Raw genomic sequence first — 68,220 nt, 5'->3', positions numbered from 1 at the left:
CCAAAGGCTGGGGAACACCAGTCAGAAGGAGGGAGGCCCTGTCCACTTGATGACACTCAGCTGGGGGTGGGGTGGGCAAAATAGGAAGTCTCCTAAAGTGTCAAGGACATGTGAGCCTGAATAAGGACACTATCACTGATCCTAGAAACAACTTGTGGAGGAACCGTGGGTCTTACAGGCCATCGGCTCTCCCCTTCATCTGGCTTAAAGTCCAAGAAGACCTGACCCACTGCCCTGGCCCTCTCAACTCTATCTGGGCAAGACCTTCCCTGGCAGGCAGCAGGGGAGAGCGCCTTGGGAGAAGAGAGAGGGAGGGTTTCACAACAGGGTGCAACTCCACCCTGTCACTCCAAGGTGGTGACAATATCATCATCTACCTCCAACCACCACTAAGGAAAAGCTCAAAATTTTGCTAGGATTCAAAGGGAAAGAAAAAGACAAAACAATCTCAGCCCTAATTTATCCAGAACTAGTCAAACCCAGGTGTCCCCAACTTCTGCCTGTTTCTGAACTCTGGCCTCTCTGAAAATTCCCACTGTTGCTAAATCTGTCCCCCCAGCTGAGCCCCCAACCCACCATGCAGGGATGGTGCATGCCAGGCCAGGCTCTACCCCTGAGCTACACCTGAGACTGTTGTGCATCACTCAGACTTAAAAATTGTCTTGGGGCTGGGGTGGTGGCTCAGTGGTAGAGCGCTCACCTAGTACGTGCGAGGCCCTGGGTTCGATCCTCAGCACCACATAAAAATAAAGAAATAAAATAAAGGTATTGACAACTACAACTAAAAAATAAATATTTTAAAAAAGAACTTAAAAAGTTTTCAATCAGCCTGAAATCAGTCAGCCAGGGCCCAACCCAACCCTCCGAGTTGCTGCTGAGACCTGGACACTTGTAGCATTCTGGAACAGTCAATGGCCTCTGAGTGCCTCCTTTTTACCCACCACATTCCCCACACTGGCCAGACTGATTGACACATCCCTGGGGATGGCGTGGTTCCAAGGCCAACTCAGAGTTCAACTCTGCTCAAGAATGGCTTAAAAGGGGCTGGTCACGACCCCAAACCACCCTGCAAAGCTCCCTGGTATGTCGGGGCCCAAGAGGCTTCCCTGTAGACCTGGCCCAGACAAGGGGTCAAAGGAGGAAAAGCCTTAGAAGAGAGCTGTCACTAGACCAGTGAGAAGCAAATCATGGCTTCGGAGGGCAGAGTCTAGGAGGGGGATAGTGAGGGCTGAGGATCCTCAGCATTGCAGGACAGGCAGCTCAGCTGGAGGGCGTGGGGGTTCAGAAGCCTGAGCAGGACGCTGTCTCTGGGGACAGACTGGGAAAAGGTGCAGAGGCCTTTGGAGGAAGCTCGGCAAGAGCTGGGAAAGCAATCGTGGACGGAGATGCAGAGTAAGAGGACCGGGCTGGGGGTAGTGACAGCGAACTTGGATTTACTTATGGAGCCTGGGACCGGACCCTCCAAGCATGTAGGTCTTGGGGGTGCCTCACGGTGGGGACCGCGGGGGAATCCTGACTATCCCCATCTGGACGGGAAAAGAGCAAATCTGAGAGTAGTTGCAGGATCCAGGATGGACAGGAGGGTACCGCTCCACCCAGGGCCCTAGAGTGAAAGGGGCCTGAGAAGGGTGCGTCCTTTCGGGGTCTGAGATGCAGCCCTGGGGACCGCTCCTTCGCTCCCTCCCTGGGCCCAAGCGAAAACTCGGGGGCCTGCTTTTCGGCGGAGCAGCCCGGGCCTGAGGGGGCTGAAGGCTGCCCTCCGGGACGGGGGTTCGCGCGCAGCTCACTCCCGCCCGGCTCGGGGTCAAGGCCCCAGCTTGGGTGGGTGGGCGGTGCCAGCTGCCACCGCGCGGCGGCGCAGCCCGCGGGGTCTTCCCGCAGGTCAGGGTCGGAGGGGCCGACTCGGGACACCGCCCCTCCCGAGCCGGGGGCGGGGCGTGAGGAGGGGGCGCCGCGTACCCCGCCCCCGCCGGGAAGGGGCCTGCCTCGCGCCCCCGGTTCCGGTTCCGGTCCGGCCCGCGCCCCTCCCGGACACTCACTGATTCGCGCCTCCAGAGTCTCCGGCTCCATCGCTGGCTCCATCCGCCACGGGCCCCCGGCTCGGCACCGCCCCCCGCCCCCCGCAGCTCTCGCGGGACCTCCTCGGCACCGCCCTCTGTCGATTAAAGGGGCAGCGTCCGCTGCAACGCGCTGGAGCGGCGCGCAGGAGCGCTGGGCACCATAGAGAAGCGAACGAGCTCGCCCAGAGCGTCACCCGCTCGTCCAACCCCTCCTCCAGACGGGGAGGCGGTGCTGGGAAGGATCCGCCGCCTGCCTTCCCGTTCCCGGTGTTCAGGCGGGAGAGGAAGCGGAGAGACGGGGTGCTGAGGGCAACACCATGGAAACCCTACGGGACGCTCTAACTCGTTCTGCGTCACGGAGATACTTGTGACCGCTTCCGGAAGGGCGCTCCGGGGCCATGTTTCTGAGGGGCTCTGAGGTCACTTCCGGAGCCCTAGGGGTACTTCCGTTTAGACGTGAAGTTGGGAGGGTAGCCTTAAAAGGGCAATAACCCATATTGGCCGCTGTGAAAATGACGAAAGTAAGTGCTTACGGTGTTCCAGGCATTGCTCTAAGCATAATAAGCATAATGTGTGTGTGTATATGTATATTGTGTGTTTATGTATATATGTACACACACACACACACACACACACATTAGTCCCTTACTCCTCACAGCAAACCCGAGAGCCAGGTGGTTTGCCAGAGGTCCCGGTGACAGCCTGATCCCTTGTCCTGCCTCTGGCATTCAGCTTGCCAACGTTTAATGAACTCACTGCATTTGTTTTGTTCCGTGTTAGGCATTGGAGGAGAAAGATAGGGCCAGATATTTGTCACGCGGGATGGTGGCGAAAGCCCAAGGAATAATGGCAACACAGGAGTGGCCACTTCCCCAAACAGGGGGTGGTGTGGGGCGAGGCTCCGGGGATCTGGCCAGGGGAGGACTCAGAGGTGACGTTTAGCTGAAAACAGTCGGGTTTCCCCGGTAGACCTGGTGTGACGAGGATATTCAGGGAGAGAGAGTAAGGGGAATTCAAGGAATTGGAAGAATTTCAGTGCGGCTCCAGCGGCGTCTGGGGAAGATGGGCAAGATCACGCAGATCCCGTGGTCGGCTTTTTTTTTTTTTTTTTTTTTTTTTTGTCCTGAAAGCTGTGTTGGAGGTGTTCAAGAGCCTTAGGGGTGGTCAGATTTTTGAGAGGCCCAGGCGGCAACAGTGCGAAGAAGATACTGGTGGGAACCTTCCTGCAAATAGGAGAGTAGGAGGACAGACATCCTAGCCTTGGTGTCATAGTGTTTCTCCCTCTACCAAAGCCCTCCCTCGCCTGCCCTGTCCTCCTGGCCTGGGGACCTCATCCCCCGCGGGGCTGGTAATTGCTCTCGGTCTCCCCCTGGCGACATTCCGGGAAACCTGCCCTGAGTGCCCTCTCCAGCGGCCCGGTGCCGGGAAGGGTTAAGGCAGGACTAGGGAATCTGGCGAATCCGGTTCTGCTTGGGCTGTCGCCTTGGCGAGTGACCTCGATTCACCTTGCAGAACCGCAGTGACCTCATCCGGATCAGTTTTTCCCCTAAATTCAACCATTCAGCTGACGGTACGCTAAATTCTCTCCTCAGGCCATTAAAATTTTGTAAGAAAGGAATACGTTTATTTATTGCATCCCTCAATAAATAAAAGCTGTAACGTAATATGCACGTGGAATCTTTTTGGTTTGTTTGATTATTGAAATGAAATCAATTATTACTGAAATAAAAAGCAAACCACATTTACCAGTTGGATTTAGGGGCCCATCCACGTGGTCAGAAGCCTTTTAAAATTTTTTAATTCTTTTGTGGTGCTGGGGATTGAACTCTGCTAAGCAAGAGCTTCACCACAGAGCTACATGCCAGCCCCAAGAGTCACTTTTTAAAGACATGGATTTGACCTGGGTGCACATACTGGCTTCACTGCTTTCTAAATTGTGTGGCCTTGAGACCAAAGAGGAAGTAGAACCTGGTAGGCAGGAAGTGAATACCACACCATGGGCTGCCTACCCACTGTGTCTGCTGAACTTTCTCCTTAAACTTATCTCCATTCTATATTTTTCTTTGATTCATTATGTTCTTTGTCTCTCTACCCCGCAGAATGTCTGCTCCTAGGAACTTGGGCTGTCGCCTTGGCGAGTGACCTCGATCCACCTTGAGGAATTTCATCTGTTTGGTTGATTGGTGAATCCCCTGAGGCCTAGAAGAGTAACTGGTACCTAGCAGGTGTTAGGGCTCAGAGCAGGTACCCCACAGTATGGCACCTAGGCTGAAGGAAACCTGAGAGGGCACGAAGGGAGGTCTTTCTGACCTCCTGTCCTCCTTTTTCCTTCTCTCCTTTCCCACTAACGTGGATCTTGGAAACTAGAATTCCTCTTCCCCAATGCCCTTCCTCAAAGCAAGTCATAAAACCTGGAAATATAACTGTAGACCCCACTCCTTTCTGTGTAAGAGCTGCCAGAGAGAAATTCTCTGACCTATAATTGGTGGTAGGTCACAAGACCGTCCTCCCAGCTGAGAGGCCAAGTGGGAACAGACAGGCCTTACTGGGTGTCCACTGGGTCCCACTGAGTCTCCCCATTAAATCACACCCTTTTGTCCCATCATATTTCTATGATTTGATGCTTTTTTAAAACCTAAGCAGAATGCATAGTTCACCCCAGGTCTTTGGGTCTTCATTCTGAAGGCGCCTATGTCACATAAAACGGATGAAATGAATTCGTTATGCTTTTCTCCCATCCATCTGTCTTTGTCCATTTTATTTCAGACCTAGCCAGGAACTCTAGGGGGGCTGAGAAAGCCCTTCTTCCCCTACAGTGTTCAATATTATAAATTATATGAATGAATGGTTGTGTCCGAGGTTGCCCAGAGAGCTGGAGGTGAAGGGGGGCAGACCACACTGGCCTAACAAAGCCTTTAAGGCTGTCTGTAAGTGGGTCCTGGGGAGCTGGGCTTGGGGAGGGAGAATCACAAGCCGATTTTTGCAGGGAGGACTTGGCCTAGACTTGGGTCAGGGGAGGAGATGCAGAAGGGGGACCTGAGCCCAGTGAATGGAGCCCACCCAACACGGGAAATGGGAAATGTGGACTTTGGCCTCTGGCAGTTGTTCCTGTCCATCCCCCACTTTGCAAAGGATTTGCCCTGACTTGGGGAGCCCTTGAGAGGGGTGAGTAAAGCCGAACTGTCTTTGCAGCTCTGACCACTGGCGCTTGCTGGCTTCCAAGGGATTCACACCTCAGCCCCTTCCCAGAAAAACCCTCCAGCATCAGAAATGCTGGTGAGGATGGGGCGAGGAGGAAAGGAAAGACGGGGTAGGCGTCCTTGAGAACTGGGAGGAGAGAGAGATGGGGCAGCATGGGAACTGCCTCAGCCTGTGACCCTGACAAGTCCTGGCTCATGCGTCCCATCTAGACAGACCCCCAGAAGCAAGGGCACAGAGAACTGTGGATGTCATTGTCCCCTTTAGCCCTCATGAAGATCTCACAGTTGAGAAATCTGAGGCCCTGAGTAATGTGGCTGGCCAAGGTCCTCACATGGCTCCATCACGAAAGCCTGCATGACACCAAGTCCCTGCCTTTGAAGACTGGAAAACCAAAGGGACACGCTGAGGACTTACGGAGGGACCCAGAGGGGCTGGTGTGAGGAGGGCGGGAGCCGGCTGGGAAGTGGCCTGGGCAACTCCTCCTGAGGAGCTGACATTTCTCTTGAGAAGGAGCCTGTGGTAGGGAGTGTGTCACCTGTGCCACGTCCCCTGGGAAGGTAGTGAAGCATGTAAGCATCAAGGCTCTGGGGTCACACAGCTAAAAACAGAACAGAATTTGAATTTGACTTGAGTCTCTGTACCCAAAGTCCACACTTGATCCCAGGAATCATGATTTCAGGTCCCATGGCTCACCAGTGAGAGAGCAGACACCAGCAAGATGGGAGAGCCCTTGGAACTTATGTATTCACATCAAATCCTGGGCTCGTGTGCAGGGCACAGGGAAAGGGCTTATATTTCTGAATCAGAACTAGGATGCACAGTATAAGCCATTTTTTATCCAACAAAAGAATCTCAAAGGGCTGGGGGTGTGTTTGGCTAACATGAATGAGACCCTGTGTTGGATACTTTTCATAGCAAATATTAATAATAATAATAGGCTTATCAAGTATTAAAATTCAACTCAACTTCTCTGTACATTTAATACATTATCTTTGTTGAAAACAATGACCTTTAGATGGAAGGAACTATAAATTCAGTGCAAATATAAATGACCGTGCTACAGAAGATGAACTAATTGGTTGTTTGCAATTAATGCTTTCCCAGAAAATCTGGATTGCCTGAAATAACGGAACAGCAAAAGTAAGATTTGGTTCAAGGGAAACTGGGCCATTTCTTGGGGGAGGGAAGTAGATTTATGGCCACTAGAGAAATGAACTTGTTCATCGAGCTTTTCCAAGTTCTGGAATGGTGGGGTGGATAGGTAGGGATCTTCCTGTGAAACAGTTTGTTTCACTTTGATTCCATGATAAAAATACTTCTACCGTTTTTTGACTCCTTTACTGTGCCCCTTGAATTTTGCATATACAATGTGCCAGTACTTTGAGGTACCTATTAGCCTTCCCACTTTATAGAGGAGACTGAGGTCCAGAGGGGTTAAGGAAGATAGCTGGAGAGCTCTGGCCAAGTTCTGCTTGGTTTTCAATGTGCAGCTGGTCTACTCTGCTGGCTTTCTTCATGGGCACCCAGATTCCCCTGGACTCTGCGGTTGTGAACCAGGAATGGGTGCTGCGTGGTCTCCCAGCCCACTGCACCTGCCTGCTCAGGCTCCCAAGAGCAGGGTCTGAGATGAGCTCCCAGGGAAAGGCCGACTTGTCCCAGGGTCTGATTACACGGTGTGGGTCATCTGCGGTCCCGGCCTTTCACTGCCCTTGTCTTTAAAATCAGCCCCTCCCTACTCTGAGTGCTCAGTTGTAACAGGTGGAGCCTCACTTGCCAGTGACCATATTGTGTGCCAGCCTAAGTGGGAGAAGGAAGAAGGGTCTGGGAAGTGAAGAGGCACCCAGTAGCCGAGTAGTCCGCTTTCCCGCATCCCCACTTCCACCCGCCTCGGGGTCGGGGTGGGTGTGGCCACAGAGGCCGATACCGTGGCCCTCACCTCATTGGCCAGAAGAAAACTAGGACTCTGGATCTCACCAATAGTAAGGCAACATGCAAATATTGCCCCTCGCTAATTGGCTGATGGGCAGATGCGGTCCATTCATTCCTGCGCTCTAGGCCAGGGGAGTTTGACGCGTAACTTTCAGCAAGTAAACGCAAAGCGCCCACCTTATGCCAAGCCCTGTGCCAGGAGCGGGCGTCCCGGGGTGAATAGAGAGGCAAGGCGCTATTCTATTACTACTATTCTAGTAGTCTAATAAGCACAGATGGGACAATACCATTTCAGATCAGGACAATGCCACAATCCACCAGGGAGCTGTGAGCTCGCAGTGTCATCGCAGGTCGCCTTTGGGGTTATTCAAAGTGCTGCAGAGAAGGGCGACACCGATTATCCTGCGGAGAGGGCCTGCAGGGTGCCAAAGGTGGTGCCCGGCAGCGGCACTGGAGAAACCGAGCCAGCTTCTCCTCAAGCTGGGACAGAGGAGGACAGTATGTGGGAAGCCTCTTTAGGATGCAGGGCGGGACAAGCACAGTTGTGTCCCTTCACCTCGGAGCCTCCAGTTAATGGAGGATTAGAAATAACCTGTAGACCACAAGAGGTATTTAATACGTTTAAAAATAAAACGCCAAAGCCGGCGGCGGTGGTGCCCTAGCTACCAGGGAGGCTGAGGCAGGAGGATGGCCTGAGCCCGGAAATTCGAAGTCAGCCTGGGCAACAGAGGGAGACCCACTCTCAAAAAAAGAAAAAGAAAAAGAAAAGAAAAGCAAGCAAGCAAGCAAGCTCCGAATAGTGACAACTGTTGTCACACTAGGAGAGGTCCTCAATTCCATTCCCTAGCTTGGGGCTCTCCCCCAAACATACATGTAACTTCCAAGCCCCTGTCCTCATCTCTCCACCGCGCCACCCCACACCCAACTCTGCACACTGGCACTTTGTCTCCATGCCTCTGGCAGGAAAAGGACTCCAAGGACAGCAAGAAGGACTTGGAGAAGCTCCAGAAGGGACTTCCTTGTCTTTCTGTCAGAGTCACAGCTGCTAGGGGGAGGGGAGCAGTGCAGTTCCCACAAATTTAGAAAATCGTGGAGCTGGCAGAAGAATTGAGCTCATCTACCTCATCCAGAGCTTTACAATCTTTTTTGACGGATGTGCAGTGTAGGAAGTGCAGTTTACAGGACCAGGTGCGACTCACATTCTGTAGCACCTGGAGTTGGTGATTTGTTCTTCAAACATCTATAAACCACTGATGGAGAATTACGTATTTATTTACAGTGAGAAATAAACTAAATAAATGACAAACTTTACAAGTGACAAATACATAACCATTTAATCCAAACAAGACGTTTGCACTCAGCTACCTGACATGTACTATAATATTTTTTCATATGATTTTGAGTTGCACACTGTTTGCACAGCAATGATCTTACTGCTGTATGAAATGGCACTGTGGCTTTTTGGTGGCATTAGAGATTGAATCCAGTGGCACTCTATCTCTCAGCCACATTCCAGCCTGTTTGATTTTTATTCTTTTTTATTATTCCATTTTAGTTTTTGTGTGGTAGTGGGGATTGGACCCAGGGATGCTCTACCATTGAGCTGCCCCCCAGTCTTTTTTGTTTTGAGCTCATTTGTTACTGGAGATTGAACTCAGGGGCTCTCGACCACTGAGCACACCCCCAGCCCTGTTTTGTATTTTATTTAGAGACAGGGTCTCCCTGAGTTGCTTAGGGCCTCACTTTTGCTGAGGCTGGCTTTGAACTCGTGATCCTCCTGCCTCAGCCTCCTGAGCCGCTGGGATGACAGGTATGTGTCACTGCTCTGGGTTTACACCCCCAGTCTTTTATTTTTTTTTAAGACAGGGCCTCACTAAGTTGCCCAGGCTGGCCTTGAACTTGCCATCTTCCTGTCTCAGGCTCTTGAGTTGCTGGGATTACAGGTGCGCACCATCATGCCCAGTCATATAGTAATGATTTTACTGAGTTTACCAAGAGAAAGACAAAGTCAACTTGCTAACATGATCGATTAGAAAACATTCATTATTATTGTTTTTTAATATTATAAAGGCTTTTCTCAGCTTTAGAATCTGTACTGGTAATGTGTCACATGCTAAGACCCAACCCGAGTGTATTGTAACATATAAGATAGTCATTAGGTCGGGTGCGGTGGCACATGCCTGTAATCCCAATGACTTGGGAGGCTGAGGCAGGAGGATCAAAAGTTCAAGGCCAGCCTCAGCAACTTAGGGAGGCCCTGAGCAACTTAGCGAGAACTTGTCTCAAAATAAAAAAGAGCTGGGGATGGGTTTCAGGGATAAAACACCCCTTGGTTCAATCTCCAGTATAAAAATAAAACATCCAAAGGACGTCACACTTGCTGGTCACAGTACTGCTCTATGACAGAGGTGCTCTTATAAACTCTACTGCACATGACTTCTAACAAAAGGTAGACTAGCCCGGGCTGTGTTCAGAACCACGCAGGCTGCGTCCTCCACTGTGTTCCCCTAGGCACGGCGTTCCGATGGCCAAGGAATCGTCCACTTGTAACTTAGCCATCTGATAACTGGAAGAATTCTCCGCAGCCTCCCATCCAGCTCCACGCGGGGCGGATCTCCTTCTCCTCCCCTGCCGGGCGCCTGGGATGGACACAGTGGTTACCCAGTGACTCCGCGTCAGGATACCCAATGAGTCAGGTGCTGGAGTTTCTGGAAGCCGGTTCCCACATCAGGACGGCGGTGACTATGTAGCTATTCCTAGGTGGCTGCCAGCCTCGCAACTGAAACCCACTAACTTCAAACCAGACGTGTGACTAACTCAGCCTCCTTAGTCACATTTCAGAAATGCTGCGGCCACTCGGGTATGGCCTTGCAAGGGAAAGTGTGGGTCAGTGGAAAGGGACCCTCGTCCTCACCGACCATGACTCGATGCGCCTGCTTCTGCAAATTGTATAACATCTGACCTTGCAAACGTGTTTCTAGGGCTGCTCCTGATTTCGAGGGGCCCTGGCATTGATGTTGTCTTCACAGGCTTCATGGTGACTCCATCTGTGCCAGAGACCGTAAGCACAGTCCGTAGAAAACACCAATCGAGTTTCCTGTGACAGTTCTCATGTGACCCGGGCGCCAGCACACTGATATTCTCTGTTCTGTTGTTTTGCAGTCTGCTGGATCAAGCCTAACCTGAGCCCAGAACAGAGCAGTGATTCACCCAAAGTCACAGAGCAGGTGCCACCTCCAAGTGGGGTCCTGTCACCTGTCCCTCAGCCTGTGGTCCTTTCTTCTGCCGCCATTAAACAACTTCAAGTTTCCTTTCGCCGTGGGTGAGCTTAGGGGCCATGACTGCTTCGCCCTGGTGCATCCCTGGGCCCTGCTCACACAGAGGTTCCGTAGGTGGAGACTGGAAGGAGGAAAATGAATGAAAGCAAACGCGTCGACCACTTTCTCCCCAGCCTTAGACCCGAATCCATAATTCCCCTTTAGGTCACAACTCAGGAACACCACAGGGACACTGTGAAAGGTTGTCCAAGTTGTACACTGGACCTATGTCCAACCAGCCCACCTCCATCTGCCAAACCCGCTCCCTGGGGTGGGGGTTGTGTCTCTTCCTGGCTCGCACAAGGCTGATGGCCCCCCGCCAGCCCTGTCCAGAGACTCAAGTCCTTATTCTGGGCAACTTTGTGCACATCATCTCACAACCCTGGGTCTGGGGGCTGGGGATGTGGCTCAAGCGGTAGCGCGCTTGCCTGACATGCGTGCGGCCCGGGTTCGATCCTCAGCACCACATACCAACAAAGATGTTGTGTCCGCCGAGAACTAAGAAAAAATAAATAAATATTAAAATTCTCTCTCTCTGTCCCCCTCTCTCTCTCACTCTCTCTAAAAAAAAAAAAAAAAAAAAAAAAAAAAAAAAAGAGTTAAAAAACAAAAAACAAAAAACCAAAAACCCTGGGTCTGGACTTGTTCCTCTGCACGACGGAGATAGTAATCGCACTTCGGGGGTTGCCCTGAGGTGGAGGTGAAGGTGTGTGTGTACAAAGTCGGTGTGACCTGCCCCTGGAAACCAGGACACACAGGTGCAAGGCTGCGTTCAAGGATGGAGGTGCAGCTTTGTGCAAAAGCCAGCGGGGGTGTGGCTCAGTGGTAGGGCACTCGCCTGGAGTGCTCAAGGCCTGGGGTTCCATCCCCAGCACCCTGGACAGAACACCAACAATAACAACACAACAGGGCAGACAGACAGACAGACAGACAGAGCCAACCACTGGAAACAATGCCACCCACCAGCAGGAGACCCGCCCCAAACAGACGGAGGTGGGTATGGAGCAGTATCCAAGATATACCGTGTTTATGTTTTGTTTCTGTTTTGCGGTGCTGGCGACTGAACCCAGGGGCTCTACCACTGAGCTACATGCCCGGCCCTTTTAGTTTTTTATTTTAAGAGAGGGTTTTGCTAAGTTGCTGAGGCTGGCCTTGACCTTGTGATCCTCCTGCCTCAGCCTCCTGAGTACCTGACATTACAGGTGGGCATGGCCAAGCCAGGCTTCCAGGATATATTAAGAGAATAAAATCAGGGAACAGAACTGTGCATAGAGCATGTGGTCACCTGTGTGGTCCGTGGAATATTCTTGGAAGGAAGCACGAGAAGGGATTGGCTTCTGGGTGTCTGTGGAGACTCGTAAGAGGGCAACTTGCTTCTCCCTGCAGGTTCCTTTTGAGCTGTGTAAAGTGGTTTTTCATCAAATATATGTCTTCCTTTCCCATTTTTTTAGAAGTAGCTACTTAGCTAAGGACAAGCTATTTTTCTTCTTAGTTGAGGTCATCCCCTTCGTGGCCAGCAGGGGGAGACAGACGCCACCCTCTCCAACACCTCACCCATCGGCCTCTGCAAAGCCTGGAGGAGGCCGCAGCTTGAGGCCGGGTGGGGATTGGTCTCACTGCTGGGGCCCTAAAAGGAAATGCAAGGAAAATAAGTTGCCATTTCGAACCTCAGGGACACCCTGGTTTTAAAAAATAGCTTTGTTGAGATTGGATTCATGTACCATGTGATCTGCCTAAGTTGGAATAGGATATTAATAATTTAAAAAAAAATTGTGGCAAAGGACATGTCACGTCAATGTCCCACTTAAGGGCACAATTCAGCAGCATTAATTACATTCACAGAGTCCTGCGGCCATCTGCACGCTCCATTCCACCGCCTGGAACAGCCCTTTAAACAATAGCCACCCTCCCCTGCCCAGCTCTGGGCGCCTCCGCTGCACTTCCCGTCTCTGAGTCGCCTGCTGTAAGCGCCATGGATGGGAAACACAGCACAGCCGGCCTTGGGTCTTCCTTCTGCTACCAACACATGCTCCAAAGGGGTCACCCCTGCCGTAGGGCATGTCTGCACCTTACCCGTTTATACAGTGGGGGAGGTCCCATGGGTGCCAACCACCTTTGGTTTTTCAACTTCTGACATCACTTGGGTTTTTCTACCTTCTGTCTTTTGATTGAATTTATTGATTGATTAATTGGTACCGGGGTTGAACCCAGGGGTGAATCACCACTGAGCACATCCCCAGCCCTTGTTATATTTTATTTAGACTCAGGGTCTCCATAAGTTGCTGAGGCTGGCCTTGAATTTATGAATCTCCTGATTCAGCCTCCTCAGTCGCTGAGATTACAGGTGTGTGCCACCGCACCTGGGCTGAAATCTTGATTTTTTTTTTTTAAACCAAATGGGTCGTGGGTGGGAGGCGAGGAGGGAGGGGGAGTGCTGGGGAGCCATATTGGCAAAATTACATTGCTATTGGGTGCATGTTGAATATGTCACAATGAATCCCATCCTTACAGCTAGGATGCACTAATAAAAATGTGGAAAGAGAAGAAAACAAAACAAAACAAAACAAAAAAAACCAAAGAGGTGTCAATTGTCTACCAAGGAAATAGGCTCAGGTGAGATCTCTTTTCTCTTCGTAAAACTCAACTCCTGGGGACAGAGCTGAGGACACAGGGCACAAAGACAGGAAAGGGAGGGACTGGGAGACTAGAATTCTGCCCAGGACGAGGCTCCTTCTGGACTCTGTGTCCAGCCCCTGGAGGCAGCGGGGATGCAGGAGGCCGGGGACCTGCTGTTTGCGCCGCCATCTGCCCAGCAAGGCACCCGACTCTCGGACCCTCAGTCTCCTCATCCATCCAACAGGCAGGGCAGCCCTTAGGAGAGCAGGCGAGGATCAGATGGAACAGGGCTGTCACATCACCTGGTGACAACGAACACCAAATATGCCTGTCCCCGGGCCGTCACATTCTTAGAAAAAAATGCATGAATTATGTTGCGTTTAGTGACTAGTGGAGCCCGGGGGCTTTGGGCGCAGGAGGTCACCCATAAGAGCTGAACGCTGTCCGACACTGTCCTTGAACCACCTGACCACTTTGAAAAGGGGGCTTCGAAGGTGAGGAGGTCAAAGTCGATTCCCTGGGGGAAAAGGCCGCACACTGTGAGCAGTTATGGATTCTCCGTGGCCCCGGGCAGAGTAAGGCCAGCTGCACTGAGGAGGTTGTCCCCAGAGACAGCAGTCACTAAGAGGGCAGGCTTTCCAGGGACCTCGGGCTCAGATAGACCACAGGCCCCCTGGGGACCCCCCTGCGAGAGCCCGCCCCTCTGCCTGGTGCCCACTGTCCCCAGGCACCCCCACCCACCCTAGCTGTCACTGGGCAGTCTTGGTGGCCACAGGAAGCCCCGGGCCCTGGGCTGGGTAGAGGAGCTGGGCTTGGGGGCAGCGTCTCTCCTCCGTGAGGACGGCACCCCAGGTCCCCAGAAGCAGGGTGACTTGTGTGATTTCTAGAGGCAGATGTGGACACTGGTCTCTTCTATAAATACAGCCAGCGCCTGGTGTGCACGAGGGGGTGGCCCTGAGAAGGAGCCCCCGGGGCCAAGGGGCCTGGAGAGTAGGGCAGGGGGTGGCCCAGGGGCGGCAGGAGACGGTGCCCTGCACACAGGCCCTGAGCCCTCGGGTGCTTGCTGTCCACCACCCACCCCACCCCACCTTCCCCTCTTCTCCCTCCCACCCTCCCTCACCCACCCTCCCCACCCGCTGTCCACCCACCTGCCCACCTCTGGGTTTAGGTCCCCACGATGAGGACGAGACCCAGCCACCCGCGAGGGGGAGCTTCAGGGAGGGACAGCCACCACAAAGTCGAGCTCTGATCGCAGGAGACCAGAGGTGGTCGTGGTTGCAGAGCTCGTGGGTGGAAGAGGGCTGCAGGGTGACCAGGACCAGAGGGCGCACACCTTGTCACCCAGAAGGGGCTTGGGTTTTGTTCTGGGTGAGCTGCTGGAGGTTTCTGTAGTTTCTGTTTTTGCTACCAAGGTTTGAACCCGGGGCACCTAACCACTGAGCCACATCCCCAGCCACACACACACACACCCCCCCCCCGCTTTTGTATTTTATTTAGACACAAGGCCTCGCTAAGTTGAGGCTGGCTTTGAACTAGAGATCCTCCTACCTCAGCCTCCTGAGCTGTTGGGATGACAGGCCTGTGCTGCTGTGCTGGCTGCTAGAGGTCTTAAAGAAGCAGAGTGGGGTGTTGCCCTTGACACTTTACAAAGACCCCAGGGGGCAGTGGAAGGATGTGGGGAGGAAGCAGGGAAGGGGACACAACAGGGTGGCTGGGGTGACCCCGCCCTCCCTCAAGGATAGCCCTGTTTCCAGGTAGGTAAGAAGACCCTAGGGCTCTAGGGACCCTGGAGGGACTCTGGGGAGGCGGGTGGCCAGCTCAGCAGCCACAGAACCTGGTGATCAGGTGAAACAAGGAAGGTCCTGGGCCTATGAAGCAGGGTCCTATGAAGTCTGTTGTGGCCTGTTCTGTGACTATAACAAAACACCCGAGATTGGATGATTTATAAACAACAGAAGATCACAGCCAAGCGTGATGGTGCATGTCTGTAATCCCAGCAACTCAGAAGGCTGAGGCAGGAGGATCACAAGTTTGAGGCCAGTTTCGGCAATTTAGCAAGACCCTCAGCGACTTAGCGAGACCCTGTCTTCAAAGAAACTTAAAAAGGGGCGCATCCCCGTGGAAGAGCATTTGCCCAGCATGAAGCCCTGGGTTCAGTCCCCAGTTCAGGAAGATAGAGACGCACAGAACACAGGGGTTTGGGCTCACGGTTCTGGGGGCCAAGAGGTCTCAGAGCCCGCGCTGCCGCCTGCCGAACCCAGGGTTTGCACCTTCGAGGTCAGCACTCGGCCCCGGGGGGCCCCCCCCACCGGCGCTCGCTGGGACTTCCTTGCTGTGTCGTAACTGGCACAGGGTGTCACCGGGCAGGACAGAGCCAACACACTGGGCTGGGATCTCTTCCTCTTCTAGCCGCTAATGACGTTGTGGGGCCACCCTGAGGACCTCATCTACTCCTAGTGACCTCCAAATAACATCAGCGTCTGACTTTGGGGTTCAATTCCCTACACGTGAGATTCTGGGGACACATTCAGACCATGGCCAAGGGCTCATCCGGCTGGGGCCCGAGCTGCGACCTCAGAAGCATCTTAACGGCGGGCACTCCGGGTGCCGGGGTGGGGGGCACTCGCAGCAGAGAGGCTGCAGACCCAGAGCGGTGGGATTCGTACAGAGATGGAGCACACCTGTCCAGTCCCTGGGGGTGGCTCCTTGGGCATCACTGTTGCCTGCTGCCAACTGCCAGCATCTTTCTTCCTACCCTAAGCTTCAGTCATGGGAGGACGGACTCTGGCTTCCCCGGAGACCCGTCCTCCCTGGAGCAAGGCAGTGTGCTCCCCAGACACAGTCAGGACGGCTGGACACTCGTCTGGCTGAGCTCCTTGTCCATCCACCCTTCCACTGTTCTCCTGGACAGGAGGCCTAATCGCGGACCTTTTAGACATCCTCCCCGGAGGGAAGGCAGGTATCTGCATCTTTAATTGAAAAAAAAAAATCTTCCCAACTGCATCGGAAAAAGATGCTTTCAGCTCTCGTTCACAGATGAAGAAACTGAGGGTCTAAGTGACCTGCCACTCAGCTTATAGATGACAGAGCCTGGACTTGTCATTGACCCCCTTGATGCCCAAAGCTCCCTCTATCTGCTCTGAAGGAGGCCATCTGGGAGGGGCCGGGTGACAGGTGTCATGAGGTGTGGATCTGTTTGTTCTCTGGGAGGAAAAGAGGAAAGGAGATAGCCGGACTCGACTCTCCGGCACCCAGGACCAAAGTCCCCCAACAGCAGGTGGCCGGGGGTGAGAGTTCCCAGAAGCCATAAGACCCACTTCTCCATCAATCTTAGCAAATAAGCTGCCTCAGGCCCTTGACACCAAAGAGGTTTGATTTTTTATTAAATCAGAAGAAAAAAATGAAATTTGGGGTTGAAAAAATGTTAATGTATAATATTGATGAGTTCATTCAATGGTTCTATAAAGTAGGATCATCTGTGTGCACACAGACGTGGGTGTGCATCACGCACAGGTGTGTAGGTAGAGGCCCGGGAAGGCAAGGGAGACCCAGGAGCTGGGGAGTCACACGGGGTCTGGGGACTGTAAGGAGAACCTTCCCCCAGGCCTCGGGCTTGGACACGGCTTCCAGATGGCAGTGAGAGGCTGCCCCACAGCCTCCGTGGATGAGGCTGTGTGCTCCGGATCATAATCTTAAATAACAGCTGTTAAGTACTAATGATTGTTTCCTTTTATCCTCTCAACACTTGTTCTTTCATTGTACAGAAAAGGAAAACTGAACTCAGAGAGGTTAACTAACTTGGCCTGAGGTCACACAGCAAGGAAGTGGTAGAAACAAGATTCCTCATAGGACATTAGAGGATTCTTTCTTGCCCCAAGGTCCTGGGAAGCCTGAGGCCTTCCACCAAGGGGGGTCAGTGGTTTTCTAGTTATTTCTCCTGCCCAAGCTATCTGCCCCCTAGGCTTGGTCTCTTCAAGACTGGGCTGGATTTTGTACTTTCCTTCTATGGACACCCTCAATCCTGCCAGTTCGATTAAAGTCATGCATGTGCTTGTGTTTACAGTAGGGGGGGGACCCTTGAGGACATCTGGGTGATGTCCTCCCTGCCGGCCCCTGTCCCTGCTCATCTAGGGCAGCTTAGGAAGAGAGCATCACTGAGTCCTAGGAACCTGCCTCAGTAGCCATTTTAGTCCCCACTGTACATCGACCCAAGCAGCATGGCCAGAGGGGGTATTCGAAGATCGTGATTCTGCAAAAGGACTCCTGTTTCTCCGTAGCATCCTTTCCTTAGCCGATCCTCCTCCCAGTGGTGATGATGATGATTAATGTTATTTTTGTTATTCAGTAAGTCGTTGATACGTGGTGTTCGGCACTTTTTGAGCGCGAAGCACAACTTTTTGGCCATCGGACTGATTCAAGGATGATACTTGGAACAGTGAGCAGAACGTCTCAAAGCCTATCACAAGTGGCCACGGTGGCGCTCCTAGGAAAACTGTTAGCCCTAAAGTGGATTTGTTAGTAAAGAGAAAGATGAAGAATTAATGCATTAAGCAGTCAATCTCAAGACACCAGGAATCATAAAATAAAAGTTAAAGGAAAAAGTCAACACAAAGGAAGAAAATAACGAAGAAAGCAAAACAAGAGATGATTCTTTGACATGACGAATACCGCAGAACGCCAGGACCCATAGGAGCTGCGATTCTTTGGTGGGGAACCTTCCCGTCGTCCCTCCTGACAGGCTTTCAGCAGGGACCCCCTGGCACAGTACTAGTCACCGTTGCTGTGGAACAACCGACCCCCAAACTTCGGCACCTAAATAAGAACAGCATTGCTCACCTTTCCCGTGGGTCCGAAAGCTGGATGGCTTTTAGTTGGGTGCCTCTGGTTCAGGGCCACAGCAGAGTGTCGGCCATAAGGTCACCTCAAGGCTCGGTGGTGTAGGATCAGTGCCAAGTTCACCTACACAGCCGCGGGCAAGCCCCGGTCTCCACTGGAGGTTGGCTGGAAGCATCAGGAGTAGGGGCCTCTTCACGGCTTCACGGCCACCGGCCCAGAGCAGGGCAGAGAGAGGGGCCACCTGCCTCAGTCCATTTTCTGTTGCTGTGTCAGAGTACCCCAGGCTGCTACAACGACGAGCAGACGGGCAAGTGGGCACCGTGTGGGGACAGATGGCTGAAACCGTCTTTCCCAGCATTTATTTATTTTTTTTGTACCAAGGTACAGAAAACTGAGCCATAACCTCAGCCCTTTTTTATTTTGATTTTGAGACAGGGTCTCACTAAATTTCTTAGGGCCTCACTAAGTTGCTGAAGCAGACCTCGAATTTGCCATCCTCCTGCCTCCCTAGCTGCTGGGATGACAGGCGTGCACCACGGCACTGGCTCTCATCCTTATTTTTTGGTGCTGCTGAGAGTTGAACCCAGGGTCTTGGGCATGCTGGCCAAGTCAGGTCACCAGCCCCCAGATTCATCCTGAAATCAGCCACCACCTACTCCTGCAATAACAGCAATACCCCATCTCTGAGGTCTCACCTCTTTTTTGGGAGGGTGGGAGGGTACTGAGGATTGAGCCCAGGGGCTCTTAACCACTGAGCCACAACCCTGCCCTTTTTCTGTTTTCGATTTTAAATTGCTGAGGCTGGCCTTGAACTCCCGATCCTCCTGACTCAGCCTCCTGAGTCACTGGGATCACAGGTGTGCGCGCTGTGCCCTGCACATCTCTCTCTTTCTTCTTTGGGTGTCTTTCTTATGCCTGTGGTCACACAGGGCCGACCTCTCAGTCCTCTCCTGTGGCAATTCAATTTCAACATGAGTTTTGACGGGAACATCCAAGCCCCACGCTGACCTCAGAAGTGACATCTGTCCCTTGTGCCGTCTGCTAGGATTCTTTTAGTGAGAATCAAGTCATGGCCCCACCTGCACTCGCGGGGAGTGGGTCACCAGAGGTGTGTCTAGGGAGGCAGGGCCACCACAGGGAGGGGTGGAGGTCACCATCCTGGAGTTCCAGGGCTCCCCTTGCTCATCGAGGGTGGTCCCGGGAGGAAGGAGCTGGGGGCCGCCACTGTCTGCCCCTGTGGGTCTGGGGCCTTGAGTTCCCACTGGGAAGTGGGAAGACAGCCAAGATCCCCTGAGAATCTCGTGTGAGTCTCCTGGGACAAGGGCTGGACAAGGTGCTTGGCTGGGTGGACACCAGCCTTCCAAAGCTGCCACTTAAGCCGGGCACAGGGGCACATGCCCAAGACCCCAACCTCTGGGAGGCTGAGGCAGGAGGATCCGGAGTTCAAAGCCAGCCCCAGCAACTCAGCGAGGCCCTGAGCAACTCAGCGAGCCCCTGTCACTAAATAAAATATTTAAAAAAGGGGGAGCCAGGCACGGAGGAGATCGCCCCTAATCCCAGCGGCTCCAGAGGCTAAGGCTGGAGGATCCAAGGTTCAAGGCCAGCCTCTGCAAAAGTGAGGCCCTGAGCAACTCAAGGAGACTCTATTAAAAATAATTTTATTTATTTGTAAATAAAATACAAAATAGGGCTGGGGATGTGGCTCAGGTGGTGGAGTGCCCCTGAGTTAAATCCCCAGTACAAATAAAAAAGAAGCTACCAATTAAGAGGACTGGATGGGAGGGGCGGGGGCCAGGGATTTTGATGTTCTTCCTCTTACAGTTTTTCCTTTGAAAAAAATTTTTTTTTCATTGATGTGAAATATACACCCAGAAAAGCACATGACAAGCCAGCATGGCCAGCTTCCTGGGTCTTTAAAGATTTCCTCCTTTCTGGCTGGGGTCGGTGCCCGGGGCCTGGCACACAGGCCGTAACTCTGCCCCCAAGTCACTCCCTCACACCGGGGCATTCTTTCCAAACAAGTGAACTTGGAGATTTTTTTTTTCAACTTTGTAGTTTCCCAAACCTGGTGCGGCACTCGCATTACTATTATAATCCGAAAAATGCCAGTTTCTGTTGAGGGCGGTTCCACCCGGGAGCACTTTGAAACTCCTTATCTTGTTTGGCTCTGGCCCCGGGAGAAGGGCCCAGAAAGGATCAACTTCCTTGTGGGTAAGAGAAGGAAACCACCCCCGTCTTGGGCTGGCAGGGAACTGAGGTGGTGTCCTGTGTGAGCACTGGGCAGAGAGCCACCCACTGCTCCTGGCACCGGATGCCCCTTCACAGGGCGGGCTCCCAGCACCCGCAGAGTGGCTCCCGCCAACTCCCAAGGAACACGTCGGGCCACCAAATCCAGAGCTCCAGAAACGCTCTCCCTCCGGGAGTCTGCCCTACACCATCTGTCAGGGTGCAGCCCAACTCTGTGTGCACGTTGACGTCATGTAGCATATTTTTTTAATTAAATTAATTTTTTTTTTTTTTTTTTTTTTTTTTTAGTATTGGGATTGAACTCAGGGGCACCGGAGCCACATCCCCAGCCCTATTTTGTATTTTATTTAGAGACAGGGTCTCTCTGAGCTGCTTAGGGCCTCACTAAGTTGCTGAGGCTGGCTTTGAACTCTCCATCCTCCTGCCTCAGCCTCCCGAGCCGCTGGGATGACAGGTGTGCGCCACCTCACCCGCTGTGGCAGTATTTTAAATAGTGAAAATTTAGAATTAATGTAGATGCCCTGCAGAAGGGAATCGGTTCAGTAAATGGAGCCATTGAAAGTCAGAATATTTCCCAGTCATTGAAATATAGTTGTGGAATATTTCAATTTGTGGGTTTTTCGTTTCCTGAGTGAAGTGGATGGATAGTCGCGCAGGCGGGGGACGCCTACAATAAAACACACGGAGAAGCACTGCCAAGGAAATGGGTCGTTGCCGTGAGCAGGGCCCGCTTCCTCCTGGTGGTTGGAGAGTCCGGGCTGTTTTTCTTCTCATTTAACGTCTCTGTCTTCATTAAGCACGTCGGTTACTAAGAAATAGAAACAAAGGGCAGAGCGTTCCAATCTGCCGCACCTCCCAAGCCTCCTGCTTTCTTCTTGGCTTTTATTTCTTACTTTTTTGGTACCAGGGGCGTGTGATCACTGACCTACAGACACCCCTGCTCTTTTTATATTCTATTCTGAGACAGGGCCTCGCTTAGGGCCTAAGTTGCTGAGGCTGGCCTCAAACTTGCAATCCTCCTGCCTCAACCTCCTGAGCCGTGGGATTAGGGGTAGGCACCACCCCGCCTGGCCTCCTCTTCCACTTTTAAGGGTGGTCGATACTTTGGGACGCTTTCTTTGGATTTACCACATATTGCTTTCAAAACTTCCCATACACAAACAGAAAAATAATCAGGGGAGAAGAGAATAAAAAAGATGCTCCAAGCGAATCATGACATCAGAGAAAATTAGCAGCTTGGGTGGCTTTTATAGGCAAGTTGCTCTCTCCGTGGCCGGGGAAGCCGGCTCAGTCGGGGCGGCTGGTGGCCTGCCAAGCCCGGGGTGTTTGTGGTTTGTGCGGGGGCAGAGCTGGGGCCACTTCCCATAAGGGCTCTGGGAGCACCCAAGAGGGGCGGCTGAGCTGGAGGGAGGTGGGGGGGGCGGGGAGCCTTCGAGGCTCTGCTTTGGGTGCCTGGAGGGACAGGCAGGGGGCTACTTGGGTACACAGGGCCAAAGTCCTCATTTATGGCCTTGGGGCAGTTAATGTGTGATATTCTGGGATATAAAGGTTGACCACGGGGTGGGAACCTGAGCTCAGCGACTGGGAACTGCCGGGAGCTGTCACCAAGAGAGGCCACCATGTCGGTGAGGATGCCAGCCCCCTGCGGCCCACTCCCTCCACGTCTTTGCCTGGGTGGGCTGGGGAGGGTGCTCTGGAGTTCAGTGTCACTGCGGATTCCCCTCCACCTGGCAAAGAAGTTGGCCAGACGGTCTCCCCAGCCCCAGCGGGGGCACCCTGGTCCCTCGGCCACCGCCCTACCCTGGGAGCCTGGGCCTGTGTGTCCCCTCTCAATAATAATGATGATGGTGATGATGACCGCTACCGTCCATTGAGCTTTAGAAAGATGAAAAGCTGAGGTTCGGGGCTGAGGCTGTAACTCAGCGTGGGGTGCGGGGTGCTCAGCCTGGGCAAGGCTGGACCCCATCATCAGCACCCAAACAAACAAGAAAACAGGAAACCGAGGCTCTGGGATGGAATTGGCCAAGGTCACAATCTGCAAATTGCGGGGGATTGGGTGGGTCTTCTTGCAGGCCCCTGATTGGCCTTGGACCAGTTTCTGACCCTCTCTGAGCCTCAGTCTCCTTGATGTGTGGGATGGAATCCGATGGCACCCTCTGGGGATTAGATGGGGCCGCTGGGACCAAGTACCACAAAATGGGGGGGGGGAGGGCTTCAGAATATTCATTCTCTCAAGTTCTAAAGATGTCTGATATCAGGTGTGGGCCCGGCACGCTCTCCTCGGGCTCTGGGCAAGCGTCCCACTGTCTCTTTCAATTTCCAGTGGTGGCTGGCGATCCTTGGCCTGCAGCTGCGTACTGAGTGATACCCTACCTCACACAGTGGCCTCTGTGTCCAAACATCCCTCCTCTGACAAGGACATCAGTGGCACTGGGTTAAGTGGCCACCCTACTCCAGTATGACCTCATCTTTTTTTGTTTTTTTACTGGGGACCACCCCCCTGCCCTTTTAAAAAATATTTAGAGACAGGGTCTTGCTGAATTGCTTAGGGCCTCACTAAGTTGCTGAGGTTGGCTTTGAACCTGCGGTCCTTTTGCCTCAGTCTCCTGAGCTGTTGGAATCACAGGGTGTGCCGCCATGCCTGTTTGTTATTGATTGATTGATTGATTGATTGATACTGCAGTATGCTTTTATTTTACTTGTTTATTTTTATGAGGTGCTGAGGATCGAACCCAGTGCCTCACATGTGCGAGGCAAGTGCTCTGCCACTGAGCTACAGCCCCAGCCCCCAGCCCCAAACTTTTTTATTTTTTATTTAGAGATAGGGTTTCGCTAAGTTTCTTAGGGCCTTGCTGAGTTTCTGAGGCTGGCCTCAAGTTTACGATCCTCCTGCCTCAGCCTCTGGAGTTGCTGAGATAATAGGCTTTCCCCACTGCGCCTGGTTCAACCCCATCTTGATCACAGCCACAAAGACCCTACTCCAAATAGGTCACCTTTGAAGGTTCCGGGTGGATATGAGTTTTGGCAGCACACTGTCCAAGCCAGTGCCAGTGCCATGCAGGACATGAACCTGACCGGGGTCCCTGGCTGAAGACCAGTGCTGTGCTGTCCTTGCCTGTGTCTCTGGGAGAGGCTTTTGCCTTCGTGGTCTGGAGACCCCTGATCTTCTCTTCCTTCTGTCACCCCATCCCTCCTCCTCCTCCTCCTCCAGACACCACTTAGTGCAAACCCCTTTTATTACAGATGGGGAATTTGAGGCCAAAGGAGGATGAGGCTGGCCCCAGGTCACTTGAACTGCCCAACCCGCTACCCTGGTTCTGCCTCCCGGTCTCTCCCTGGGCCTTAGATTTCGTTGAGTGGGGACAAGGGTCCTGGAAGCACACACACCAGGCCCTAGCACCCCCTATTTGTCCAAATGCACCCCTGACCTTGTGCCGCTGACCTGCAGCAGCCCCACCCCCACCCTCAGGGGCTTGGGTTCCCTGTTTGGTCAGGAAGCCCCCAGGAGGTGGGGGGTGTTCCTCCCACCTCAGTCCCAGCTCTCCCCACCCACCCCGATTGTCCCAGGGTGCCGGGGAGGGGGCTGGCTCCTGGCAGCTGGTATCAGGTGTGTGTGCACAGCCAACGTCTGAGTGTCTCCGTGGCTGCGCACTTGGGGTCCTCTCTCATCTGGGAGGGACGGTGCTCTCCTCACTGGGTAACCTTCTCTCCCAGGGATGACCACCTCTGTCTGTCAGTGAGAGGCCGAGAGAGAACCTGCATCCAGTCCGTGGCCCCAAAGCCTGGGTGTGGCTGCTGCATTAAGCAAGGTTCTGCTTGGTGGCCCAGCCTGTAATCCCAGCACCTCGGGAGGCTGAGGCAGGAGGATCACAAGTTCCCGGCCAGCCTCAGCCACTTAGCAAGGCCCTAAGCCACTTAGGGAGATCTTGTCTCAACATAAAAAATAAAAAAGGGCTTGGGTTAGATCCCTGGTACAATTAAAAAAAAAAAAGCTGTTATTAAGCCTGAATCTGAGGGCTTAAGCCTCCGCCTCCAAACCCCACTGTTCCTAAAGCAGGGAAATGTTGCCCCCAGGGGACACTGGGCATTGTCTGGAGCCATTTCTGATTGTCACAGCTGGGGGAAGGGAGCTCCTGGCATCTGTGGTCAGGGAGGCTGCCCAGCGCCATACAGTCGCAACCCAAGAGTCTCACCCAGTGGGTCCAGCTGTCCCAGCACCCACCAGGATGGCTCTGTGCTCCTGGGCTCAGCCTTCCTCTGGGGGTAGGCTGGGGCACGCCTCCCCTGCTCCTCCTCCGCGGGGCGAGCTCCCACCAAGCTCTGCCCTGGGTGCTAGTCTTTGGTGCCTGTCCAGCCCCGCCCTGCGGCTCCCATCAGGGACATGTAGATGGACATTTTCTGAGTCTTGGGTATTGAGCTTTGGAAGCCTGGGTTTGAGGACCTCCCATTAACCATCAGGAGAGGGACGACGCCATCAGAGTGTAGATGTCCCAGGCCCCGTGGAAAAGGGGAAGGAGATGCCAAATTAGGAGTGAGTGACCATGACAGTGGCCCCTGAATCCGCCTGCACGTGGGCCAGGCTCTATGCTTGGGGCTTCGCAAACAGGAACCCGAACCTCGGCTATCAGCTTGAAGGTGGCCGCCGGTACCCGCCGGGCCTGGCAGCATCTGTCACAGGGCACTTAGCAACTAACTTCCTTCTTTTCTTTTGCTGGGATCAAACCCAGGGCCTCGGGCTTGCTAGGTGAGCTCCCCCCGCAAAGGCTCTTTAATAAAAATACCCCCGCAGCCTGCTCCACAGATGGGGGAAGAGGGTCTGGAGCGGCCTTTGATGGACCCTCTCAGACAGAGGACTTGGAAGGTTTTGTAGGTTCCCAATGGGGGTGGGGTAAGGCCGGCTGGCTGCTGACACAGTCCTGCTCTGCATCCTCTCTGTGTCCCCGGTTCCGATGGGCAAATGGAGGCTTCCCTGCTGGGCCTCAGCGGCTCCCTAGTCGGGCTGGGTGGAGGGCAAAGGAGAGAGGGCCGCGGGGCCGCTGGGAAGCCCGGATCCCACCGTCTCCCCTGGCAGCCCCGGGCTCTCCCGTGGGCAGGGGGATAACGGTCCGACTGGATGGGAAGTTGGTGGCGTCACCAGCAGAGGGGACTGTGGAGGGCCTCCGAGTTCTTCATGGAGTGCTTCTCTCCGGGCCCAGGGAGAACTGGAGATGACAAATCTGGACTTGAAACCGGGGACAACTTTGAAGATCAAGGGCAGGATCGCGGACGAAGCTGACGGGTGAGAGAGGTGGGGGGAGCGGGAACAGGCCGGACAGCCCCGGGAGTGGTCAGCGCAGGGTGACTTCAGGCCTAGGGGTCTTTTTGACACCCTTGCTCCCTCCCACACTCCTGGGTCAGGACCTGCCTTCACGCCCGAGCACCCACGTGCTGTTCCCTGGCCCCAGCAGCCACTGAAGGGGCAGGGGGAGAAGCCCTGGGGCTCCCCCAGCCCTCTGGCGTCTGTGCCTGTGTGGAGGGCCAACCCCCAGGGTCGCAGCTCTGTTAACCCAGCGGCAGGACCCCAGCCGGCCTTTCCGGAGCCCCAGGAGACGGCCACCAGGGGGCGCCACCGGCCCACCTCCCTCACCACCTGCTCCAGGCTCTCAAGCCTGCAGGACGATACTGGCATTTCTTTCTTTCTTTTCTAATACCAGGCGTTGAACCCCAGCCCTTTTCATTTTGAGATAGTTTCATCAAGTTGCTTAGGGCCTCGCAAAGTGGCTGAGGCTGGCCTCCAACTTGGGATTGTCCTACTTTAGCCTCCTGAGTTGCTGGGATTACAAGCATGTGCCTGGCTAACTTGGGCATTTCATGGACTGAACTTTGCCCCCTTGGGTTGGGAAGGTGGTGGGCAGATGTGTGAAGTAGGAGCCTAGAGATAAAGGAGACCTTTCTCCTGCCTCATCACTCAAGTTTGCAGAAATGCAGGCCTGAGACCTGCCTCCTCGGTGAAGAAGCCCACCACCCAGGATGCCCATTCTCGGGCTCCCCAAAGGTCTAACCCAGGCTCCCATAGTGATCCTGCCAAGATCAACCCCTGGTGGCATACCTTTAGTGACAGGAAGCTCATCCCTGTAGGCCGACTGATCTTTATGGTCAACCTTAATGTCTTCAGAGATCTAAGGCGGCAGCTCTCTCCCCATGACAGACACCCCTGATTTCTCAACCGTCACCATCAGCTGCTGCCCCAGCAGCCTTGGTCTCTGCTCCGAATGGCACATGTCACATAGCACCGAGTCTGACTCCCTCGTTCTAGCACCCAGATCTCAATGCGAAGCTGGCAGCAGCTTGTGGCAGCCGAGGCCCTCTGACCCAAGTTGCCTTACCTAGGGCTGCCCCTAGATGCCACCTGTCACCCTCCCCTGCAGCTTTGTGATTAACCTGGGCCAGGGGACAGATAAGCTGGGCCTGCATTTTAACCCACGCTTCAAGGAATCCGTCATCGTCTGCAACTCCCGGGACGGCAACTGGGGGAAAGAGCATCGTGACAGTCACTTGTGCTTCAGCCCCGGGTCAGAGACCAAGGTGAGGCCAAGGGACCGCGGGGGAGGGGAGCCCTGGCCCTTTCCAGGGAGCCTCCTGCTCCCTGACACCTTCCCTCCCCTGCAGGTGACCTTGGCCTTTCACAGTGATGAGTTCAAGGTGGAGCTCCCAGATGGGTATGAGTTGACCTTTCCCAACCGGCTGGGCTACAGCCACCTGAGCTACCTGAGCGTGAAGGGGGGGCTCCAGGTCTCCTCTCTCAAGCTCAACTGAGTGGCAGCAGTTACCGGAAGAATTTAGCCCTCCACCCTGGTCCGTCACAGCCTTGGGTCCTGGATCCACCCCCCACCCTTGACCCAGGTGTTTCCGTTCCTGCTCCTGGGATATCGATTTTTCCTCCCTCGAAGCCAAGAGCAAACAAATAAATAACACAAATCCACCTCCTGGAGCCTGTGGGGGGCACTCCTGGGTTTTAATACTCCTGCGTCTCCGGTGGGGATCGAGGACCCGGCACTGCAGGTGGGGGTGGCAGGGGACCTGGGACTGCTCCCAGACGCGAGCACTGGACGCTGCCTCCCTCCCTGCTTATCGCCAGAGCAAATGCCACGCTGCCCAGTGGCACTGTGGGGCAGACCTGGTTCCAGGCACCTGGGCCCTTATCTCAGGGCATTCCTGCCCGTGACTCACCACCCCTAGGCCCTCCCCAGGGGTGACCTTGACTTTCCAAATTCCCAGGAGGGGAGGGCGTCTCTGCAGGGGACCTAATGCTGGTCCCCAAGCTTCTTGCAGGACACCTTTTATCAAAAAGCCTTTTTAATCAGGCCCCAAAGGCAGGTCTGGGGTCCACAGGAAGGCAGGGTGCTTCCCATGAGGTTGCAAAGGACCTTTCTCTGGGACAAGTGGGAGGGCTGGGGGGGTGGCCTGTGATGGGGCTTTTGGGGAATACAGCAGGGACCCTCTGGGACAGATGTGCCACTGGGAGAGGAGACATGGCCCTGTGTGGGATCCCCCCCCCAGTCCCCATGGCATTCATCTGGCACAAGGCCACACATCTTGAGGGGGGCCCCAGCTGATGGGCATGGCTGGGGTGGGGCCTAAGGGAGGCCTATCAGCTCAGCATGGCCGCTGGGGACCCAGGTCCCATGACAAAGTGGGTCTCCTGTCCTATCTCCCATGTCTGCCCTGCAGAGACCTGCAGGGGTTTGGGGGGGACGTGGGTTCCCTCATCTTGTCTGGCAGGAGCCAACTCTGGTAGGTCAGGGGCTGGTCTGCCCCTGGCTCTTCATGAGGTCCCCAAGCCCTCACCCTGCACTCACACCTTGACCTCGTCATCCTCCTCAGCATCTGCAAACGCAAAGGTGTGGGCCTGCACTGTGCTGGGCACGGGGGCCCTGATGCCCGCCGGGGGGGCCCTCCACTCCTCCTCCAGGCTCTCCCAGGAGCCCCGGGCCTGGGGCAGCACCTCCACCAGCTCCCGCCGGGCATCCATTTCAGTGTAGTGGCGGCTGCCCCCCCAGCCCGTTCCCCAACGCCTGCCCAGGGCCATGTCAGCAGGTCCCCGGGGACCCTCTCCCAGTGGGTTGGCCCTCACTTCAACCACTGGGCCCAGCTTAGCAGTCACCCCATTGGGGAAATGTCCATGAGACAGAGGACTTACAGTGGGGTTAGGTGCTGGGGGGTTTGTGGCAGGTTCTGGGGGGCTTGTGGCAGGTTCTGGGGGCTTTGTGGCAGCACTTGGAGGATTTGTGGCAGGTCCTGGGGGCTTTGTGGCAGCGCCTGGGGTCTCAGCTGCAGGGGAATCAGAGAGGCTCATGACCCCTAGAAGCTCACTGAGGAGAGAGGGCCCAAGGTCAAGGTCAAGGCGGAAGGACAAGAGGGAGTCAGAGCGGCGAAGCTCAGGCCGAAGCTCAGGCTCAGGGGGGAAGGAGCTGTCTTGGTCTCGGTCTGGGTTGCTGGGCTTTTCCAGGCGGGGCAGACGGGAGATGGTGCAGAATCCCGAGTCCAGGCCTAGAGGAGAAATGGAAGCAGGTCAGAGCTGGGAGCAGGACGCGGGGAGGGAGGGCCAGGAGGACGAGCCTGGCTGGCTGTGTGGCCTCTAGTAAGTCACTCCCCACTCTGTCCTGTTTCACCCCTCTTCCCGATATGGGGGAGCCCTTGGTCTCTGCCATCCTGGGAACTGAAGATCGTCCTGCTCCCTGTTCCCAGTATGCCGAAGAAAACAGGCTGTTTGGGGAAAGAAAGGTTTTGCCCAAGGCCACAGCAGAAGGGTGGCGCTCCGATCTCCTGACTCTTGGGGCCAATGTGAACTTAGCCGCGGTCCCCAGGTACCCTGCTATGACACTGGCAAACGGCAGCAGGTGAACCCACACAGGAGGCTGGTTTGTGGACACAGGATGGAACCAGCAGCCAGCGGGTGACTGCATGGACCTCGCAGGCTTTAAGGACCAGCACATCCAGCACTTGAGCATGAGGGTTCGTGTGGACCAGTCCTTGGTGGGGTTCGGAGCAGCACCCCCGCCAACAGGCAAAGCCACGGGCAAGGCATGGCCACCAGGTGGCAGCAGGGGCCCACACTTCCCAGGTGAACAGTTCCTTGCAGCGTGGCACTTCCGTGAGAGCAGTTTTGCAAATTCATCAAGTTACAGGAATTTTGGTTTAAGTAACATTAATGGCTCAAGTGTCCTGAGCATCTACTATGTGCCAGCTCTCATTTCACCTGGCACATGGATGATTTCACTGAATCCCAGCCACGCTGCCATGGGACTCATTAGATGGGCAAGGACTTGAACTTAGGTCAGTGGACTTCCTAGGCATCAGGCAGAAACAGGTTCTCAGCCTCTCCATGACACCATTTTGACAGTAGGGGGCTGCTTTAGTTGAAAGGGGAAAGAAAGGATAAATAGGCCCAGCCAGGGCCCAGAGAGGGAGAAGGGCTTGTCAGAGTCACACAGCAAGCAAGGGGCAGTAGGAACTGAAAGTGCTTCTCCCTCTGGACCAGTGTGTGTGTGTGTGTGTTGGGGGGGGGAGTGGCAAGTCGGTTCCCACCACCTTAGTCCTCCCCACCCTGGGAAAAGGGCTCACTTGGAAGTCTTGGTTAGAGCCAACAACCTTCTGGGCCTCTGCATTAGAAAAGGGCAGATAGAGCCAAGAATGGTGGTGCACCCTGTAATCCCAGTGACTTGGGAGGCTGAGGAAGGAGGATCTCAAGTTCAAGGCCAGCCTCAGCAACATAGTGAGGCACTAAGCAACTTAGTGAGACCCTGTCTCAAAATTTAAAAAAATTAAAATGGCTGGAGATGCAGCTCAGTGGTTAAGCTCCCCTGGGTTCAATCCCTGGTGCCAAAGAGAGAGAGAGAGAGAGAGAGAGAGAGAGAGAGAGAGAAGGGGCAGTTACCCAGGATCTCACCGTAACTGGAGCGGCCATCCGCGGAGCCCGTGGGGCTGTCATCGAAGCTGAGCTTGCCCACCACCAGGCTGTCGTAGGTGGCCTGGTTGAGCTGGGGCAGGGAGATGGCGTTCTTGATGATGGGGGAGATGGCTGGGGGAGCCGGCGAGGGTGCTGGAGGGGATGCCATCCTTCGGGGTGGCACCCCGACCCTCCGCACCTGCTGGAGCTTTCTGGCTAGGAAGCTGCGGGGCGAGCGGTGGGTGCCCCCAGAGCTGCCACCATGGTTGCTGAGGAAGGAGGTGTCACCGAAGACGTCCCCGCCGCGGCCCACGTGCATGGTGTGGCGGAAGTCCCCGAGCGGGGGGCTGATCATGTCTGCCGTGAGCCGCCTCTTTCCCTGGGAGCTGGACACCCAGCCCACAGGCGAGAGCTTGCCCAGGCTCATGGTGGGGGCTCCTCCGCCCCCCTGGGGGCCAGGCATGGGCTCTGGCAGCTCAGGGCTGCTGGTCCATGCCCACGGGGGCTGGGGAGGCCGGTGGGCTGGGCTCAGGGCCCCCTTCTCAGCCCCCCTCTCGATGGCAGGGGGTGGCCCTTGGCCCTGGGAGTCCACGCTCTCCCAAGCCCTGGGGGAGCAGCTGCAGACGGTCCTGCTGGGTCCAGGAGCAAAGAGGCACAGACCTGGCCTCAAAGGTGGGCGGTCCCTCTCCTGCTCAGGGGTGGAGACCTGGAAGGACAGAGGACAGTAACACCATGTGACAATGTGACGGCAGGCCTGGTGCAGAGGAGGAAATCCTGGGTCCAAACAAGGGCCCAGAAAACAAACGACAACTCCCCACCACACAGATGGAGGTCACCGACCCAGGGCTGAGCGGAAGCTGGGCACAAAGGAGGGACACGCCGCGGGGGTCCACGCAGAGGAATCCCAGATGGGCAGAGGAGTCCGAAATGCTGTCCTGACGCGGGTGCTGGTGCTTGGGGCCCAATCCCACCAAGCTACAGGCTGCCTGGTGCCCTGGCACAGTGGCCGCTGCCCAGGGCCGGAGGTGCCAGCCAGCGCCTGCCCTGCCGCAGTCACTTAACCCACACCACAGTGCCCAGCGAGGCATGGCATTCAAAGGGGGAAACTGAGGCAGGGGCCATGAGCCATCTACACTGCAGGGAATGGTGGTGCGGGGCCCATGTCCCAGCCCTGGAGCAAGACACCTCCTCGGGGCTAACATCTCTTCCACCCCCAGAAGCAGGGGGAGGAGGCCCTGGCCCCTCGCATTAGCGCTGCTGTGTAAACAGCAGCCCAGAGGTCCCTCGGGACTTGTGCCTTCACCGTGCTTCCTGTAAAAGGGGTTCGTGGTCAGAGTGGCTTTTCCCAGCGCCTCCTGAAGGCTCTGAGCAGGACCCAGCAAAGGGCTTGATGGGACAGTCCGCCAAACGGATGTAGGAGCCTCGGAGTCAGGGAACAAATTTTGGCTGCCCCTCAGCAGGTGCCCAAAGCTATTCCTTCCCCCCTTCCTGGTCCCCACACCACCCTCCCCAGCGCCCCTTCTCTAAGCATCCCTTGAAGAGGCCCCTCACAGAAAGTCCCGCTGGAAGACGCCAGGATCCTGGTCTGACATCTGTCTCTCCCGTGGCCCAGGGGAGGCCAAGCCCGCTCCAGGTCGCATCCAGAGAGCCAGTCGGGACTTGAACCCAGGGCTCTGACTCACCTAAGCCCTGGGTTAGCCCGAGGGGGCCCGCCAGTCTGGTTTCCACAGACCCACTTCCGGGGAGGGCGGGCACCTGCCTGGATTTTCCTGCCTCCCTCTCGTCCTCCCTCCCAGCCTGGGCTCCGCACGTGGCAAGGGCCAAATCAAGACCAGTTTGATCACAGATCCCAGCGATAACCTCCAAGCTCAAGGGCCACCCCCTCCCCCAGAGGGAGGCTGGGACTCAATGTCCTCACAGTGTGACCTTGGGCAAGTCACTTACCTCCACAGACCCAGGACCTCAGCTGATAAAGCTGATAACCATCTTTGGTGAAAACACCTAGACAGAGGCTCAGTGCCCACCCCCTACCATTTTGTGCCACCTCTGAGCATGAAAACCTCAACACCGCCCTTCTAATGTTATTTGAAATTCAAAATAGGTTAAATAACAAGATAAAAGACAAAGAGGACACAGGACAAAGCTCGCTTTGTTTTCTGACTACATTCTATTCCCTTCCCACCATCTGACCCTCCCCCAGCCCAGGCTCCTCCCCCTGGGGGGGACTTCTGAATCATCCCTGGCCCTGGCACCCCCGGCACCGAGAAGTCCTCGCGGAATGTTTGCTGAAGTTATGAAGCGCCCTGCCGTTGGCCAACCAGCCCATGACGTCATCCGGCTCTCCGCCAGCCCCGCCCGCTAGCCTGGGGGGGGTGGCCTGCGCTACAGGGAGGGCGGGTCCCCAGGGGAAAGACCCGTCCGAAGTCACGTGGCAGGTACGAGGCAGGGGCCAGGTTCCCTGCTCCAGAGATTAAGGATGAAGTCTTTGGGGGTAAGGAACTAGCTGGTGGGGGAGACGCCACCCTGGGAAATGTCATGTGGAGGAGTCGCAAGTGTCAGCCCTGTGGCCACACCCACCTCACTCCCACCCCGACTCCCAGCTTCTGGGGCAGCCCCTGTTCTCCCAGCAAAAGGGGCTCCTGCCCGCACTCAACCCCATGGTCATTCTGACTGGGAGACCAGCTTCCTTCCCAATCTTGCCAGGGTCCCACTTCCTGAATGCCTTGGGACAGCTCCAAATAGTGCTCCTACCTTTAACCCTGCCTGCTGCACAGAGACCCTGCCCTGCTCTGAGGGTAGGCAGGCGTGGCGCAGGGGACTGACCTTCCCAGGTGGAAAATGGAAACTGCATCCCAAGCGGGGTCCTCCAAAAGGAGGGGGGAGATGTGGAAAGGCCACTCCAGAAGCAGAGTGGCCCTGGGTTCAAATCTCACACCTTTAGGCTAACATATTTCATCCTAGGGACACTTGGTGGCAGTCACTTGGCACTTGATGCTGATCACAGGCGTTGCTGGCCCTCAGGTGTGCCTCACCAGGTACTGGAGTAAGCAGGGCACTGGGTATCCTGGTGGAAGACCTTCCTATCGGCCACCCAGGAATACCACATACCCATTATGCAGATCAAAAAAATGAGGCTCAGAAAGGAGAATGACTTACCTCAGGTCACAGAGCAAAAAAATAGTGTGTCTGGGCCTGGCTAGGAGTCTCCTGACCACAGGAAATGGCCAAGGTTGGGGTGAAGACTGCTGGGGAGCGGTGGTTTGCCAGGCTGCCCAGCACAGAGAGGGCAAGTGTGAGGGGGTAGGAGACTCAGCTCTGCAGATTCAGTGCCTGTGACCTGGGGAGAGTGGTCACTATGCAGCCTCAGTGAACCCAGAGGCCTCATATTTACCCTGCAGACTTCACTGGGGGTCTGGGCACGAGGTCAGGGCTCACTACATAGTAAGGACCACCAGGACAAGTTTGGGGGCTGGGGGATAGGGACCACACACTAGGACAGGCCACAAGAGGTCCAGAGGAGGCCAGGGACTGCTCTGACAGTGGAGGGCAATGGGCTGGGGCAGCAGCACTCTGGGGGTCACCAACAGCTGCACCCTGTCCCTCCCCCCACTCCCTGAGGCAGCGCCACGTCTCATCCTGAAGGCCACTGCTCCCTGCAGGAGCCCTCTCTCCAAGGGCGTCTCGAACTGGGTAACACTGCCAGACTGGCCTGCAAGTCCCGGGCTTGAATGGGGGCTCCCGGAAACAGGCTCTGGTGCCTGAGGAGGGTGAGGGGCTGGCATCTCCTGTCCCCCAAAGTCCAGGAGCTTAGAGGTGGAAGATAGGGAGACGGAGACTAGAAAGGGACAGCCAACTGCCGGTGGTCAGCTGTGGGGGACCACTCCAAGCCGGATAGAAGGGAACACCCTGGGTCCTTAGGGAGGAACCATCAAGGGGGAAGGAGAAACGCTTTTCTGGTCCCACCATCCCAAGATAGAGCCCAATCAGCCCCGGCCGCGAGTGGAACCGCGGCGGGATGGTGATTTCCCGCCAGCCTCGGCGCCTCCCTGAGCCTCAGTTTCCTAGTCTAGAAAATGGGCTTCAAACTTCGCGGGACTGGAATGGCTGCAGTAGGGCAAAAACCACCAGGAGGCAGGCGGAATGGGAAATCCGGGAAGGACTTACTATAAAACCTTCCCCCTGGGGGACGGGGAGGGGAGAAGAGCAGGGTCGCCTTGGCCGGAGGGGAACCGGACGGGATGACCTCATCCGCTGCTCCAGCTTGGAATGCGGCGGCTGGGGAGGGGGCAGGGTGCCCGGTCCGTCTGCCCGGACCCCACCAACTTCCCGCTCTCGGCGCTGGCCTGCGCCCAGGGGCCCGACGCCCCACGTTTCGCCCCCTTCCTCTCCCGGCGCGGGAGGCGCGCAGATGGCCCTCCGCGCGTCCCTCTCCTGGCAGCGCCTTTTGCCTCTCGCCGCTCCCATTCTCTGTCCCCCTTCGCCCGCCGGGAACAGGGCAAAAGCACTCGAAAACTCGAAGCGTCCCGGCCGCACCGCCGCAGCACCAGGGCCTTGGCATTGCCATTGGCACGGGACGCGCCTTCCGCGGCCGGGCTCGGTCCCCGCCCTCCCCGAGCTCCTAGAAGAGTGTAGGGTCCCGAGGCCGTCGCGGACCCAGGCGGGTCTTCGAGGCCCCGCGGGCCAGCGGCTCCTACCTCCTCTCCGCGAGCCCCGGGGCGAGGGTCCCAGGGCGGCTCGGCGACCGCAGGAGCGCGTCCCGGCGCGCAGCCCGGAGAGTCGCTGGGCCGGTCTGCGCCGCCCTGGCCGCGGGCTCCGCGGCTGGATCCGGGGGCGGGGGCGGGGTGTGGGCGCCTCCGCCCGCCCGCTGCGCCCGCCCCGCCGCGCCGCGCCCCCTCCCGGGCACTGTCCACGATGCCGCGGCCGCCAGAGCCCGGCCAGGCCCCTGCCCGCCGCCCCGGGGCAGGGCAGGGCGAGCCTAGGAATGTGTGGTTTGCCCGGAGGGGAGCTGCCCAGGGTAAGCCACTGGGCTTTCCTCTGCCCACCCTTCCCCACAGGCTCCCGAAGAGGCCTGGCCTGAAAACGCCCTTGGCTCTGGACTCTCCAGCCACTCCCTGCCTTACTTTGGGGAGATGGAAGCTAGAATCCGAGGTCTCGAGTGCCAAGGAGACCTCCTTAGACCTTGACTGGGGATGTCCACTCTCTTTGTCCCAACGTGCTGCACCTTTCCACCCCATACAGGCCATGTGGGTGCCAGCAAGACAGGCATGTCCACACCGGGCATGAGCCCCTGGCAGGCTCCTTGTAGAGGTGTAGTGTGGTGGTCAAGCAGGGGACCTGGTGCCAGACAGCTTGGGTCCCTTTCTACCTGGCCAACTCCCTATCCTTCCAGTTTCCACCTCTGTAAACTGGGATCTTCAAAGCCAAAGCTGGTGGCAGGTGTTTTTATGTTCCCTGCTCTGCGGTGCCTAGGAAGTTTACTGAGCAGGTAAATGAGGTCACGACTCAGAAATGTACTGAGTCTCCCCCACGGGGGCAGGAAGCAGCTGTGCCCCAGACCCAGTGCTCTCACCCCAAGAAGGGGAGGTAGATCTCTGACCCCTGCCTCACAGTGTGCCCCCTACCTTCCCCCTCAGTCTGTGAGCTCCCTAAGGGTAGGCAGGGAGTCCTGGATCAGAGAGGTCCCCAGTGGCCTGCAGCAGGTGGGGGCTCAGCGAGGTTCCCAGCGGAGAAGTTAAGTCTTGAAGGAGCGGAAGGCAGAGGAAGGGCTATGGCCGTGCACACCTGGAGTCACCACAAGCAAAGCCCTGGTGCCCTGGGGCCCGTGGGGCAGGCAAGAGGGGCGGGCTGGGAGCTTCCATGACTCCCAGGTGGGGGAGACAAGGTCTTTACTGTCCCCAGCGGGTTGTACCCCCTCCCCTGGCTCTGAGCCCTCTTTCTGGCCATCAAGGTCGGAGTTATCTCTGCAGCTAGACGGATGGAGAGATGAGGCGCCTGGCGTTGCAGCGGGACCAAGGCCCAGGACATCTTTCTTTGGGGCAGGCCCAGGAGCGTGTTGTCCCCTGGAGGACTGAGAGCACCAAGTCTCAGAGGCGCTGAGGATTGGCAGTGAGGAGGAAGGCGGCTGCCCCTGAGAGACAGGGATCAGGGCGGTGGTGGCACCGTCAAGGCCTAAGAGAGAACTGGCCAGGGCTCCGTGTCACCTGTGGGCCACGAGTTGTCAGGGCTCAGGAGCAGGACGGCGACCCAGGCAGCTCAGGGAGGTACGGCTGGAAGCTCTGGGTGAGAGCAGAGAGGGACCGGAGGACGGTGCTGGAGACAGGGACCAGTACTACCATGGCTATTGTCATAGTATTAGTTATGACCAGCTTTTATTGAGCATCAAATGCATACCAGGCCTTTTATTTTATTATTATTATATTTTTGGTACCCAGGATTGAACCTAGGCTGAGCCACATCCCCAGCCCTTTTTATTTTGTATTTTGAGACAAGGTCTCGATAAATTGCTGAGGCTGGCCCTGAACATGCGATCCTCCTGCCTAGCAAAAAATCCTCCCGAATTGCTAGGATTACAGGCGAGTGCCACTGTGCCCCGGGGGTACCAGGCCTTTTAGCCCCTTATATACATTATCACATTGAACCTTTATGAGAGTCCCTGGGGACAATACTGTCTTCACTTCCATTTTGTAGAGAAGTGACTTGTCTAGAGCCTCCACTTGGGCAGGAAGACCACGCTTCCCAATTTGCCTGGGACACCTGCTGTCCCAGGGTAATTATTAATTATTAATGGCACTTGTTTTCACTCTCAAAGGTGACCTGGTTGAACAGTAAGTGATACATCACTCTGGTCAGAGGGTCCCTGGAGCACTTGGCACAGTAAGCAGTTGATGTCATGTCAAAGGTCCTGAGCTTAAGTCCTGGCCTGATGGCTGACCGCCAGCAGAGCACCTGGTCTCTCTGCATCTCAAGCTTCTCATCTATGAAATGGGCATAGTACCAGAGCCACCGTCAGTATTAGCAGGAGTGTTGCAAGCCCCAGGTAGCTGGCGGAGAAAGCAGTCCTAATGGACGTGGTTGTTACCTGCTCCACACTTGCCCTATCCCCTGCACCCCTGCACCGGTGGCTGAGAACCTCCCTGCTATGCACCAGGTACTTTGTCCACTCCAGCTCACGTGTGGCAATCTGTATCAGGAAGCCTTGCTCCATTTTACAGAAGGGTAAACTGAGGTTGGAAAGAGCCCCCCCCCATCTCTCATTCCAGTCTGTTTCCAGGTAGAAGTCTATCTCCAGGTAAGCCACCTTCCTGTTCCTGGCTTCACTCCTGACCTAAGGATCCAACTCGGTGTGTCTCTGGAATATGGGAGAAAGGGAGTGTCTTGGTGTCCCTGAGAAGGATGCAGGGGTGGGCATGTCCCCTTTCTTTTCTCCAGTCTTCTGCAGTGCCCCTTCCTTCTCCTAAGAGGCTGTGCCAGGAGTGCCAGGGTTAACCCTGGCAGATTCACTATCACCAACCGGGATTCAGAACAGATGCCTCCCAGCTGGGGAAGGGAGCTGCTGGGAGGTGGGATGCCTGGGAGGCAGGCTCAGCTTGAAGGAGGGCCTCCAGGAGGGAGGGACCTACTAATGAGTAGGCAAGGTGTGTGCATGTGAGAAAGAGGAGGCCATCGGAGCCACATGGCTCAGCAGCAGCTGGATGTGGGTCAATGTAAGCATATCACAGGATGGAAAGGGAAACGAGTGGACCGATACCTGGATGGTGGATGGGTGGATGGATGGATAGATGGGTGGATAGATGGTGGATGGATGAATAGGTGGGTGGATGGATGGTGGATGGATGGTGGATGGATGGTGGGTGGATGGATAGATAGGTGGATGGATGAATGGGTGGATGGATAGATAGGTGGATGGGTGGGTGGATGGTGGATGGCTGGCTGGCTGTGTGGATGGATGGTGAATGGATGGGTGGATGGATAGTGGATAGATGGTGGGTGGATGATAGAGGGATGGGTGGCTGTGTGGATATATGGTGGATGGGTGGGTGGATGGATGGGTGGATGGATGATGGGTGGATGGATGGGTGGATGGATGGATGGGTGGATGGATGGATGGGTAGATGTATGGGTGGATGTTTATATGGGTGGATGGATAGATGGATGGATGGTGGATGGATGCGTGGATGGGTGGGTGGATGGATGGATGGACAGATGGTGGATGTGTGGATGTTTGTGGGCAGTGGATAGAGGAATGCTGGATGGATAGAGCGTGAGTGGACATGGTGGATGGCTGGCTGGCTGGCTGGGTAGACAGATGAGGGAGAAGAATGCACAGATGGGCAGGGGAGGGAGGATGGATGAGGGTGGCCATGGAGGCGACAGTGGCTGTGACTGGGTGGATGTAGGCAGTGGATCCACGGATGGGCAAGAGGGTGGGTGAATGGATGGATGGAGCAGGTAGGTGGACGGATAGGAGGGGCCATTTTCTAGTGGATGAACTGGTGGTTACAGCTGCGGGTGGATGGGCTACTGGACACCCAGGAGACAGAGGCCAGGAAGATCAATCAATGGGGTCAATGAGCAGATGTCTGAACTGGCTAAAACCCAGCCAGACTTTGAGGTTCAAAGGACACTTGCTTCCTGGGGACGGCTGGGATGGTGGCTGGTAAATGTGGCCACACTGACTCATTGAGCCCAAGGCCATCACTCCAAACCTCACTGGGCTCCAGTCAGCAGCCATGGGCATCCCTAGGCACCCAAAGGGGAAAGTCCCCCTCCCGGCTGTGTCCTGCCTCCTCCTCACCCTGCCCAGAATTGCGTGGCCCCCAGTCTGCAGGCCTGATGGGGGGCAGCAGAGCCCTGTGACACAGCCCCAGGGGCCTGGTTCCCTCAGGACAGGGAAGTGTCCGGTCCATCCTCCCCTTGGGCATCTGTGGCCCAGGGCCCAGTGTCTGTTCTCCTGGCACATTTGGGAAGTGAAGGGGTCCCTGTCTCTACCTGGACTAAGTTCCATGAGGGCAGGTGTCTTTCTCCTGGGACCACTGCAGAGGCACTCACTAGCCAGACTCCCACAGGGGCCCAGACACGCCTGGGCACCCCAGGAAAAGGGGCAGCATTGGGGTCTTCAAAAGGTTTGTGCTGTCACCAGCTCTTCAGAGGTGCTTAGGGGAGACTTGGCACTGGGGCCAAGGGGACGGCACCGCCTACTCTCCCTTCCAGGACACAGGATGCACTTCCAAGCCAGACAAGCCCAAGTTCAAGTTATTAGTGGAGTGACCTTGGACACATGGCCCCCTGGCCTTAGTTGGACACCTGAGGTGAGTTGTAAAGTTCACTGCCTGTCCTGTCCCTGTGGTCAGGGAGGGCAGCTGGTGTTACTATTTGGCTGCTGAGCTAAGGACCTGAGGGGACAAGGAGTAAGGGATGCAGTCCTACCTCGAGAGGTCAGAGTCTGGTGGGGACAGAGGCTGGGCTATGGGTGGGGATGGGGGGCCACAAGAGTGGCGGAAGCTCTGATAGGGGAGGTGCCCAGAGGCTTCCTGGAGGAGGTGACATTGGAGCTGAGTCTTGTGTCTTGGGTTAAGAGCGACCACTGGGTTAAGAGGTAGGGACAGCAGCCTCAGGGAAGAGTGGACACAGGGTGGGCACACCTGAGCCAGGAGGGGTGGCTGGGGAGGGGGCCCTGAGAGGCACTGAGCTCCAAGCTTAGCGGGGAGGGGCTGGACCACTGGGCGCAGGGATCAGAGACCCTGCTGACTCTCAGGATCCTGACTCCTATGTCCACACCTGACCGCGGTAACCTCAGGGACAGGAAGTGCTTGGAGGAGGCCAGGAGATGGAGACCCTCCCGAATGGGACCTCAGCTCTCGTGTTCCCTCCTCCTTCCCCAGATCCCAGGAGTCACTGTGGCGGGGATTCTCAGGGTCCTTGGCAGGCTTCTGGGGACCCTGCGACTCAGAGAGAGCCGGGCTTGGCGAGGTGGCACAACAAGCTGCAGCAGAGTCAAGGTGACCGCGCTCTCAGGGCCGCTTTCACCTGAGTGCCCGCTGCGTGCCCGCTCCCGGCCGAGGTGCTCTCAAGAAGACTGCCTGGAGGAGGCAGGCGAGGCTGGGCCAGCCGGAGGCCTGAGAGCAGACTGGGCACACTCAGTGTGTGTGCCTGGTGTGTGTGTGTGTCTGGGGTGTGTGTGTGTGTGCCTGGTGTGTGTGTGTGTCTGGTGCGTGCACGTGGCCATGGGGTGTCGGCTGAGTGATGGCAGAGACCTCAGGAGTCAGGGCCTGCCCGGGAGCTGGTGGGTGGCCTGGGGACCTGGTGACAGCGGATGAGTCCCAGTCCGTCTGCCGGCTATTTCTCCATTCCTGAGTGTGAAGGGGTTCTTGGGAGCAGCAAGGGACTAGGGAGGGCATGACTGAGAGGCCACAGAGAGCCCGTGTCTCCAGGAGACAGCTGTCAGGGCCGGAAACGCCTCTGGAATTCCAGGCTCTGGGAAAGGGCTGCGTGTGGAAGAGTGTCTAGCTGCTGCCAGGGCCGCTGATGTGCAGGGACAGGGGGCGGGGAAGGACCCAGCCCTGCGCCGGCCTCCTCCTGGAGAACAAGACGTTGGGCAGGGGGGCTGAGGAAGGATGTGGGGCCTGTTCCTCCTGCCCCACCCCAGGAGGACAGACAGATGGATGTACAGAGGGGGGAGTGGGGGGTCTGAGGTGCCTGTCACTGAAGGGGTCAGGGCCAGGTGACTCCATTGTCCTGCGTGGCGTGACCTGGGTGCCCAGACTGCGTTCTTCAGAGCCGGACCAGGCTACTCTGGGCCTGGAGAGACGTGAGGAGGGGTCTCCAGGAGACCTTTGTGCTCAACTGCGGGGGATGGGGTGAAGGGGATGGGTGGGGAGAGGAGGGGCTGGGGGACAGGAAACGGCGCAGAAACAATGGTCTATTCTCTGTGGTCCAGCCTGGCCTGAGAGATAGCCGTGGGCCGTGGGCCAGCCCCGCCAGCCCTAACCATCCCCAGCCCAGCCCAGCCGGAGGGGCGTCATGTGCCCTCCTCCCTGGCCCTCACCGTGGGCTCCTCCTGCCCACGGGCTCTGTCTCCTGACTTGTGACAAAAGCCCGTCCCCTTGGGCTGGTTGGTAAAGTCCCCTCATGCCCACTGTCTCCTTTGTGTGGTGGAGACAGAAACAAAGTGGCCAAAGCACTGGCCCAGGCACTGGCCTGGTCACACGAGGGCGGGAATCGAACCTGTGGCCTCCCGACTCCAACTCCTGGGCTCATCCCACCCTACCTTGCCTCCTGGTTCCTGACGCCTCCTGGCTTTGCAGGGACGAGGACTCTCCTGGGGACAGACTCAGCTATCCTTGTTCTCAGTCTGTGGTCCCCATGAGGACACAAGGGACCAAGGCGTGGAGGTAGTCACACTCCTTGGGGTCCAGGTCTGTGGCGCCCACGGTGCTGTCCTGAGGGCAGAGGCTCTGAGACCGCAGGGAGGGGCCAAGGTCTCTGCAGGGCGAGGGTGGAGGAGGCTGCCCCTGGTGTGCCCATCCCTCCTGGGGATGGAGCAAAAATCACCTGCCCCCACCCTCTGCCCCCTCCTCCTTCCACCCTGGGGGCTGCGCAGCAATGCCCTGCCGCAGGGTGAGCCTGTCCTGCTGTCCAGGCCTGGTCCAGCCTGTCCCAGCTGGGTCTCCAGCAAACTCCTCCCCCTCCCTTGCCGCAGTTTTCTCATCTGTCAAGTGGGAAGAATGATTCCTGCCATCAAAGAAGACATCTGAGACGGGAGGCCCCACAAACGCAGGCTGGGTGTGTGTCATGACTGGACGCTCGGGTTCCTTGTGTGGACTCTGCTGTCCTGTCACTCCTCAGATTCAGATCCGCACTGGGCGGCAGGGCACAGCCATTGCCTTGGAACTTGGGAATTCGCACCCCCAGCTTACAGAGACCAGACTGACCAGACTCAATCAATGAACAGCGCTTTAGGGACAGAGTAGCCATTAAAACTCAGAGACTCTGACAACAGCCTCAGGGTAAGAAGAGGCCCTCACAGGGGAAGACCAGAGACAGGCAGTGACCTACCTGAGGTCACGCAGAAAGTTTCCACAGGGCGCTGACTCTCTCTCGGCAGGTCATTCACTCCCCCTTGGGCCTGCAGGGGTTAACTGGACGGGCCAGTGCCCAGAGCAGCAGGAGCGAGGGTCTCCCGGGAAGAGAGGCTGGGGAGTGGGCAGCCCGCTGCCTCTGTCTCCGAGTGGTGGGCAGCCCGAGTCCCTGCCAGCCTCTGTTGACTCAGCTCTGTCTCCTGCCAAGGCCTGCTGGCCAGGGCTCCCACGGGAGGGTCAGGCCACATTCTTCTGCCGGGGCCCGGGGAGTGAGTGGCACCTCCTGGCGGAGTCTGTGTGTGGAGACAGCTCATCGGGTTTGCGGGTGCTGGGCGAGGCCGGGGGAGGCTGATTTTTTTTGGGGGGAGTTAAGGCTAAATGACCTAGGAACCACCACGGGACCCATGGATCCCCGGGAACTGAGGGCTGGGAGTGTGACTCGGCTTTCCATCACTGAGCCAGCAAACCTCAGCCACCCACCACCATCCTGCCCGCCTGCCTCAGTGTCCCCATCGTGAATCGGGCATCCTATAATAAGCCCTGCTGGCCTGGCTCCCAGCTGTTGGGAGGATCAAAGGCAGAACCAGTCGGGCCAGCGCGAACCTCTGTGGATAAAAGCCCCACTCGGGCTGACGGTAGCCAGCTCTCTAGGGCAGCAGGGCAGGGGCAGGGCAGCTCTTGGCTGTGGCAGGAATCTCTCTGACACCCGGCCACCTCTGGGCTTTGCCGAGTGACAGTAATAACCATAGCAATGACAACCACAGCTCCTTCCACGCTCAGCCCTGGAGAATCTCAGGGTCCCCCCAACTGCGGTTCCTTCTGCCGAGAGCGCTCCACTCGTCCCCCAGATGATGAAGGGGAAGAAGGCCCCCTCCTCCTCAGCTCCTGTCAGAGGTCCTACCAGCTGGGACCAAGGGTCTAGGTGAACTCCCCTCTCCATCCCTGCCCCACTTCACGCTGCCTTTTATGTGACAGCCACGTCCTCCTTCCCTGTGGGGAGTGGGGACCATCTCACCCCAGCTCCACGAGGTGGGGGACCACAGGCTCCCGCAGTAGCTATTATTGTCTCGAGTTCTGTGGGAGCAGCCTGAAGCTCAGAGAGGCCGGGTGACTTGCCCAAGGCCACCCAGCCTGGAAGCCATGGAGCCAGGGCTGGACTGGCCTCTTGAATTCCGGCCTGGGGCCTGGGGCTCTTTCCAGAACTGCCCGCCCCGCTCTGCCAGCTCCCCTGCGGCCCCTCGGCCCTGGAACAGGGAACGCGCCTGGTTCTTCATCACCATGGGTCCTTCCCTTAGTGGGTGGTGGGCACTTGTCACTGTCTGGAAGTGGGAGACCCAGATTCATTTTACAGACCTCGCCGCTGCATCCACATGCGACCCAGCTGCCACCCCAGGGGCCTCTGTCCCCTGCAGGCGCGGGGAGGGGGGCATTCCAGGGGTCCCTGGCCCTGCCGGGCAGCCAGCTGGCCCAGCAGCCCTCCCAGGATCGCAGCAGCAGCTGTGGGGAGGCCGGATGCCCCGCCCCCGGCGCCTCTGGGCCCCAAGCCCAGGCCGCAGGCTGAGCTGGGCTGGCTCTGCTCCTCGGCCTCGGCAGGAACACCACAGGGATTTTAAAAATAAAGGGCCTTGAGACAGTGGCCTGGCTCAGGCAGCCTCGGGCGGGGCAGGGGGCCAGACAGGGACAATGGGAGGGATGCCGGGCCATGGGGCCAGGCCACGGGGCACTGCCAGGCCAGGTGGCCCAGTCTCCCCTCCCCAACATATTGCCCTCCCTAAAGGCCCCTCTCCACCCGCCGCAGGCCACAGATGCTTCACTGAGCACCTACTAGGGCCGGAGGAGCTGGCCTTCATCTCCCCACGCGCTCTGGGCTCCTGTCCTCCCTCAGGCCGCGGCTCCGCCACCCCCCTCCCCAGTCTCCCTTTCTCCTCTGGCCCAGCTAACAGGAAACACAGCCGGAGAGGTCAAGAGTCCCAGAGTGCCCGGCCTCCAGAGCCCAGGGCCTGGACAACACAGGGCCCATCGCAGGGGAGGGGGGACTTCCTGTTTATGAGAATCACAGGACCCCCTGGGCGTGCCTTGGACAGGCCTGGGGCAGTTCCTCTAGTCCAGCTCCTCAGGAGGGGCCCCAGGGCCCCACAGGCCTCCATCCTGCTCAGACCCAGGCCCACCCTCCCCTTCATGGGGGCGGGGGCGGAGGAGAGAGGACTTGGGAAAGGCCCTGTGGGAGTCAAATGTCTGCAGTCTGCAGGAAGCACCCCTGGCCCCAGCCCCCAGCCCCCAGCTGGTGCCCCGCCCCAGGGCCCCCTCCCCGGGGAGGCCTGGGGGAGCCAGGAAGGAGGAGCTGGGGTTCTTTCCTGGCTGGCTGCGGGAGGCTGCTCCCCGGCCTCCCTTCTCAGTCCTGGGGTGGGTGGGAGGTGGGTGGCGGCTCCTGGTCAGCGGGGGGCCCCCTCTTCCCCCCACTGGGATTTCCACCCGCCCCCAGAGGAAGGGGTGCTGTCCAGAGGCCTGGGCCCGCAGGAGGGAGCTCTGGCCGAGGTGTGCCTTCACATCTGGCAGAATCCGTCCCCACCAGAAGCCAGGCACGCAGGGGGAGATGGCTGGCCAGAGGCGTCCCCGCAGAGCGGTCAGCCTTGCCCACCCTGCCAGGCAGCCCAGCCAACCTGTCCTGGGATTGCCCAACAGGTATTGACCGAGGACCTGAGGGTCACAATCAGCGGAAATAGGCCACATGGAGAGAGATGTACCCTGTCCCTACTCCCCTCACCTGACCCAGAAGGAAGTAGGTGACTCCTGTCCTGTCTGCTCCCGGACAGGGTCCCCAGCTCAGAGGACCTGGAGACAGACCCTGAGGGTGCACGAGGCTATCCTGCTGCAGAGGGCTGCGGGGCAGGCTCGCTGGGAATAGCCAGTTCAGAGGCAGTCGGGGAGGGCTTCCTGGAGGTGGCTTCCCTCAGTATAGAATCCTGAAATAGGGACAGGGTGTGCCTGGCTCAGGAAACAGCCTGTCCAAAGGTGTGGCATTTCCAGAGAAACGCTAGTGACATAGTGGGGTGGGAGAAAGGCACAGACAGTGAGAAGGGAAGGTGGGTGGGGCTGGAGTGGTGGGTAGTGGGTTGAAGTCACCTTGGAATCTGGGCTTCCCCTGGCTCGGGAGCCTCGGTGAGAAGCCAGCTAATAGATGGGGATTCGCCCTGCAGGTGGGAGGAGGGCAGGGCCCCACTTCTGCCCCCCGGAAGCAGCCTCCAGTCCCTAGAAGCCAGTAGCTTCCCAGCCCCCACCTGCTGACGGTGGGCTCTGTGCTTGTCCCGGGCACTGGGGCTGCTCGTCCTGGTGTGCCGTGGTGCAGAAGGGCATCCTGGCCTTGCCAGGTTCCAGCTGTGTGGCCGAGGGCTCCTTATTAACCGGTGGCCTCGGCTGTCCCCCGTGAGACGGAGCGGAAAGTTGGCGGGTGAGGTTAATTAACTGACAATTTAGCGAAGCACCTGGTGCCCGGGCCCCCGTTCCAACCTGAAAGCATGATCATTAACCAAGGAAAAGAGAAAGTTGGTTCTCTGCCCAGGACTCGGGACAGGTGGGCGGGAGGTGTTTCACCAGCTATCCCCAAAGAAGCCTGAGCCTCAGCCCCAGGGATCCCCAGACTTGTCTGATCCGAGGAACCCCTGGGACTCTGGTTAAAAAAATAAAGCAAAACAGAACCGGGCCAGCTGCCCTCCTGCACCCTGGCCGGGCAGGTCTGGGGTGACCAGCGGGACTGACAGGGAGGATGGGCCAGCCTTCTCCCTGCAGGTGTGGGGAACATTCCTCTCTGGTGACAACAGGCATTCCCTCTGAATGCTTCCTCCTTGGGAAGCCACCACCCCCCTTTTTCTTTTGGTGCTGGGGATGGAACCCAGGGGCTCTTACCAAGGAGCTACAGGCCCATCCTTTTCATTTTTATTTATTTATTTATTTATTTTGGTTTTTGGCCGACACAACATCTTTGTTGGTATGTGGTGCTGAGGATCAAACCCGGGCCGCACGCATGCCAAGCGAGCGTGCTACCGCTTGAGCCACATCCCCAGCCCAGCAGCCTTTTCATTTTAAGTCAGGGTCTCACTAAGCTGCCAAAGCTGGCCTCCAACCTGTGATCCTCCTGCCTCAGCCTCCGCATGGCCAGGATTACCGGGGTGTGGCAGGCTTCAATATCACTTGTGAGGAAGCAGCTGTGAGTGGAGGCACCCTCTCAGCCCTCAGTGTGGGCCCCATCAGTCTCACAACAGGATGTAGTAGGTACCTAGAGTTGCTGGTGGGGAAACTGAGGCCCACAGAGGCCGAGACACTTGTCCAGGGTACTAAAACCCTGTAGCCTGTGAGGCATCCTTTTGGGATTTGAACCTGGACATGGGGCTCTGGGTTGGTTTTCCCTCCCTGCCTCGGGGACCCTGGACACTTGATAAAAATCCTCCAGGAGTCTTGGGACGGGGTTGGGGGTCCTCACGTTTTACTCCTCGGCCTCCCAAGGTTGTGGCCTTTGGGCCAAGAAGTGGCTGTCCCGCTGACCCCTCAGAGGGGGCGGAGCTGACTCTGTGGTGGGCTTGGGGAGTCCCTGGCCCTGAGCTTCCGTTCCCTTCCTCTGAAGTGGGGACATCTCTGTGGCCATCACTGTGTCCCTGAGACCAGGCACGGGGCGGGTTTGAGAACTGTCCTGGTTCTTGGTGCAAAAGGGGACTGGGGACAACCAGGAGTTGCTTATAGGTGTCTGTCCCCAGGGCCGGGCCCTTTCCTAGATAGCGTCACTGACCTCTGCAGCGACGGCCCACGGAGGGAGACAAGTCGGGGAGGAGGACCGAGCTGGCTTCTCCGCCGGGTCCCTGCCTCCCCAGCGTGCCCCGGCTGGCGGCTGCCAGTGATTCACCGGCTTTAAGCCCCAGTTTCATCTGTAATCAGGAAACGCGCCACTGGAGAGCCCCGGGCGCTTTCTGGCGAGCCCAGCACCCTCCCAGAAACCCGGGGGGAGGGGCGGAGGAGGCAGCCAGAGTGGGGAGGCCAGAGCCTCACCCCGGGAACTCGGGACCGACATGATTTGTTCTTTTCTATGAGGAGGGTGAGAAATTCCCAGGCCCAGTTCCCTGGAGACCCTCCACTCTGGTTTAACCCTCTGTGTGTCGCTGGCACCCGCCGAGGGCTGCTTCCCAGGAGCTTCCTGTAGGGAGACCACCGGGTCGTGGGGGTGACTGCTGCGGAGTCCAGGGAGGAAGGGCCGATCCGTCTGCGGTTGGCGGTGTGGTTCACGGTTCTGCGGCTCCTACCTGGGGGACATCAGCACAGGCTCTGCTCTGGGGCGTCTTCTGGATGGTTCCGCTGCCCTGGGCCTTGCTTTTCCCAGTAGAGAGCTGGACACCGGGAGGCACCTGCTCCCTGGCCTCCTTAGCAGAACTCAGAGGTGACCCATGGGAGGCTTGGAGCCGCACCTGGTGCCCACGGAGCCTGTGATGTCTGGGCTGTTCACTGCTGAAAGCTGGCACTGTCTTGGGGACACACATGACATCAGAGCAGGCCTGGCTGGCGGGAGAGGGCAGACCCGGGCGGGCACTGCCCGCACCAGGGCCCAGAAGGTGTGTCGCACAGGATGGGTGAGCACGGGAGAGCCATGGGTGGGAGGTGGAGGGGGCTTTGGAAGGCACCGTCGTTCCTTTGGACATTCTCCTCAGGGACACAGGGAGCCATGGAAGGCTTTGGAGCAGAGGGCGATAAGGCGTAGCTGAGCATCGGGCCGTGGAGTGGGATGGGCTGAAGGGGTCCCGCTGGGGCAGGGAGACCGGCGAGGAGGTGGCACAGGGGTCCTGGCGGGAGGCGGGGAGGCCTGACTTAGGGCACAGCTCGGGGATGAGAGGCCGCGGCTGAGGACTGGGGAGGACATGTAGCTGGGCTCACCGTGACGGGCACCTAGCGAGCAGGCGGAGGGAGATGGAGGAGCACAGGCCACACCCCGCAGGGGATACTGGAGGAGGGTTTGGAAGGGAGTGTAGGAGTCGCCCAGGGTGGGGGCCACGAGGGAAGGAGGGCCGCTCAGAGCAGTGAGAGAGCCCAGGTGTCCGGGGACAGCGGTCACGGTAAAGTGGGGTCAGCAGGCCGCGCAGCAGGAGAATGAGCGCCCCGCCCTGCGCCAGCAAACCGCACCCACCGCGCGGCTGGTCGGTAGAAATGTCCTCTCTCTCACTTTGGAGTCTGAAGTCAAGGTGGAGGCCGCGTGGAGGCTCAGGAGGACCCCTCGGGCCTCTTCCAGGTGGGGCGCGCGGTGGCAGCCAAGTGACGCGGCCCCTGCCTGTCTCCACACGACTTTCTCTGGGTCCGTCCCCTCTTCTCAGAAGGACGCTGCCAATGGATTCGGGGCCCGCTGGGCAACCAGGATGACCTCATCTGGAGACCGCTTCGTAATTACCTCTGCAAAGACCTGTTTCCCAAGTAAGATCACATTCACAGGCTCCAGGGGGACATATCTTTCCGAGGCTGTCACTATTCAGCCTAGTACACAATCCCAAGCCAGCGCCTGCCCGCGTGGAGAGTTCCCCGGTGGTCCTCCGGTCCCTCCTGTGCACCTCCAGGGCAGAGAGGCCTGGAGCTTGTGTGCAGAAGCCATCCTCCCCGTCCGAGGCTGGGACCTGGCTGCACCCATGGGTTGAGGGCGCCACCGTGTGTCTGTCTTGGAGCAGTGCAGAAGGAGGCTCTGGCCAAGGCCTGGCCTCAGCTCCTGCCCGGGACACATCAGTTCTCCTACTCACGGTCACAGGATAAAGGAGTTCTTGCCCCCTTTTTCAGAAAAGGAGACTGAGGGTCAGAGAGGCGATTTGCCAAGTTCACACAGCCTGCAGCTGCCATGCGAACCCAGAGCCACATCCCCCTACCCACAAGCAAGAATCAGATGTGCACTCAGGGATGGTGGGAACCTGTAGATTCAAGCCGCTATGTGACTTCTGGGGGTCTCTTCCTCATCAGTACGCCAGGAAGGGTGCAGATGCGCCCCCGAGACAGGCCTGGAGGACTCAGAGGTCGGGGCTGAGGCACCCTGTGGGTCTTGCTGCTCCTGAGAACTTTCCAAACACTGGGCTTCGTTTTAGAATTTTTTGGTGTTTATTGTCTTTCTCTAAACACTTTCATATGTGAGTAAACTACTTAAAAATTAGAAAAATGTTCTTCAAATATGGGTCAAAACTTTATGTGGGCCTCCACTTCTCGAAAAGCGATGAAAGGAACCAGGCCAGGTGGTGCACACCTGTAATCCCAGCGGCTCGGGAGGCTGAGGCAGGAGGAACGCAAGTTCAAAGCCAGCCTCAGCAAAATCGAGGTGCTAAACAGCTCAGTGAGACCCTGACTCTGAGTAAAATATAAAATAGGGCTGGGGGTGTGGCTCAGTGGTCGGGTGCCCCTGGGTTCAACCCCTGCTAGCCAAAAAAAAAAAAAAAAAAAAAAGCAATGAAAGGCATGTTTATGGCAGATTTCCACATTCTTCCATTCTTCCAGGGATGACCTGCATGCATGTTGTGTGTGTGTGTGTGTGTGTGCGCGTGGACTGTATATGTGTATCCTACACACCTCTGTTCTACGTCCCCCTCACCAGCCTTTTGATTAATTGGTTGGCACTGGGAATTGAACCCAGGGGTGCTCTACCACTGAGTCACATCCCCAGCCCTTTTTATTTTGGTTTTGAGATAGGGCCTCGCTAAGTTGCTGAGTCCAGCACTTGTGATCCTCCTGCCTCAGCCTCCGGAGTTGGGGGATCAGAGGTGTGTGGTCACCGTGTCCCACTTCCATATACATTTTAGAATCAACTTATTGATTTCAGGAGAAAAAATACTGCTGGGATTTTGAGGGAGTTGCATTAAATCTATAATTTGAGAAGAATTGGCACGTTTACCTCTTGAATCTTTTAGTTCATGAACACCACATAGTCCTGGATTTTAGATCTTTTTTTTTCTTTGTGGTGCTGGGGACTGAACCCAGGGCCTTGTGCATGCGAGGCCAGCGCTCTACCAACTGAGCCATAACCCCAGCCCCTTGATTTTAGATCTTATTCAATTTCGCACAATTTATGTTTAAAATTGGCATACAATTCACACACCGTGAATCCCACCTGTTCAGAGTGTACAGTTTAGCAGGTTCTTAGTGTGGTCCCAAAGCTGTGCCATCGTCACCATGATCTAATCTAATTTTTTTTTTTGCCCCAAAGGAAAACTTATACAGTCTCAGTTGTCCCCCGCGCCCCTTCCCTGGCCCTTGGCAACCGGTGATCATTTCTGTCTCTGTGTGGGACCTCCCCGTGGTGGACCCCACGCTCGGTGGCCTCTGGGTCAGCTTCTTTCCTTGGCCTGCTGTGTTCGGGGTTCATGGGGGGGGGCAGGCTTCAGGACGTCTTTCCTTGGCTGGACAGCGGGGCCCGCACCCTCCGTGGTCGCGGGGTACCATAGGTTTCCCTTTGGGGAAGCTGCCCGCTGTCTTCCAAAGGAGCTGCGTGTGGGGTTCCCACCCCAGGGTCAGCTCTGTCCCTCACCCCCTGGCCAGCCTTGTTCTACCTTTTGGTCTGGGGATCCGTCCTGGTGGGTGTGGTTTGGATCCACGTTTTCCTGATGACTAAGGCAGGATAAGGTTTTCTTTGGGTTGAGGTCTGGTTTGATTTCTGTTTAGGAAGTTGTTGTTGTTATTATTATTATTATTCCTTTCCTTTTCAGTACTGGGGATTGAATCTGGGGGCACTTTATCATTGAGCCACATCCCATCTTTCTTCCTTTCTTTCTTTCTTTGAAGCAGGGTCTCCTAAGTGGCTTGGGCCTCCCTGAATTTCTGACGCTGGCCTTGAACTTGCGATCTTCCTGCCTCGGCCTCCCGAGGTGCTGAGGATGACCGGCAGGAGGCTCTGAACCTGCTGGAAGTTGATGGTTTTTCCGATGCTCTTATAAATGGTTTTGTCGTGAACTTAGGCTTCAGTTTTTGGAGTCGTTTTGGGGTTCACAGTATCAGGGAGCAGGAAGCCCAGAGATGGCTCAGACTGCCCTTCCTGGGCCTTGATGCACCGCTTCCTGGGACACCCGCCTGATGGAGCGCTTCGGACTCGGGAACCCAGGGACCCGTGGTTGCCCCGCGAGGCTGGTCTTTTACGTTAGGCTTCACCCCTGGGGTATAGGCTGCGGGTTTTGGTAAACATGTCATGGCCTGTACCCAACATGGGGTGTCACCTCCTAAAAACCCTCTGTGCTCACCTCCTCTCCTCCTCCCCAAAGCCCCCGGCGGCCTCGGATCTTTCTACTGTCTCTAGCTCTGCCTTTTCCAGAACCCCACAGCCTGGGATCACGCGGCCTGCAGCGTTTCCTCGGCTTCTTTCACTTAGCAAAGGGCACTCAAGTTTCCTCCCGTTCCTTCCACGAGAGTTCACCCCCCACCCCTGTCCACGGCAGGACGTCTCAGCCGCTTCCAAGTTCTGGCAACTATGAAGGAGGCTGCGGTCAACACGGGCACACAGGTGTGTGGGTGGACGCGAGTTTTCCACTTACTTGGGTGAATACCCAGGACCATGATTGCAAGATCATATGGGAAAAGTATGTTTATTTTTTTATTTTTATTTTTGGTACCAAGGATTGAACTCAGGGGCACTGGACCACTGAGCCACATCCCCAACCCTATTTTGTATTTTATTTAGAGACAGGAGAGTCTCACTATGTTGCTTAGGGCTTCACTTTTGCTGAGGCTGGCTTGGCACTCGCGATCCTCCTGCCTCAGCCTCCCAAGCTCCTGGGAACACAGGCGTCCACTCCCACGTCCGGCCACCATAACTTCTTCAGCTGTTCAGGTCTAATTCTAATTGCAGTGGGGACAGTGTGCGCCGAGTCCTTCCCACGGCTTCTCTAATCTTGAGGTCATTGAGTTCAGTCACCTCTTAGGTGACTTTTCTTCCATGAAAAGCTCATGTAAGGGCTGGGATGCGGCTCAGCGGTAGGGTGCTCGCCTGGCATTGCAGGGCGCTGGGTTCCATCCTCAGCACCACATACAAATAAAAGAAAGATGTTGTGTCCACCGAAAACTAAAAAACAGATATTAAAAAAGAAAAGCTCATATCAGCTTTATGGCATTGCTTTTAATTGAATGCTACAAAATCGCCCGGTAGGATATAGAGATATCAAGTAAACAAAATCAGATAAAACCCCAGGCTCCCTGCTGTCCCCGTATTTGGTTTTGTTCCACCTCTCCTTTGATCTGTGTTCACAGTGGTGCTTCTCAGCAAGATTTCGTTAGAAAACCTGGGTTCACTCACTTCCCATAGATTGGCTAAGCTTAAAAATACCCGAGTCCTCAAGTATCACCGAAGATGGGACTGCAACTCATGCTGCTGGTGCCTGCTTGCTGGCTGCCACCAATCCCATGAAATCACAGGGTGCAAGGATGTCGCAAGGCTGGTGGGCAGATCTCCTGGAGCGGAGCCTGTACCTACACGATGACTAAGCCATCTGGATGCTCCTGGAGGTTTAGCCAACAGCAAGGCTTATCTGTGTTTGCCAGAGGAAACGAACATGAATGTTAATAGTAGCACTATTTTTTAGAGCCCCCAAACAGGAACCACCAAAATGCCCACTAAACAGTATATTCACTCAGAGGAATACTATACAGCAACGAAAATGACCCATCACCCAAAAGATGCACCTACGTGAAAGAGTTTCATTGACTGAAGATGGCAAATGAAAGATATCAGACACAAAATAGCATACCCTGGCCGGGTGCAGTGGAGCACACCTGTAATCCCAGAGGCTGGGGAGGTTGAGACAGGAGGATTGTGAGTTTGAAGCCAGCCTCAGCAACTCAGTAGAGTCCTAAGCAACTCAGTGAGACCCTGTCTCTAAATAAAATACAAAATAGGGCTGGGGATGTGGCTCAGTGGTCCAGTGCCCCTGAGTTCAATCCCCAGTACTAAAAAAAAAAAAAAAAAAAAAAAAAAAAAAAAGCATACCCTGTAGGATTCTGTTTATGGGAAGACTGAAACTAGGTGAAGTTAATCCCTGACAGTTCAGGACGGTGGCCCCAGGGGGAGTCTTGACTGGGAGAGGCTGTGAGGGAGGCTATTGGAGTTCGGGGATAGTCCTGGGAGGTGGCCACCAGGATGTGCACAGAAAAAAAATCCACCGAGTGACTCACAGTCTGTACCTTCCTGTGTTTTACACCTAAATAAAAAGGAAAAAAATGTATTGTGAGGTACAAGGCCATCTCCTCACTCACCTACCCAGAGCCCTGCAGATCCAATCCCCTGTGCCCCGGCAGATGGGCTCCATGGATGGCACCTTTTAAAAAAACTTCCTTACAGTCCTGGGGTTGACCCCTGGGGTGCTCTACCACTGAGATACATTCCAGCCCTTTTTATTTTTTATTTTGGGATGGGTCTTGCTTAGTGGCTGAGGCTGGCCTTGGATTTGCGGTCCTCCTGCCTCAGCCTCCAGAGCAGCTGGCACTATGGACACGCTTCTTCCTGTCTACTCAGCTGACACCTAGATCCAGCCCAGCCACCTGCCATGACTGGATGCATTTCCTAAAACTTCCCGCCCTGCATGCGCTCTTGCAGGACTTTGCCACTCCTACATCCAGAGGACGGCCTTCTTTCCGGTCTGCCCCTTTCCCTGAGCCTGGGTGGGCTTGTGACTGTTTCAACAAATATTACAGAAGTGACACTGGCTGGCTTCCAAGGCCAGATCATAAAAGGCAAGGCTTCCTCTGACTCTTTGAAACCACCAGGTGGAAGCTGGCTGTCCCGGTGCCCCCAGGCGAGTTCAGAGCCTCACAGTGGAAACAGAGACCGAGGAGCCCCAGCTGTGCCCATGACACTCCCTGAGCAGGGCTGGGCTGTCCCCCAGCCTCTCACCCAGCGCAGATCCCTGAGCCACACAGAGGCCCCTGGATGGTCTGCGACACTCTCTTTGGGTGGATCCCCCGGAAGCCACACAGAAGCGGAACACCTGGCCCCTCCTTCCCCAGCGCCCTCTGGACTCCACCCAGGCCGCAACCCCTGAGTATTCCTAGTTCCCTGTAGCAGACATGTGCTCCCCTGTCAGGGGTCAGGGATCTGTTCACTGCTCCAGACCTGGCTTCCCCACGCCTCTCTCAGGAAGCCCTCGACTCCACAACCAGACCAGGTTCAAATCCCAGGCCCCCACTTCCCAGTGGCTGCCTTTGGGCAAGTGACCTGACTCTGAGCCTCAGTTTCCTCATGTATAAAGTCTGGGAAGTAATAGTGGGCTCCTGCACAGGTCTGTGTTGAGATTTCACAATATTAATCTATGGAAAGTACTCAAAACAGCAGGTGCACGCCTGTAATGCCAGGGGCTCAGGAGGCTGAGGCAGGAGGATCGAAAATTCGAGGCCAGCCTCAGCAACTTATCGAGGCCTTGTCTCAAAATAAAAAATAAAAAGGACTAAGGGTGTAACTCAGTGGTAGGCATCTGCTCAGCATGAGTGGAGCCTTGGGTTCTACCCTCAGTGCTCCAAAAACAAACAGAAAAAAAACAAGACATCTTGATGAAAGGACCGAGGAGAAAGCAGGGTGGAGACAGAGTAGCCGGGCACCGTCCTCCCTTCCACAGGGGAGGGGGGACCCAGGTGCAGAGATCCTGAGAGTGTGAGGCAGCCTCTGATGAGAAAGAGGAGGAAAAGCATTCCAGACAGGGGAGCGGGGACTGGTCAGAGTCCAGGCGGGCTGGCCAGGGGCCAGGAGGTGCAGGAAGTTGGGGGCAGAGCTGCCACTCATTGCTGCTGGTGTTCCCAGCAGGCAGGGTCCCCGGGATCACAGCAGCCTGTGCAGTCAGCCCCTCCCATCCCCGGGTTCCACATCCACAGACCTCAGGTTGAACACAGGAAAATAAGTTCACATTAAAAACTACAAATGCTGGGGCTGTGGCTCCGGGTAGAGCACTGCCTAGCCTTCCGGAGGCTCTGAGTTCAATTCCCACCATGACGGGGGGGTGGGGGGACTGCAATACAGCCATGGAACACTCCCTGAGCAGAGCTGAACTGTCCTCCGGCCTCCCGCTCAGGAGTCCGAGGAAAGTAATACAAATTTAAAAACGATAGAGAATAGCAATGGTTGATTTTATTAGGTTGATTTTATCAGGGATTAAGGTAATCTAGAGATGATTCGGGGCATCTAGAAGGCTGTGTGCGGCTGATATCCTGCAGTGTTCTATAGGAGATTGGAACCTCAGAGGACTTGGGGATCCCAGCAGGAGGCTGTTCTGAGCGCGGAGCGTGCGGGGCACGGAACTGGGCTCCCCGGGTGAGATAGCTCCTGAGGTCCCCTGGACCACCCCATCCTCCCCACGTCGGATGAGGAGACTTAGGCCCAGAGACGGGTGGAAAGCAGCACCCGCACCCCTGTCCCCACGTCACACCGTGGCTCCTGCCACTCGGGTCACTCCTGTATCACAAGTGGGGAAAACGGGGCCAAAGAAGGTGCATGTGCTCCCCCGCCCCCCAGTCCCGTGACAATGAGGTCCTGGCGGTGGCCCATGAGGACTTGGCAGCTCTGCCCCCGCCCTGCCTGAGCCTCGGCCTGTCCCTTGTCCCTGGAGTAGTACAGGTGCCCGAGGGCGGCGTGAGACGGCCCGAGCTCAGGGCCAGGGCGCCCGCCGTCTCACGCCAGCCCGGGTTCCCTCGCCCACCGCGGCCACCAGTCAGCAGCCGCGGGCGGCGCCGCCCACTCGCCTGCGCCCCTCCCGGGGGCGGGGCTCTGAGTCACGGCGACCGGGCGAGCGGCCACGGCGCGGACCTGCAAGTTACAGCAAGCGAGGTCACGGCTCCCTTCGGGAGCCGAGGGTGACATTTCCGGGACTTCTTCGCCGGCCGCTCCTTCTGCCCGACCCCCGCCCACTGTGCCGGCTCCTCGGCGGCACAGCTGATGTCCCTGTGCCCAGCCCAGGGCTGCTTCCTCCTCTGCTGCAAGAAACATAACGGGACGCCGTGGTGGGCGGGCCGTTTTCTCAGGGCAGCCTCTGGGTCCATTCCTTCGGGTCCTCAGGACACCAAACGGGGCTGGGCACGGACCCTGGGCAGAGAACTTGCTGGCAGGTGGGGGAGGAGCGCAACACCGCAGGGACGTCCACAGGGTCCTCAGGCACCAGCCCTGTGACCCCGCCCCACCCCAGGTCATCTGACGGATGGGATGAAAGGAGGACCGACCTGGGGGGTTTGATCAGAAGATGTGTCTACAGGGCAGTCCCACAGGGATAAGGTCTGGCCTTGTCACTCAGCATGGCCTCATTCTGAGCACTTTCCACGTAGTCATTCATTTCACCAGACACCACCTTACTGTCTCCCTCCAGTCTCCCCCAGGGTCACGACCTCACTGAAGTGGCAGGGCTGAGATTGAACCCAGATTGGGTGACCTCTTGGCTGGGCAGGCAGCGGAGGAAGACAGGGCAGCCCTGGGGGGGGGGGCAGTGACTCAGCGACAGGTCCCCCTGGCCCACCCTCTCCTGCTGACTCAGCCTGGATGATTCCCTAGGCTTTTCTCTGGAATTTGGGGCCCCAGGCAGGGTTCCCAGGCAGCCACCTCCTCCAGCACCCCCTCTGTGGAGATGGTGGCTGGTGGCACAGCCTCAGGGAGGGATGGCCAGGCCAAGAAGCCCAGCTTTAGCTTCCCCTGGGTCCTCCAAGCCGGCCCCAGCCCCTGGCCCCATGCCCTGCCCAAGGCCAGGTGGGCACAGGTCTCACAATCACCATCTCCAGTCCCCTTGCCAAGGCTGCTGGGCGTGGCCAAGGGGGGAAGAGAAGGTGAGGACAGGGCCATCCCATTCTCTGCCCCTGCTAGAGTCCCCAGCTCTCTGGGAGATGTAATCCCCTGATGCTGGAGCATGGTTGTGGCTTCTCTGTTTCCTGGTCCCCTGCTGTCTCCGCCCCGGGGAGCCCACAGCTCACCTGGGCCACTGTCATCTCAAAAGGTGGGAAAGACCTTTCCAGCTGGACCTGGGACTGTGCACAGTAGGCTCATGGTTCCTGCTTTGTCCCCTGACTTCATGGAGGAGGTCCCAGGAGGAGCCTCCCTGCCCAGAAGTGCCCTGGGGGACACAGGGCAGGGAATGGGGAGGGGGAGAGGCGCCGCTGGGTCAATTCAACTGAGGATGCACATTCAGCATCCACCTTGCTCAGGCTGGGCCCGGTCCCTTCCCCACAGTGGAGAGAACTTGAGGAACTGACCCGAGACCACAGCTTGTGCTGTCCTGAGGGTTGAACCCCGGCCTCTGGTCAGGGGTGTTTTGCAATCTGCCAGTCTCCTGCTAGACAGTGCTGTGTGTCAAGTTGTCTGCTGGGATCCACACCACCAGGTCCTGCTCGTGGTGACAATGTGGCCACCCAAGGTGTCATCAGTCTGGGAGCTGGGGAGGGGAGACAGGTTCACCAAGGACCCACACTCATAAACCAGACGAATGAAGACCCAGATTTCTGGAATGTAATCTGAGGTTGCCGAAGAAGTGGAAGTTTCTGGGGTCAGGTGCACCCTTGAAGGAAAGGGTGGAAAAGGGGGTCCCTGTGTCTGTGGATGTCGCGAGAGGTTTGTGGACGACGGTAATATACGATATTACACCAGGCATATGTGGTAATCCCAGCTATTCAGAAAGTCAAGGCCCTGGGCAACTGAGCAAGACCATGTCTCAGAATTTTTTAAAAAAAGGGGATGTAGGTCAGTGGTAGAGCCCCTCTGGTTTCAGTCCTGAGTGCCACAAACAAAATAGAACAAAATGATATTACTGCTAACGAATGTGAAGGTCAATGTCCTGATGAGGACCTGCAGGTTTCTGCTCTGTCCCCTGCTGGATCCTGCTCCAACCACTCCTCCTCCTCCTCCTTCTCCTCCTCCTCCTCCTCCTCCTCCTCCGGGTTCTTGGAACATCCCAGCCCAGTCCTGCTAACCAGAAAGGCTCTGTTCCTGGCGTAGAAGTGGAGTCTCCATTGGTCCAAGACCTGAATAATCAAAGAAGCCCCCTCCCCATGCCAAGAGCAAGGGACAGTGACATAGCACAGATGGGGAAATTCAGAGGGGAGAGGGTAGGGCAGTCGGCAGGTCTGAGGTAGTTTGCATTTATTCTAGCTTGGTGGGAAATCTTTGGGAGGTTTTAAGTTTGAGGGAAGCTTTTGGTTTTTAAAGCCACCTCTCAGCTAGGAACATGGGTGCACACCTGCAGTGCCAGCTACTCAGAGGCTGAGGCAGGAGGGTTACCTGAGCCGGGAGCTCAAGACCGGCCTGGGCAACACAGTGAGGCCCTGTTGCCAACCCCTGCAAAAAACCAAAAATGATCTCTCTGTAGCTCAGAGCCTGGCGGGAGGAGATCTGGGGCGGGACAGAGGTGGTGAGACAGGGGGACTTTGAGATGAGGGGACAGGCCTCATCAGGGCTGGGAAGAGGCCTGAGGTTCTTGTACCCATTTCACAGATGGAGGAAGTTCAGCTCAGATGCACCACGATTGCCCGTGTTGGGCTATTATGCCACCGCACAGACTTGGAAACTCAGAGGGAAAGGGATTTGCCAAGGACATGTGGCAAAGACCAAATGTAGGTCTCCAGGGCACTGTCTCTGCTCCTAGGCCATTTTCCCCTCTAGGTGTGGCTGGGATTACTCACCACTGGCCTTGTGCAGCTGGGGAAATGGAGGACCAGGAGTGACACCACTCCTGGCCGGGAGCCTGGGCGAGAATCCAGGGCCCCTGTCGGGAGGTCTAGAATCTGTGTCCTGCTGCAGCCCTGCTTTCCGGGCATGGCTAACGGGGGAGATGGACACAGCAGAACCCACGAGAGGACGATAACGAAGTTGATGTTTAGCCACCCGTTGGCGGTCAGTGTTATGACCCCCAGGGACTCCAGACAGAATCAGGCTCTGCTGTCCTAGGGAGCGGTCGCTGCCTGCCGCCTGCTGCCTGGCTCAGTGCCCACAGAGGGCAAGTGCGTGTGTGACCGTGTGTGTGTGTGTGTGTGTGTGTGTGTGTGTAACTGTGCATGGACGTGAGTGGTGCCCCAGCAACTTCGCAGCATTTCCAGGAATGCCAGGCACCCACGGGCACCAAGCCACCTCATCTGCTTAGACCCCTGTCCCCTCACTTCTCTGCAGACATGTTGATCTCTGTGCCTAATCTCTGGACCCTGTTTAGGTTTCTCGATGAGAAAATAATTAACCACAGACTCATTTCCCAAGGCTTCCACCAGGTTCTCCTGGCCAAGATAAAAATACTCACAATGAACAGGGCTGCTGGTGGGAGGGGCTGTGTGTGGGAGGATGGCGAGGGAGAGGGAAGGCTGCCCTGGAGGGAGGCCTGGCCTGAGCAGGGACACAGCACTGGGGTGGAGAGAGGTCAGGGGCTGGGCTCTGACCTCATCCTCTGTTGCTTCACTGTGTGAATTTGGACAGGTTCCTTGCTCTTTCTGGGCTTCTGTTTCCTCTTGTGTTAACGGATGGATTTGCACTAGAATTCAGTCCTTCCCAAGCCTTTCTTCTGCTTGGAAACAGGGACATCAAAAATGAAAACAAGCAACAAGGGGAAGAAAATCTGGGGTCAGTCAAGGTTAGGAAAGGCCACTGGGATAGTGTTTTCTGATTTCTTAATGGCAGGACTTTTCAGAGCCTTTATTGATTGAAAACTTTTGTGTCCTTGGATGAGTAATGCATGCACGGAGGCAGCCAGGTCAGAAGTATGGAGGGGGTTTGGGGACTCACAGGTCTTTCCACGCCCCCTCCGGCCCTCCCTTTCAGTAGGCACATTGGAAGTTTCCAGTGCATACAAAGACGGTATCACACATACCAGTAAGTGAGAGACTCAGACCTTATCCTGCCAAGCCACTACCCGTTCCCAAAGGGGGACGAGCTTAGATGTAGCTATTTCTCAAACTTACTTGACTTTAACCACAGACACTCCCTCCAAGCCTCTCTGGGATCAGCATCAGGGGGAACCCCTTTGAGAAATGTGTGGACCCTGGTGCCCATGTGCCATGGGACTTCACACAGGATGGAGAGAGTATCTGACTCCCATATTTGACAAGATGTCCATGACCTCTGCCCTCTGCCCACCCAGAGACTGTCCTGAGCTTGAGGGAAGGTGCCAGAGCTGGCAGTCTATTTGGGGACCCAGAGGCCTGGGAAGGGCAAACTTTCACAGGTCACTGGCAGGCAAGAGGCTGGGTTGATGGAAATCAGTGCTCCCAGACAGTGCTCCCCAGACGGAGGGTCCTTGTGGCCCACAGCTGATCAGGGCCATAGAAGTTCTAGAATCCGGGACGTTGTAGGGGACCTTCTCAGGTCCGGCTCCAAACTTGAAGCTCATTTCCCTGAGGTGCCTGGAACTGTGACCAGGTGTGTGGCATATGCAAAGGATTGGTGTGATGTGTAGGTTGTGGTGGCGTGTGAGCTGAGTGTGAGGTAGAAGCTGAGTCCACTGCGTGTTGGTGTGACACTGAGCCGCTTGGTGTGTCGCTGTGCCCCACTAGATGAGCCCCACACTTTAAGCTCCCCTGAGCTCTGTGACATGTGCGCCGGGTGGTGTGGCACCGAGTGTGCGTCCAGCGCAGCATTAGCACGGTCCAGCGCAGGTTGCGCCTGCGGCTGCAGCGAGCGGCCAGCACGGTGTGGGCGTGGGCAGCGGGCGCGGTGGCCCTGGGAAGGTGTGTCGCGGCACGCAGGAGGGTGTGAGCCTGAGTGTCGGTCCCCGCCCCGCGGGAGGCCGGGCAGGTGTGGGCGGGCCGCCGGGACCCCGCCGCGCCGGCCGGGAGAGCGGGCGGGAAACAGGAAGCGGGGGAGGCGGGCCGGACGGCGGGAGGGCGGACGTGCGGGTGGCCGGCGGCGGACGCTGGCGGCGGCGGCCGGCGATGTGGGGCGGCCCGGGCGGCCGCGGGAACGGGGGCGGAGCCGGGGGCGCCGAGGGCGCCGCCCCCCTGCGCCGGCGGAGCCGCCGCCCGAGCGCGGAGCCGGGAGCGCGAGGCCGCGGCGCGCGGGGTGAGTCCGGCGCGGGGCGCACAGCGGCCGGCGCGCGCGGGGCGGCTCGGGCGGCGCCCCGCGGTGGGACCCGGGCTCCCTGCCGACCCCCGCGCGCCTCTCGCCCGCAGACCCCGGGGACGCGGCCATGCCCGGCCCGGCCGAGGCGGGGGAGGCCGAGGAGGAGCCCGCAGCCGGCTCGGGGTCCGAGGCGGAGGAGGACGCTCTGTGGGAGCGGATCGAAGGCGTCCGGCACCGGCTGACGCGCGCCCTGAACCCGGCCAAGCTCACGCCGTATCTGCGCCAGTGCCGGGTCATCGACGAGCAGGACGAGGAAGAAGTGCTGAGCACCTACCGCTTCCCGTGCCGCGTCAACCGCACCGGTGAGCTGCGGGGTCGGCGCCCCGCGGTCGGTCCTCCCCGGGCGGGACGGGTCCCCAGTGCAGCGCATGGAGACCTGGGGCGCGGGGCCGGGGCTCTGCTCCCCTGGGCTGCAGTCTCCGCATCCGTGGAGTGGGCTGCTTGGGGCGCCCACCTCCCATCTCCTCCCGAGCCACTCTTCTTGCCCGGTGGGTTGTGGGGCCCACTCCGTCAGGGGTCTGCCTACCTTGGGGTTCCTTCTCACTTCCCGAACCCACATTAGAGGAGAGGCTTGGATGTGGTTGCTGGTGCCCGCTAGACCTGGGACCTCTGGTTACAGCTGGTGGCTTTGGCATCTCTCCTGTGCCTTTTGGCCTTCTTGCTTTCCCCTGCCCCCTCCTGTGTGCCACGTGCTCCTTGGAGAGTTGTTTTTCCTCAAGGGTTCATCTCGGTTTTATGGGGGTCCTCCCTCGCAGGGTGTCTTTGAACTACAGCTGGCAAAGGTTCGGGAATTCTGGCTCTGGCTAAGGACAGAAATACTCTGCTTTGGGGGACGGAGGGGTTTCTCTGGGCCATTGCTGACGGGCATCTGTCTGTGGGTGGGGGTGGGGCGGGGGTGTTGGCCGCTGCTCCACAGGTGCCATTGTGGAGGGGGTTTCTGGCTCTCCTGGCCTGGCAGACGGCTCTCCTCCCTGATCTGTTGGGACAGGCCCCTGTGAGTGTGTCATCAATTCAGAAATCTGGGGAATGTGGGCCCTGAAGCATGGTGGGGAAGAAGCAGCCTGTGGGGGCTGCCCTCATCCTGACCCCTGGGTGCCCCCCACAGGGCGACTCATGGACATCTTGCGCTGCCGGGGCAAAAGGGGCTATGAGGCCTTCCTGGAAGCACTGGAGTTCTACTATCCGGAGCACTTCAGGCTGCTAACGGGCCGGGAACCTGCCCAGCGCTGCTCCATGATCCTTGGTGAGTGGATCTGCCCGAGCCTCTGCACCACAGGGAGGCACCCCAATATTCCTCTTGGTCAGATAGGGAAACCGAGGCACAGGCTGATGTGGTTTTCCCAGGGGCCCGTGGCTGGCTGAGGGTGGGGCTCGGTTTCTACTCCAGTTAGCCCCAGCTCAGAGCCCACCTGTGTAGCCTAACGTCACTCTGCCCAGTATTGTTTTCAGACTTGATTGGCCGCCTACATGGGCTTACAGTTTTGTATGTAAAGAATTTAGAGGCTCCAGGTGATGTCAGTAAAAAGAGAAGCTAGATCTTTCCTCCTTCCTCCAACTCTGTTCTGCAGGTGGCACTTTTGTGAGTTCCCCTGTTGTAGCATTCACACACACACACCACACACACACACACACACACACACACAAGCACACTGGGGTGGCATCTGTGTTGTCCAGTATCTGGCTGTTTCTCAGAATGGCTTATTTCTGTGATTCTTCCATGTCTGTTACCCTTGTTTTAAGTATATGCGTAATGTTCATTAGTGAACTTGTCACTTAATGCATGTGACCCATCCCATGTTGATGGACATCTAGTTCTTTTTTCTAGTTTTGTTGTGGGATGCTGAGAACACCTTGTGTGTGCATCTTTGTGCAATTCTCACTTTCTAAACTGGGGAGAGTTTCTGAAATAGACTTTCTCAAGGAGTATGTATATTTTAAATGTTATGTCAGGCAATGATGGATACCGTAGTAGTATTTACCTTATAGAGTTCTCATATGTATATTTAGTGCAAAAAAATGAAGTCACCAAATGTTAGTGGCAATGGATCTTTTCTCCCTGTGTTTGTTGGCCACTTTTATTTTGGGACATGCTTATTGATAGTTTTTGCCCATATTTTTATTCAGTTGTTTGCTTTTTTCTTATTGATTTGTAGGAACTCTTTATATATAACAACTGAGTCATTTGTTGTATATGTTATATTTCAATTTGATTTTCTTTTAACATGGTTATATCTTTCATTTTTTCAGAGATTTAAAGATTTTTATATGAATTTGTCTTGTTTTCTTTTGTAAACGTTTGAATTTTTGTGTCTTGTTTAGGATATTTTTTTTCCAAATACTTTTTCTAGTAGACTGACACAATACCTTTATTTAATTAATTAATTTATTTGGGTGCTGGGGATTGAACCCAGGGCCTTGTGCATGCAAGGCCAGCACTCTACCCACTGAGCTAGAGCCCCAGCCCCTTGCGTCTTGTTTAGGAAGGCCTTCTCTATCCCCAAATTTACAAAGATATATTCCAGGATTTCTCTCTATTCGTTTTATCACTTGTTTTTTTCTGTGTAATCTGCTGTCCCCCCCTGAGTGTCCTGTCTCCTGTCTTGGCAGATGAGGAAGGACCCGAGGGCCTGACCCAGTTCCTGATGACGGAGGTGCGGAGGCTGCGGGAAGCTCGGAAGACCCAGCTGCAGCGGGAGCAGCAGCTGCAGGCTCGGGGCCGGGCGCTGGAGGAGGAGCGGGCCGGCTTGGAGCAGCGGCTGCGGGAGCAGCAGCAGACCCAGGAGCGCTGCCAGCGGCTGCGGGAGGACTGGGAGGCGGGCAGCCTGGAGCTGCTGCGGCTCAAGGACGAGAACTACATGATCGCCATGCGCCTGGCCCAGCTCAGCGAGGAGAAGAACTCAGCTGTGCTGCGCAGCCGCGACCTGCAGCTGGCGGTAGGCGGTGGGGCGGGGGCTGGGGCAGGTGCGGAGGGGTGACCTTTGCGGAACACATGGCACCCGGGAAGGCAGCCTGCGTCCCAGAGCCGCCCTGGGCCTGCTGTAACCCCGTGTTCTTGCTTCGTGGTTCAAACTGTGGGTCCAGCTCCAATACGTTAGGGGCCTTGGTGGCATCTAGTGGGTAGAGGCCCAGGACGCCTTCAAACATCCTCGGTGCACAGGACAGCCTCCATGACCAGGAAGTACCTTGCCCCCGAATGCACAGTGCCCGGGGGAGAGACCTCGGGTTGTGGGGACTCAGCGACTGTGAGCCCGGGGATTTCGGGTGCTAGGCCTGGTAGAGACAGCGCTGAAAATCTGCTGGCTGGAGCCCCGCCTGTGGTGATGATCGAGTGCTGTCGACGTGCCACAGTTACACGTGTCATGTCATCTAATCCTCCCCAGAGCACCGTGCACTAGGTTCCTTGCTAAACAGACGCTCAGGCTCAGACTGTGCAGGGATCGCTCCAGGTCGCCGGGCCAGGAGGCATGCGGCCTGCTTTTGAACCGGGGCCACCTGGCATTGGTGCTGGCTTCCTTCCCAGGATGCTGTTCTGCCTGCTCCCTGTCCAGTGAAACCTCACCTAATCCTCTCCAGCAGTGCCAGGTGGCCTCCTGCAGGCCCCAAAACCGAGCTCAATTTTGTGGCTTCTTATGGGGTCTTAGCAGGGGGAGTCAGCCGCCACGGGGAGTTGTCCAAAGGACAAATGAGCTAATACCAGGGCCAGCAGCACACAGTAGGCTGTTTCCTGGAGTGCTGTGTGGGACTCCACAGTGTGATCTTTTTCTCTCCCCAGCACTGCTGGGGGTGGAGCCTCATGCATGCTAGGCCAGCGTCTGCATCCGCAGCCCCTTTAGTTTTTATTTTGAGATGGGCTTTAGCTAAGTTGCTGAGGCTGGTCTTGAACCCGTGATCCTCCTGCCTTACCCTCCTGAGTGGCTGGGGTGACAGGCCCCCAGTGGTTGTTGCTGGGGGTGCTGATTCCTGTGGATGAATGAAGGTTGGTGTGTGGGGGGCACTGGGTGGACGGGGGCACTTGCTGGGTGGGTTGAGGTTTGGGAAGGGGAGTCCTGATCAGAGTGTTGAGGTTACATGTCGGAGGGTCTAGGCAGCTGGTCCTACTTGAAGGTGTCGGTGGCCAGTTTGCTATTGGGAGATGATGGTGAGGACTCTGCTTGGTGCTTGGCATGAGGGGGGGGGGCTTTCTGAAGGGTAGTGGGCAGGGCCACTATGTATGTCCCAGACCTGGCTCTGTCACTAATGAACAGTCTGGTCTGGGTGAGGTTTCCTGCCCCATGACTCAGTTTACCCATCCTCAGTGAGAGGTCACAGATGAGGATGACATTGCAATTATAAAGCACCCTGGGCTGGATGCTGTGGCACACGCCTGTAATCCCAGCAGCTTGGGAGGCTGAGGCAGGAGGATTGTGAGTTCAAAGCCAGCCTCAGAAAAAGTGAGGCCCTTAGCAACTCAGTGAGACCCTGTCTCTAAATAAAATACAAGATAGGGCTGGGGATGGGGCTCAGTGGTTGGGTGCCCCTGGGTTCAATCCCCGGTACCTGCCCCCTGCAAAACACAGTAAAGCGCCCCGGGTCACCAGGCTTCGTTTTAAAGGTCTTCTGGGCACAAACCCGCTCCCTTCACAGCAGCCCTGTGCTGCAGGGTGGGGGGCTCGGCTGTCGTCTCCATTTCTGGAGGGGGAAACTGAGGCACAGAGAAGTTGATTAGAGCCTTTTTCAAAGTTCCCAAGATTGAAAAAATTTTGACCTTGTCCTGTGCATCACTGAGGGGTTCTGGGTGGCAAGTGGGATCCCCTCTTTTCACCCAGAGGGGATCCTCTTTTTCTAGACTAGCAAAGAACCTGCTGCTCAGAGAGGCCAGCACTGGCCGGGCGGGCGGGGGGAGGTGGCCTAGAAGAGGCCGCGCCTGGCCTGGCGTGGTCTGGGTGGATTTGTGGTTGGGTCCCCTGCCGTGGCGGGTGTGCAGGTGTGACTGGATTTTAACGGAACTGTGGCGCTGGGCATGGCAGGTGGTCCCCCCCCCTCCCGTGGGCAGTGGGTGGCGGTTGTGTTTTAATACTGTGTTTTATAAGGTGCGAATTTAATGAGCCGTTATTTCTGAGCAGCATAAACTCAGGGGACCAGGGCTGTCATTTGGTGCTAAGTGAGTCTGTGCCCTGGGATTAAATGCACCTGTGTTTCCTGTGTTGGGAGGAGCTGCAGGTGTCCCGTGCTCTGAGCTCATTAGGGAAGCCGGCTGGCCGAGGGTCAGCCAGGAGGCTGCAGAGTGAGGCTGTGCTTTACCGTAGAGGGCGTGGCCAGGCCTGCCCTTGAGACTGTCCTCTGGGGGTCACAAAGCGTGTTTTGTGAGTGGAAGGAGAGGAGGACTCAGGGATTTCTTTGTATTCTTTGTGGAGGAGGCGCCCGAGGGAGCTCATGGGCTGCCTGGCCCGGCCTCCCGAGCCACGGGTGTGGGCGCCATTCTGAGGGCTGGGGAAGAGCAGGTCACTCTCCAAGATGGGCCAGGCTCTCCTAAAAGACACCAGATGTTGGCACTCAGAACATAGCCCCAGAGGTCACTGTGACTGTCCCTAACAATGACTTCAGTTTTTTGGCCTGCCACCTGCTCCTACTCTCATGGCATCTGGCCCCCTCAGGACCCACAGGAGTTTGGAAGATTACACGCAGTGGCCCAGCGCGCTCGCTCTCCAGCAGGCTGGCCACGCGTGTCTGCCCTCAGCCAAGCGGCCATCGCCAGCTGCCCAGCCTCCCCTGGGCCACACAGCCATCTGGTGGCCACCTGCTGGGGTTTAATGAAAACATCGTAGTCACCAGGTCACATCCGTGGGAGCTGTCACCGTCTGTCCACTCACTGTCTCGTTGGATTCTTGGAGTAACTTGGGGGTGTGGGGGGGGCCGGCTGGCCCCATTTTACTGAGGAGGACGCTGAGGCACAGGGAGTTGGGCAGCTGGCTCCGCAGGTGGAGCCTAAAGGTGGTGAAACCGAAATCCGGACCTTGGGGTGCCGGGGCCGGCTGAGCCCGCGGCCTCTGCTGCGGCTGTGGTGCGGGATCTTGTTGAGGGAGCATCTGGAGCTGGGGTCGGAGGGGACGTGCCGGCTCCTGGGGTGGTTGAGACCCTCAGACCCACCTCTGTCCCTCTCCCTCCTCCCGGTGCAGATGAGATGGAGGCACAGCCAGGGACCATGCCTTGCCCAAGGCCACCTGCAGTTGAGGCAGAGCTGGGCCCAGACCCTGGTCCCCTAACCTCAGGCGGCCCTCCTGTGTCACCTTGATCCTGGGCTAAGTTGATTGCACGCAGCGTCTCAGGACTGGGGGCAGATGGGGGGCTGTAGTGCAGCACACCCACCCATTACCCGGGAGGGCTGATGCCCACCTTCCTCCGCCCCATTAGCCCCTCATCTGAGCTGCCCAGCCCTTCCTCACGGGGGGTCCCTGGAGGACTCCCGCAAGGGCCCCTGTGGGAATCTGGGAGCAGCGCCCCCAACTCGCAGTGGCTCCCCACGGCCCCTCCCTGGGATGACCCCTGTCCCGGGCCCTAGGTGGATCAGCTCAAGCTGAAGGTCAGCCGGCTGGAGGAAGAGTGTACGCTGCTGCGGAGGGCCAGGGGGCCGCCCCCCGGAGCCGAGGAGAAGGACAAGGACAAGGACAAGGAGCAGGAGAAGGACGGCGTGGACCTGGTCTCGGAGCTGCGGGCCGAGAACCAGCGGCTGACAGCGTCCCTGCAGGAGCTGCAGGAAGGACTCCAGCAGGTGGGGGCTGGTGCGGGTGGCCTGGGCAGCCCCGGGGAGTGCCCCTGCTGCTCACCTGTCCTCGCGAGGCCTGGACAGCCAGGGGTTCAGAACCAGGCTCGGAGGTCTGGGTGCAGTCCTGGCCGACCACCTGACCTGGCCTTTGCGCCCAGGGTCCTTACGGTGCTGCTCGTCCTGCTGATCACTCTGGGGACTGTGGGGGACCCCCGGAGGGCTCTG

At 56.9% G+C, this 68,220-nt stretch overlaps 4 protein-coding genes across 8 annotated transcripts in view; 2 read left to right on the top strand and 2 right to left on the bottom strand.

Annotated features, from left to right (window-relative positions):
* GGA1 (golgi associated, gamma adaptin ear containing, ARF binding protein 1) overlaps positions 1 to 2,208 on the bottom strand; it is a 19,224-nt gene extending 17,016 nt beyond the window's left edge. The window contains exon 1 of one of the 2 annotated variants that reach the window (XM_081310160.1): positions 2,040 to 2,208. In XM_081310160.1, the coding sequence (XP_081166286.1) occupies positions 2,040 to 2,082 (43 nt within the window). In that variant the 5' untranslated portion in view covers positions 2,083 to 2,208. Of the gene's footprint in view, positions 1 to 700; positions 720 to 2,039 lie in introns of those variants that run through there. The other variant, XM_081310161.1, reaches the window with a different exon arrangement.
* Positions 2,209 to 13,266: 11,058 nt separating this feature from the next.
* Positions 13,267 to 27,378, top strand: LGALS2 (galectin 2). Of its 2 annotated transcripts, XM_081309208.1 has the most exons (4): positions 13,267 to 13,391; positions 25,402 to 25,484; positions 26,614 to 26,770; positions 26,855 to 27,378. In XM_081309208.1, the coding sequence occupies exons 2-4, from the start codon at positions 25,414 to 25,416 to the stop codon at positions 26,999 to 27,001; spliced, it is 375 nt and encodes a 124-aa protein (XP_081165334.1). In that variant the 5' UTR covers positions 13,267 to 13,391; positions 25,402 to 25,413; the 3' UTR covers positions 27,002 to 27,378. The 2 variants fall into 2 exon arrangements, with proteins under 2 accessions (XP_081165334.1, XP_081165333.1); XM_081309207.1 differs by lacking the exon at positions 13,267 to 13,391 and having other exon boundaries at positions 25,296 to 25,484; positions 26,614 to 27,378.
* Position 27,379: 1 nt separating this feature from the next.
* CDC42EP1 (CDC42 effector protein 1) lies at positions 27,380 to 35,016 on the bottom strand. The gene is made up of 3 exons (XM_081309206.1): positions 34,829 to 35,016; positions 30,135 to 30,840; positions 27,380 to 28,735 (listed from the first exon to the last, which is right to left on the bottom strand). The coding sequence occupies exons 2-3, from the start codon at positions 30,595 to 30,597 to the stop codon at positions 28,041 to 28,043; spliced, it is 1,158 nt and encodes a 385-aa protein (XP_081165332.1). The 5' UTR covers positions 30,598 to 30,840; positions 34,829 to 35,016; the 3' UTR covers positions 27,380 to 28,040.
* Positions 35,017 to 61,036: 26,020 nt separating this feature from the next.
* The window catches only part of CARD10 (caspase recruitment domain family member 10), a 23,417-nt gene continuing 16,233 nt past the window's right edge, over positions 61,037 to 68,220 (top strand). The window contains exons 1-5 of one of the 3 annotated variants that reach the window (XM_081311824.1): positions 61,037 to 61,193; positions 61,304 to 61,555; positions 62,359 to 62,496; positions 63,861 to 64,186; positions 67,792 to 68,001. In XM_081311824.1, the coding sequence (XP_081167950.1) occupies positions 61,067 to 61,193; positions 61,304 to 61,555; positions 62,359 to 62,496; positions 63,861 to 64,186; positions 67,792 to 68,001 (1,053 nt within the window). In that variant the 5' untranslated portion in view covers positions 61,037 to 61,066. The remainder of the gene's footprint in view (positions 61,194 to 61,303; positions 61,556 to 62,358; positions 62,497 to 63,860; positions 64,187 to 67,791; positions 68,002 to 68,220) is intronic. The other 2 variants (XM_081311823.1, XM_081311822.1) reach the window with 2 other exon arrangements.

This window comes from Spermophilus citellus (assembly GCF_964194105.1).
Source record: "Spermophilus citellus genome assembly, chromosome: 10".
NCBI lineage: Eukaryota > Metazoa > Chordata > Mammalia > Rodentia > Sciuridae > Spermophilus > Spermophilus citellus.
This window is presented reverse-complemented; position numbering and strand designations above follow the sequence as displayed.

Coding starts and splice junctions, on each gene's coding strand:
- LGALS2 (XM_081309207.1), top strand. CDS start 25,414: ATGACAAATCTGGACTTGAAACCGGGGACAACTTTGAAGATCAAGGGC. Junction 25,485..26,613: donor ATCGCGGACGAAGCTGACGG/GTGAGAGAGGTG, acceptor CCTCCCCTGCAG/CTTTGTGATTAACCTGGGCC.
- CDC42EP1 (XM_081309206.1), bottom strand. CDS start 30,597: ATGCCTGGCCCCCAGGGGGGCGGAGGAGCCCCCACCATGAGCCTGGGC. Junction 28,736..30,134: donor GGATGGCCGCTCCAGTTACG/GTGAGATCCTGG, acceptor TTTCTCCTCTAG/GCCTGGACTCGGGATTCTGC.